This window comes from Dasypus novemcinctus, chromosome 21 (assembly GCF_030445035.2).
Source record: "Dasypus novemcinctus isolate mDasNov1 chromosome 21, mDasNov1.1.hap2, whole genome shotgun sequence".
Lineage (NCBI taxonomy): Eukaryota > Metazoa > Chordata > Mammalia > Cingulata > Dasypodidae > Dasypus > Dasypus novemcinctus.
The window spans coordinates 29,133,628-29,185,875 of record NC_080693.1 but is presented as its reverse complement, the minus strand read 5'-3'; the positions used below and the strand labels follow the sequence as shown (position 1 = coordinate 29,185,875).

Below are 52,248 nucleotides of genomic sequence, written 5' to 3'. Positions count from 1 at the left end.
CCTTCACCCAGGAGCAGTAACAGCAACTTGCCGCTGTGTACTCACAGTATCCCCCACCCCATGCGTACTCACACTGTGAAGCACACGACGCAAGAATGGCGCTCCATCTCTTTAGAGTTTGGCCAAGTGAGAGAAGGAGGGCGGCCGGGTCGTCAAGTGAGGTCGGGGCACATCTATCTAGCCCTCCTTTGCCCTTGCTTCGCCAGGAAATAATACCAAGGGCTGGCCGTCCAACCTGGTACCCACAAACCATTGTCATTTCTTAAGATTCTAGGCTCCGTTTTTGAGATGCTGGTGTCAACCTATACTGTGCTTAGAAGAGAATGACTCAAAGGCCACAGGCGTCAAAACCAGGTCACAGGTGTCTTGTTTGAGTTTCTGATAGGAGGTAGAAGTTGAGGTCTGGCCTAAAAACATCTTCTTGGGCCAAGAGAGAACCTCGCCCATGTGTGCAGGAGCAGGTGAGTGCATCTGAGGCTTGGGGAGAGCAGACCTTCCACCCTTTTGTCCAGAAAGTGTTGTCACCCCCAGGCCTCAGAGACAGGAGAGCAAATTACCCTGGGATTGGGAGAGTTTGGCCTCTACCCCACTGTTGTGAGAGGGGTTAGCCTCTGCCCTGGATATTGGGAAGAGAGTGGCCATCATCCCAGTGTTGTTGGAGGGTGAGGTCTAGAGCTCCGCCACCATCCAGATGCGTGACGAGGGTGGAGCTGAGACGGACAAGCCCTTGAAAGTCGTGGGACTCCTGCTCCTTGAGGCCCCAAGAAGAAAAAAACGTAGTTCTGTAGATGACTTTCAGACTTCAAAATTTAATGGAGTATGCTCTGCAGGTTTTCGGAACTCTTTGGGACCCATGACCCATTTTCCTTCCAATTTCTCCCTATGGCAATGAGAATCTTTATTTTATGACTGCCCCTTCTTTGTATATTGAAAGCAGATAACTTGTTTTCTAAATTTCACAGGTCTACAGACGGAGGAAATTTTTCCCCATTTAGACTGCATACCTCTGATTTTGATGAGATTTAGTACTTAGCATTGTTACTGAAATGATTGAAGGCTTTTGAAATATTGTGATGGAATGAATGTATTTTGCATATGGGAAGAACATGTATTTCCGAAGGGTGGAATGTGCTAGTTTGAGTCCTTTATGGACCCCAGAAAATCATGTCCTTAAAGCAAACTCATTCCTGTGCCTGTAAACACATTGTAGGTGTGTTTACACCATACATTGTAGGTGTGTTTTGATTAGATCACTCCAGTTAAGCATCACTGATTATATTTCGAGACCCAGGGTGGGTCTTATACTCTTACCAGAGTCCTTTATAAACAGGAATAACAAACCACAGACACACACGAGAAAAGCCAAGGGAGGCCAGCAGCACTGCCATTTGTCCTGCTATGTACCAGATCTCCAACAACTGAGCTCAGGGAGAAAGTGAGCCTGGAGGAGAAGGCAGAGACCAGCAGAGTCGCCACTGCGTCTTGCCTCATGGCTTGAGTCCGGGATCTGCCCGCCGCCAACCTTTGCGAGATGGCATCTCTGATGCTTTGATGTGAACATTTTCACAGCCTCAGAACTCTGAACTTTTGGGGGATGGGCCGCGGGGTGGGGGGCGCGGCAGGGGGGCGGGCAGTCGGCGGCGCTGGTGAGAGCAGGCCGAGCGGTCGCCGCAGCCTCGGCCGCGAGCAGCCCTTGTTCCCGCTGCCGGGAGGGAGAGCCTGGTGCCGACAAAATGGCGGACGGGGAGCTGAGCGTGGACGGTCTCGTCACGCGCTTGCTGGAGCAGCCATTGTGGATGCGAAGATCTTCCGCTGTCATGGAGGCCTGTCACCAGACCTACAATCAATGGAACAGATACGGAGAATTATGAGACCCCCTGAAGTCCCTGACACAGCTATAGAAACCATCTGAAAAGAAAGCTAAGTACCAGTATGGTGGACTGAATTCTGGACGTCCTGTCACTCCACCTCGAACAGCTAATCCACCAAAGAAAAGGTGAAGAAAGGAACTCTGTAAAGAAACCATCAGATTTGTTAAGGACATACTTCATAATATATAAGTGTGCACTGTAAAACCATCCACCCATTTGACACCCTTTATGATGTCACACCTTTAAGTGAAGGAGACGGGTAAAGGATCTTAAATTTTTTTCTAATAGAAAGATGTGCTGCACTGTATTGTAATAAGTATACTCTGTTATAATACTCAACAAAGTCAAATCCAAATTCAAAATTATCCATTAAAGTTACATCTTCACGTATCACAATTTTTAAAGTTTAAAAGCATCCCAGTTATACTAGATGTGATAGTCAAACCAGATGAAAGTATGATGATCCACCTGTGTAATGTGGTTTTAGTGTTACTTGGTTGTTTATTTGGGGCTTGTTTTGTTTTGTTTGTTTTTGCTAGAGTATAATGGCAAATTTTTTTAGATTTTTTTTTCTAAACTTTTTTTAAAGTGAAATATGGGAAGAGCTTTACAGACATTCATTGACTCTTCTTTTCCCTTGCTTATCTACTTATGTACCTGTTTGATCTTACTAATAAAACGTATGCCTCTTTGCAGTAAAAATGAATTTTAGAGATTGATAGTTTTTTAAAAATTGCAGACTGTCCGATCCAGTGACTTAAACAGTTTGGCTGAGCAAACTTTACAGCTGATAGTGAATATTTTGCTTTATACAGAAATTGCCACTGATTTGGATTTATTCGTGCACTATAGTTTTGTAACTTATTGATGCTCTATTGCGCAGTATCATTTCATTTAACTTTCAGATAAGGCTCATAATAATTACCCAACTAGTTGGTAATGTGAGTATGTAGTACCTTGGCTTTAGGTTTTAATTCGCACAATACATCTTTCGGCATGCTTAACTTTCTGGTAACACCCTCACCTACATTGGTTTTGTTTTTTTGGGGGGAGGGGGGATTTTTTTCATTGTTATTGTTGTTTGTTTTTAGATCAACAGAACATAAGAATCCTTTTTTGACAAGCCTTGGAAAGCTAACACTATCTCCTTTTTTCCCCCCTTCTATAAAGATGTATTTAAATGAATGCTGGTCAGTGGAACATTTTGTCAACTATGGATATTGGGTGCTTAAACTGTCAAGTATTGCCATGTGGATGTTTTATACAATTGATTGTAAGGCTTATGGCACTAAAGATTTTTATTCTTATTTTTCATGATCAAAGTTCATAGGATATTGTATAGACATGCTTTGTAGGGAAAAATAGTAGCAATAATTTCTGTACATGATCAAGAGTTTATTGCAGCATTTCTTTTCCCATTCTCTCTCTTTTTTAAAGAATTAGTATTAACAAATGGCAAGGAATAGAAAAGTCAACATAAAGATTTTAGGAGACCGTAACAGAACATAGACTTGTGATTCTTCAGATGTGACACAATTGGATGTGATTCTAAAAGTTTTTATTGAGCATTGTCAAATTTGTAAGCTTCGTAAGGATGGACATCAGATTTATAAGGCCCTTCTATGTGTGCTACCATTGATGTGAAATTCTTGACCTTAATATTGTCTTTGAAAATGTTAAATTGAAAATTCTGTTAATATTTTATGAATTGGCACATTGTATTACTGCAAGAGACACTTGATTTTCAGCACAGTGCAAAGTTCTTTAAAATGCATACATCTTTTTTCTAATTCCATTTTGTTTAAAGCACATTTTAAATGTAGTTTTCTCATTCAGTAAAAGTTGTCTAATTGATATGAAAAAAAAAACAACTCTAATCTTTTAACCTAGTAAATTCCCATTGTAAAAGCCAACCCATTTCTGGGTTTAGCTTAACAAACTAAAACAATGTTTGCCAGCCATGACCATGAAGGAATAATTCCTCCACCTTTAAGCTACATTATTTTATAATAAATCAAGTGCCTCCATCCCCACAAAACAATTTGTAGTTTTAGAAGATATTAGGCTTACTCTTTTAAGTACTTCAGAATATTAAATATTTAACCTAATAGGTTGTGACAACTAGAAAGGGTTTCACTTTGTATGGTATTGGTTCTCCGAACTCTCCAAAAAGAACTAGACTAATAAAGATTTGTGGGTTCCCCAAAAAAAATTTTTTAATAAAAAAGATAAAATTTTGTGGGGCCTGAAAATTTATTGTGCTTTGGGAAACAAAGAGTTAAAAATCTTTCGGAAGTTAACTTGGTATAAGAGTATGAAAAGCCTCTGTGGCTCTAGTTCTAAGGAAATGCTCTCCTTTTTTTCTAATAAAGCTTTCCACAGAAGACAAACTCTGTACACAATAAACACAGTAAGTATAGGACAGAATTACTGCAATTCACTAACTCTCAAAAAAGTTGTTCATTCTGATATGCAAGAGAAACTTTATTTATGATTGGTAAATGTGCTTCAAAATGCTGATCTGTTAAAATTCCATAAAACAAGTCTCAAAATGCAAGTCATTTGTGCCAGCTACGAGTAAATAGCTGAAGCAGCATTTCCAGAGAGACTAGGGCAGAGGACAGAACTAACCACAAATTGGCAGAAAAGAAAAAAAACATAATCAAGTGTTAATAATTCACCATGGTTATTGTTCCTAAAACCAGAGTAAGTAAACAAAATAACTGTCATCTGTTTACAATCAAGTGTGTTTTCATAATCTATCTATACTGACTGAAGTGTTTAGTGTACATTGATGTGGGTAGAAAATCAAAGTCTATAGAGGCTTTCTCTTAGATTGGGACATTAATGTGCAAATTTGGATTTTCTTAATTTACTTTATTGGCATTATATTCTCTTAAAGAAAGAACATAGGAATTGTTTTATTAAATATTATGTATTATATTCATATTTCATATTTCCATAAGATGTTTTCTTTGTATGTTTATTTATTTCCTGAGCTAACTGTCATGAAGCTTCATGTGAATTCAGAAAAGAAAAAATTAGTACTTTGGGGGGGGCCAAAAATAATAGGGAGGCACTTTATTGTCTTCTGAAAAACACTGGACTTTGAGTCAAAAAAACCTGGGTCCTAGGCCTAATTCTGCTCCTAGGTAGCTGTAGAACCTTAATTGAGTTACTTCTCTTTCTTTCTTGTTACATTGGAGATACCAATACCTAACTCACCCTCTCTCACAAAGTGGATGTATGATTTAACTAAGACAATGTATGCAGAACGTTATAAATTAAACTACTCTCTAATTGTAATGAGATACTCTTGTGAACTTCTATCAAGCAAACTGGTATTATTAGTGCATAGTTTTTCCAGCACTTGAACATATTTTGCTTTCTGATTGAGCATGAAATCGAATCAGATTTGACTAATAAGTCATTTCTCCAAAGGGATATAATCATCTTAGTATTCTGGATAGCTCCCCTTAAGATGGCCCATCTTGAGTAGCAATTCTGGTGGAGAGTCTGTTCTGCCAGTATATCATGTCTGTATACACTCTTATAATGTGGTTAATATAGACGTTATGTTCAGGACACTTTCAGGCATTACAAAGACTTGAAAACAACTAATAGTTGCTTTTCCTTCAATATTTATGAAGAAAGTGAAGAAATTTCCTAATAATGTTAACACAAAATTACCAAAAACTCCATGTTTAAAGTAACTTTTTAAGTTCCCCTGATCATTTATTTGGTCCTCATGTCACCAGCCATGCAAAAGCAATTTGAATGAAAGAGTATTGACTTAACTGGAGGCCTCTGAGGATCTGCCTTTGTCTGTTTATAGAGATGAGATGAGATTCCTTCAGATGATGAAAATGCATATACTCATTTCAGAGAAGAAATGTATTTAAATGCCAGAGGAAATACAAATATTGAATAACATGCACATGTATGGGCCACTTCTTTATTTTTATATTTTTGGAATTATAAATAAAAAAACTATTTTTATTATTACAAATAATCATTAAGGACCATTAAGTGACATTCTAGCTGAAGGAATGACAGAATATTTGTATTGGTATGAGATACTAATTTATTATTGTATTTAGATCTACTGACCATATGAGGGAGTTAGAAGTTAGGCTAAACAACTCTATCTCTAGTTGATCTTTGCATATTTTAATCCAAATATGGTAATAGGCAGGGCCAAAGAAAGGAGTGTCCTTATAATAAACAGAACTCAGAACTTGGAACAGAATTAAAATATACTCTATGCAAGGGAACTTTGTACTTTGCACTTTGATTACTCATTTAGATTTAGATTTTTAAACTTGTCTTCAGAAATTAAGTTTTCTTTGATCTCCTCTCTTCTGAACTGCAGAAATCAGATAAAGCTACATGGTAAAATGACCTCTTGTCATGTTGCTGAAGATCGTATAAAAAAGGTTGTTATCTTTGGAGGAACTCATGGGAATGAGCTAACAGGAGTATTTCTAGTTAAGCACTGGCTAGAGAATGGCGCTGAGATTCAGAGAACAGGGCTGGAGGTAAAACCATTTATTACCAACCCAAGAGCAGTGAAGAAGTGTACGAGATATATTGACTGTGACCTGAATCGAGTTTTTGACCTGGAAAATCTTAGGTAAGGCTGTGTTTTGTGTTGTGTGAGTAAAAAGTGATATGTGTGTGACAGAAACACATACATGGATATGAATATTATAGATATCCATGTCTTTACATATTGTTGCTATTGTGAATAAGATCACTTTCACTTTTAATTATGCTCTGTTATGAATTACACAGTTATCTAACCTAGGCATTCACATGCTGTCTTACAAATTTTTTTAAACACCAGACTATTCTTACCTGATTTTCTTTTAAATGTGTTCCATATAGATTGACAATAAATGACAAAATTTCTTTATTTTTAAATCATATCTTTAAAAAGACAAATCCTTTGCATTAGTGTTTGGCCATTATGCTTATGTACAAGTTGCTAGCTTTCTTGACAATTCATTACTGTTTTTTCATACAACTCTGTTTATAGTAGTGTTTATTAAAGTTCTAGTTTAGAAAAGTATGATGTTTCAGTTAATATTTGTTGAATGAAATAATGAATAAAGGCCATCTTCAAATAGTGTCATACCACTCTGTGATCTGAAGAGTAGATGTACTTACTTACCTTCAGTGATGTCTCGCCATAGATGGGAATAATGAGAAGTAAAAACATTTCGCCTGAATTATCTGAATTTAAATTGCAACTCGTTTATAATATGTCATATGCAATGAATGCTGTCATAACACTCTAAATACGTCCTTATGGACTATTTTGCCTTTGTATTATGAGATCTGTGTATATATGATTATGTATGTGTATATATGTATACATATAAATGTATGCATATATGTATATATGTTTGCATGTATGTATGTAACTATATATACACCTCTAAGTAATTGCTTTTTTATCACCTCTTTCCTTCATTTATCTAAATATATTATTAAAGACCTACTCTTCTTAGGACACCATGCCAGGTACTGAGGAAGTACAAAGCTATGTAAGAGATGGCTTCTACCCCCAAGGAGTTGGTAAACAGCTAGCTAAGCTATAAGACATGCACAGGCACAAATAATGCAGCTCCACATTATGTACTCATTTTCTGTTAAATGCTCACTGAATTTTAGAAAATTACTGAGATGTATCACAGATTAAAATATGGTTATCATTTTTAGTACAAATATGGCTCACTTTATGAAATAGATATTTTTCAAGGCAATTACACATTAATCGTACTTTTGTATCAAATTATATTTTTACTAGCATAAATATTAATTTCAGAAGTATTTTATCTTCATGACTGAGGTTCTGTTGACACAATTAATATTTATCAGTTCACCTAAAGTAGCTATTAACCAACTCATATTTCAAGTAAGAATTTGTTGCAGCTCAACTCTTTTAGTTGGCATGCTAACTCCTCAGACAACTCTGAAATAGACTAGTGTGGGTTTTCTTATTATGATCTCCCAAAAGTATGCAGCTAAGCAAGTGCAGTCTTTTAAATTAAGTTAGCTTTCTGCTTCTTGCCTTTAAACACTATCTAGAGGCTAGACTGTCTCTCTCAGGGTGGTTATGAAAATTTATGAGACAGATAAACTAATTATCCTCCCATCCTCCCTGCCCCAAACTCAGTGATGGTGGCTTTAATGACCAAATCTCCTATAAAAATCCTCTTAGAATCTTTATCCCACATGTCCAATGAGTCACTAGGTCCTCCCAGTTATTCCTTACAAGAATTTCTCAAATCCAGTCTTCCTCTCCACTTCTGCTACCTTAGCTTATTTCTTCTGTGAGCAATTATAATAGCCTCCTAAAGAATCTCCCTGCATCTAACCTAACTGCAGTTGTTCCTCCCATCCATTTTCCATAAGGTAGCCAGAGGGATTGTGGGAATATGCAAATCTTATGTCTTTCCCTGCTGAAAATTCTTCAAAAGTTTCTTATCCAGAATAAATCTAAGCAACTAGAGTTGTCAGGGTCCTTCAGGATCTTGCCCCAGCCTATTATTCCAGCCTCGTCCCTTGGGACTCTTCCAGTGGGTCGTGGACACTAGGCTTGAGAACTTGAACTTTCCATTATCTTTCAAGACCTCAGTCCTTGGCTCTGAGCAGCGGTGCCATTTACTAACATGAGGGAATATGATAGAGATGCAGATTGGTTAGGGGAGGCCTAATGGGATTGTTTCATGAATTAACTTTTGGAATGCATTATATCCATTAGGAATTGTGTTTGGTTGCATGTAACTGAAATCCAGAAACAATGGCTTAAACAAATAAGGATTTCCTTTTCACATATAGTAAATCCAGATATGGTAGTGCAGGGCTGGCACAGTGGCTCAAGGATATCATCCATGCCCTGGGCTTCTTCTAACTTCCCACTGTACTATCCTTAGCATGCAGCTTTGTCCTCATGGTTTTTGCCACATAGTCACAGACAGGCTGTCCTGTCTTAATTATATTCCAGGCAGGAATTATCCAAGTTCAAACTTTAAATTTCTCAAAGAAATTACCAAAAAGAGTAGAGTGTGGAATTATAGAGAACTACAATGGAATAGTTTAATGAGGAAAAATAAATTTAAACCATCATCATGTACAGCAAGAAAAATGTATCCTTAAATTGAGGTAGGGGGAAAGGAGTAAACACCTATTTGAGAAGTCAATAAAACTATGCACCCTTATCCCAGAAAAAAAACTATATAGGCATACATCTGCAATATTTTTCAATTTCAGAGGGTTTGTGGACTCTTCATCTGTAAAGTTTGTCCCTGGATCACTTAGTGATTCCTGAGCATCACTTAAGAATCCCTAATTAATTAGATGATATTGACACCTAAATTAGACTATTTTGTGCACTAGAATTAGCTAGAATGAAAGAAATAAAAGGTGCTTTTGATGTCCTAGCCCCATAGTAAATAGCCCAGTGCACCACAATAGGGTGCTCAGAAACTGCTTATCAAATTATTGGATAAATCTTGTCCAAGGTTGAAGTGAAATGGTGAATTCTTATTTGAAATGCCACATCAGCAAGCTCTTATTTTTTGCCAGCATGCCAATGTAACATTAAGTATAAGTAATCAAGTGGAGAAAAATGTAATTTTTCATTTATTGATTTTTCAGTTAAGTTTCCATTTCCCTCACATATTTTTCATATTAAATGTTTAGCATCCAGTTCCTTGTGCACTGTGTTTTTATTGTGTATTTATGTTATCTTAGTCTCAGGTGTTGTTAATCTTTTTCTTTCTGCTAATAACAGCAAAAAAAAATCTAAGGATTTGCCATATGAAGTGAGAAGGGCTCAAGAAATAAATCATTTATTTGGTCCAAAAGACAGTGAAGATTCCTGTGACATTATTTTTGACCTTCACAACACTACTTCTAACATGGGGTGCACTCTCATTCTTGAAGATTCCAGGAATGATTTTTTAATTCAGATGTTTCATTATATTAAGGTAATGTCAATGTTATTAATTATAAATTAGCATAGGACCTGTCTTTTAAGTCAATTATAGATGCAAAACAACCAGAAAAGAGTCAGGAAGGAGGGGCCAAGAGAAATGAGATCTGATCCACAGCCAGACTATGGGGTACAGTAGTACAGAGGGGATGGTAACAGGCACGAGAATGGGAAGGAATGAGTAAAAGAAGGAATACTAGGAGTAAAATAATAAAACGCCTGTGGATCCCTGTAGCTATAAAACTATAAATCTTGTACCTAGACAACCACCAAATCACAGACTATTTGGTAAAACCAAGTAAAATTATATAATAAAATATAAAATGCAGTAATAAAAGTAGTTCAATAACACGGTTTTAGGAAACTGAAGAAATAGTCATTTAATATTGACTAAAGCCAGTGATAAAAAGATTGGCTCCCTTTAGTCCTGCCTTTGCTCCTCATTTTGTTCAGATACCCCAACATACATCTAATCTTTCAGTACTTCATAATCATTTAAAAGCTCAGGAGAAACGGACTTTGGCCCAGTGGTTAGGGCGTCCGTCTACCATATGGGAGGTCCGCGGTTCAAACCCCGGGCCTCCTTGGCCTGTTTTCTACAGCCAGAGAAAAGTTGCTAGAAAATAGCAATCAAGCAAAAAATACAAATAATAATTGTTCATTTCTGTACATGGATGCCCTTCCTTCCTGAGATATGGTGTGATTCAGTGGAAAGTGTTTGACCTATGAAGTCAGGAGGGCGTGGGGTAAAATCCTGATTTTCTCATTCCCTAACTTTAGATTAGATACTCAATCCCCAAAACCTCAGGTGATAAAATTGGCCTGATAACAATACTTAACCCCATAAAATATTTAAAGCACTTAGCCTAATTCCTAGCAGATGGTAAAGGTTAGCTGTTATTTTTGTTTCCCCTAAGTTTTTTTTTAAATATTTATTTTATTATTTATTCTGTCCCCTGCCCCATTGTCTGCTCTTTTCTTTTTTAAAGATTATTTATTTATTTCTCTCCCCTTCCCCCCCACCCTGGTTGTCTGTTCTCTCTGTCTATTTGCTGCGTCTTCTTTGTCCGCTTCTGTTGTTGTCAGCGGCACGGGAATCTGTGTTTCTTTTTGCTGCGTCATCCTGTGTAATTTTCCGTGTGGGCAACGCCATTCTTAGGCAGGGCTGCACTTTCTTTGGCGCTGGGCGGCTCTCCTTACGGGGCGCACTCCTTGCACATGGGGCTTCCCTACATGGGGGACACCCCTGTGTGGCACGGCACTCCTTGCACACATCAGCACTGTGCATGGGCCAGCTCCACACGGGTGAAGGAGGCCCAGGGTTTGAGCCACGGATCTACCATGTGGTAGATGGTCGCCCTAACCACTGGGCCAAGTCCTCCACCCATTGTCTGCTCTTTGTGTCCATTCACTGTGTGTTCTTCTGTGTCCGCTCACATTCTCGGCGGCACGGGGAATCTGTGTCTCTTTTTGTTGCATCATCTTACTGTGTCAGCTCTCTGTGTGCGTGGCGCCACTCCTGGGCAAGCTGCACTTTTTTCACATGGGGTGGCTCAGTGCGGGGTGCACTCCTTGCACGTGAGCCTCCCCTACACAGGGGACACCCCTGCGTGGCACAGCACTCCTTGCACGTGGCAGCACCGCGCATGAGCCAGCTCACCACACGGGCCAGGAGGTCCTGGTTTTGAACCCTGGATCTCCCATATGGTAGGTGAATGCTCTATCAGTTGAGGCATGTCCACTTCCCTCCCCTAAGTTTTTGATAGTAACTAGATAGTAGTTCTGGTAGGGAATCATAATGCAGCTCTTCTTCCTTGCTTATTGAAGGGAGAGCTGACTGCTTTGTTTGCCAGACAGAAGCAGTAAGGCTGAAATTCATTTATCAAAATGAATAAATGAGTTGTCAAAACTGAGAGGTCTGGCTTGAATTCTCATTCATACAAGCTGGGAAAATAGAAGTGGAGTGTGTGATCCATCATCTGTAGAGACCAGAACCACAGGGGGAGAAACAGAATTCTTACAGGGACTAATACTAAGCTAAACAGTAAGTGTAATCAGTGAGGAAAACAAAAATAACCAAATCCATTCACAAGAAAATTTGATTTAATGCTATTTGATCATGGCTCTGGAAATTTGCTTGGTGTACATTTTACCTAGAAAGCTATGTATGATTCAATTTTATCTGAAATGAATTTATACATTTTCATAGCTATGGAGTAGCATTGGGTTTTAGAGTATGTTTCATGAAGTTGTCTTACCAATCTTACTTGACGAAGTAAAACATATTCAAAGCATTGAATCTGTAGCAGCAAAGAGAACAAAACATATGGTCTTTACATAATAATAAAGATGTTTAATTTCTTTTCAGACTTCTTTGGCTCCTTTACCCTGCTATGTTTATCTTATTGAGCATCCTTCCCTCAAATACGCAACTACTCGTTCCATAGCCAAGTATCCTGTTGGTAAGTCATATTTCCCATTTTCATAACTGAAAAAAATATGTCCTAGCTGAAACTCCAAGAAAATTTTTATTTATTTATTTACTTCCCCTTCTTTCCCCCCTTCCCCCCCCCCCCCACTGTCTGCTCTTTATATCCATTCGCTGTGTGTTCTTCTGCATCCACTTTAATTATCCAGTGGTGCTGGGAAACAGTGTCTCTTTTTTGTTGCATCATCTTGCTGCATCAGCTCTCCATGTGTGCGGTGCCACTCCTGGGCAGGCTGCGCTTTTTTCACATGGGGCAGCTCTCCTTGAGGGGTGCACTCCTTGCACGTGGGGCATCCCTACACATGGGTGCCCCTGCATGGCACTGTACTCTTTGTTCATGGCAGCACTGCACATGGGCCAGCTTACCACATGGGTCAGGAGGCCCTGGGGATCGAGCCCTGGACTTTCCGTATGGTAGACGGATGCTCTATCAGTTAAGCCACATCCGCTTCCCGAAAATTATTTTTATAGTTACCTTGCATGTAGCTTTTAATTGTCAAATAATAAGCAAATTAACCCCAGGCAGGCAAGCACTCTAACTACATCAAATTTCCTCAATTTCATTGAGCAGCCTTCTGTTTTAGTTCATATTGTTTCCTTTGCTGTAAGGCTCAGTTCCTCTATATTAGTATAGCAGAATTCTTCTCATCCTTAAAGCCAAGTACAAATGTCACCTCCTATAGAGTCTTCCCTGGACCCTACTCCAGAAAGAATTAATGATTCCACAAGTTTCTCTTATAACATTGCACTATAATTTTAACATTAACAAATATTTATCATGTACCTAGTAGAGGCCAACAGTATGCTAGGTGCTGAGATAAAACATTGAGTAAGACATGGAATCTGTCCTCAAAGAGCATAGTGTCTGAGGAGAAAACAGACAAATAACCAGATAATGGCTCTACAAAATGATAAATGCTATGGTAGGGGTAAGTGCAGGAGACCTAGAAGAGCCCAGATGAAAAGCACCTAATCCAGTCTTGAAGAGTCAGAGAAGGCCTAAAGAAAGTAGCCTCTGTGCTGTGATCTAAGAAACAAGAAGAAGGTATCCAGGCAAAATGTATGCGTGTGTGTGTGTGTGTTTGGGGGCAGGCAACAACAGTATTCTAGAGCAGTGCTTCTAAATTATACATGGTGAAGGACCACTGTTGTTGTTTTTCTAATCCACTATAAAAACATATGATACTTTTTAAAAATAGTACTGCAATCTCCATTTATCTTAGTGTTCTCTGTCTTCTACCCTTCTGCAGCCTAATGTGTATTTAATAAATATTAGTTGAAATTGCCAGTGAGTACACATTCAAACTTATAAATGATTGTCGATCATAGTTTAAATCACATATCCCACACAGACACATGCAAATACACTCATTTAATCTCATATGATTCCCATAACTATGCCTATATATAAAATATTGGCCATCTAGCTTTGGTAATATATACATTCATGAGCTTATTCAAAGTGATGAGGTTTTTTTAGACCAAAAAGTCAATGGACATATTTCTCCAAAGTGCTTGTGATCCCAGTAGACTGGGACCTTTAGTTTTTGTCCCAGGCTGCTTTCTGGTTCTCTCTGTGTAAAGAACTGTAAAGGGTCAGAGATTTTACCCTACTTGTAAGCTAGCCAGGTATCCTGCCACTATTTTGTGGCTTCTGGTAGAAAACACAAGTCTCCTGGATCAGAGACAAATAATAGTTTATTAACAACTGTCAGCATTTGTGCTGGTTGCCTAAGCCCCAGTTCCCACAGAGAATGTGAAGAAGGCCATATGACACTTACACGTCAGTGATATCATTCCAAAAGACAAAGAGTGAGCTGAGGGAACTTGAATCCTTTATACTGGGCAGTAGGCGTGCCTGTCCTTTGCAACCAAGGGAGGCACTGTCTCTGTCTTCCAAGGCTGTTCACTCTACAAACATCCTTGAAAAGATAGTCTGGAACAAAGGACAGTCAGTGCTTTGCTCTCAAAACATACAGAAATGCAAAAGATCCATGGAGAGTCTTCTCCCACCTCTCTTCTTAGCACTGCTTTGCAGTAAAGTTTCTCATAAACTTGTATTTGTCATCCATTCGCCTGTATGCCTTGTTAGTTAATGGCTGTGAACTCATCTTTACCATCTGGTAGTTTCCATCATGCAGTTTCACCCCCTCATATACCCTCTCAGATATCTTTTTTCTCTATTCTAGGCTCTTTCTTGGATGACCTTTTGTTTTCAGACTACAGTATAATCATTAAAATTGATGCCACAACTTAAAAGGTTTTTGTTAACCAAGAGCTATTTAATTTAAAAGTAGTTTGGCCAAGACAAACAAGCATACAGATCATAAAAAATTTTCCTGGTTATTCAAGTATTGATAATTTTGTTACACAATTAAGGGATCATTTGAAACAATCTAAATATCCAGGTATAAGGTAGTTGAAACAAACCAAATGCTTATCAGCAAGGCATAGAGATGCTGTTTCTCTGTGACAGCAAAGAAAAGCATTAGACTTCCATGTCTTCTGGATCAACCTTGATTTTATATTTAGGGGGCAGTACTGCTTTTAACCAGAAAAATATCTCTTGATTTGTTTGGTTCTTACAAATAGAGTCGAATAGTTAAAATATTCAATATGAGAGAGTATTAAAGCTCATTGTAGGGAAGCAGATTTGGCCCAAGAGATAGGTTATCTGCCTACCACATGGGAGGTCCAAGGTTCAAACCCAGGGCCTCCTGACCCATGTGATGAGCTGGCCCATGCACAGTGCTGATGCACGCAAGGAGTACCATGACATGCAGGGGTGTCCCCCACGTAGGGGAGCCCCATGTGCAAGGAGTGCGCCCTGTAAAGAGAGTTGCCCAGCACAAAAAAATTGCAGCCTGCCCAGGAATGGTGCCACACACACAGAGCTGACACAACAAAATGACGCAACAAAAAGAGACACAGGTTCCAGGTGCCGCTGACAAGTATACAGGTGGACACAGAAGAACACATAGTGAATGGACACAGAGCAAACAACTGGTGGGGGGTGGGGGGCAGGGAAGGGGAGAGAAATAAATAAATAAAGCTCACTGTGAATAAAAAGAAATATTGTATGTTTGCCTTCCAATGTTGCTATTTTATTTATAATACTTTTATGTCATCCACTCATTGAAAAAAAACACAAGATCAGGAAGACGTTCTCTCTGAGTCAACATTTCATAATATACGTATGACTATTACCCCATACAAATTTACTTTAACTTCTACTACCCAACTATAAGGATCACTTTGCATTCCATTTCCAAGGTCATTCTCTCAGTCTTACTGGTAGGCAGCTAAATGTGACAGGATCATTCCAAGTAAACTTTATCTTATCTCAGAAAGAAGCAGTTTCCTTATGATCATTCCCAGATTCTTTTTTCTTCTCTCCACACACAGAATAGTGACTGAACACAATCTTCTCTTAACTTTCCCAGATCAACCATGGCCTCATTCAAGACTCAGAAAAGTTATTTTCATAATCATAGTTCCTTCAGCTCCATTCCTGACTAGGTCATGGCCATGTCCTACAAATTTAAATATTCTGCTCTGATATGAGATCTTGTGTCAAAGTTAATTAACATTTTGTTCGGAAAATATGGCCACTGTTTTCGTTTCCTGAGCTGCTCAAGCAAATATCATGGAATGGGTCGGGTTAAACAATGGATATTTATTCACTCACAGTTTGAAGCTGGGAAAAAAGTCCAAGTCAAAGTGTCGTTAAGGTGATACTTTCTTCCCCAAAGATTGGCATTCTGGGGCTGGCTGCTGGTGATCCTTGGTCCTTAGCCTGTCCATTGGCAAGGCACATTGTGTCTCCTTGTCTCCTTCCTTTCTGGGTTCTAGTGATGTTCAGCTTCTTGCCTCCTGTGGCTTTCTTTCCCTATACCTGAATTTCCTTCCACTCATAAAGAACCCCAGTAATGGGATTAAGACCCATCCTGAATTGAGATGAGCCACATCTTAACTGAAATAACCTCATTTAAAGGTCCTGCTTAACCGTGGGTTCACAACCACAGAAATGGATTAGGTTTAAGAACATGTTTTTCTGGGGTGCGTGCAGCTTCAAACCACCATAGCCAACCTACCTATTGTCTTCCATACCCAATCAGAAAAAACTTCAAAGAACTCCTCTTCTGGGCCAAGCACCCACTCTTCTCAGTCTCAAAGATCCTCTCTCCACATAGGATTGCCCGTACCACACCTACCATTTCCACCTAAGGCAAACATATGTAGATTGCTTTTGACTGCAGATAATTCAAAATGGCTTAAGTAATAAGGTAAATTCATTATTTTACGTAACAACTCAGCAACATCATGTGAGGCCAGGTCTCTCTAGTCTACAATCTTTAGTGTGTCTTTTAACTGTCCTCATTACCATAAGATGTCCTCTGTAGTTCCAAGCATCATATGCCAACATGACAACACCTAGCAGAAGAAAGGGGATCTCAGGAACTCTCCTGCAGACCTCCCATTATGGCCCCTTGGTCAAAACTGGGTCACATGCCCATTCTTAATCAATCACTAGGGTAAGCAGATTACTATGATTGACTTTAACTATTCAGAATTTACTCCTGAACTGGAGAAAAGTCACCTACCTTAGAAATTGGATACAAAGCTAAAATCAGGAGTCTATTAGCAAGGAGGGAGGTGTAATGAATTTTGGGTATCAAATGTCTTCTACAATACATATACAGACATATTCATGAACACACATCTTCACACGCAAGTACAAATCATTTATTCACAGATGCACTTCTTGGCATTCATGATACCATATACTTAAATATATGTCTGTACATATACAAGAAAGCTAGGTACCACAAATAAAAAATGAAGATGACAGAGAAATAAGATCTGAGAATTGGAAAATGAAAGAAGTTGGTAAAAATAGAATAAGGAAACTATATATGTGTGTGTGTGTGTGTGTATGTGGATGGGTGGAAGAGAATGAGGGTGGGTAATATTATATATGGTAATTGACTTGTTAAGTGGAAAGAGTGATGATTGAAGGGGTAAGTGTGTGGGAGACTTGAGCAGGAGGTAAGGAACTAGATAGGTGTTTAAGACAAATAGTTTTGTAGGTGTAAGGATGGAGGATTCACAGTCACAGGAGAGAGACCTTATTGCACAGGCACTGTTGAATTGGGGTGAGAAGAAAGGAATACAAATTTTATCTATAAAAATTAAAGCCATTGCACTGTGACAGGATGGGTTGTTGTGTTAAGCACAGGAATGTTGCTCTAGGGTTGCATAAATTGTCATGTTGACTTAAGTCCATGACTCATCCAGTCTAGATTTCTACAGATAAATAGAAATGAGATATTAGGTCTATGACAGTTTCTCTTAGCGGCCATATACTTATTTTTTCAGCATAAATGTGTCTACCCCTTTTACGGTATTATAATTTTTAAGTATTTTGACAATATTGAAGGAAAATTAAAGAAAAAAATACCCTGAGATCTCACTATTCTAACACAATTCTGATCTTTTTTCATGTTCTTTCCTAGTCTTTATTCATTATGCATATAATCTGTACATCTAAATGTTCTGCTTTATTTTTTGCCTAGCATTATGTCTCAAACATTTTCCATGATGCTACATGGTCTACATTTTTAATGATTTTAAGTGATGAGAGTCTAGATTTGACATATTAAAATGTTCAATCTTGTAGTATATTCGAACATTTATATAAATGTGACAGGGAAGTGGATGTGACTTAACTGATAGAGTGTCCGCCTACCATATAGGAGGTCCAGTGTTTGATACCCAGGGCCTCCTGGCCTGTGTGGTGAGCTGGCCCAAGCGCAGTGCTGCTGCATGCAAAGGAGTGCCATGCCATGTAGGGGTGCCCCTGCGTAGGGATGCCCCACACACAAGGAGTGCGCCCTACAAGGAGAGCTGCTCTGCGCAAAAAAAGCGCAGCCCTCTCAGGAGTGGCGCCACACACACGGAGAGCTGATGCAGCAAGATGACACAACAAAAAGAGACACAGATTCCCAGAGCCACCTGACAAGAATGCAAGCAGACACAGAAGAACACACAGCGAATGGACATAGAGAGCAGACAACCGGGGGGGGGGGGGCAGGGGGGAGGTGAGAGAAATAAATAAAATAAATCTTTTTTAAAAATGTGACAATCTCTCCTTCTCTACCTAGGTATCGAAGTCGGTCCCCAGCCTCAAGGGGTTCTGAGAGCTGATATTTTGGATCAAATGAGAAAAATGATTAAATATGCTCTTGATTTTATACATCATTACAACGAAGGTATGTAGTAGGTGGGAATTGTTTCATTAATTGTGTGTGTGAGTATCAGAAAAAGGAGATGAGATGAATACACGTAATTACTTAACCCCTAAATATCGAAATAGCAATTGGAACCTAGGTCAAACTTGCCTTGATTGTGGTCTTAGATGCTTTTTAAAATTTTCTTCACTTTAGCTATTCCTCAATGACCAGAATAGATACCTTCCAAGAAAAGCAGCTACCAAATAGAATTCCCCAAAGCAAATCCCTTTTTTTGCTATTAGATTCCATTTATAAAAGCAAAGAAAGACTAGGAAATACAAATATCTACTGTACATATGAAGAGATGTTCACCATTATTAGCAATAAGAGAAATGAAAATTAAAGTGAGAAAAACATTTTCCTCCATTAACAGTTAGGAAAATATTAAAATCTGTTCATATTTAGTGTTGGTGAGGGTATAGGAAAAGGAATACTCTCATTACCTGTTGATAAAAATATGAATTGCTAAAGATGCTTTAGAGAGTAATTTTACAGTTATCTACTTTTGAAAATGCACAAATCCCACAGCCTAAGTATCACACATCCCAAAGAAACACAAGCACCTGTACATCCAGCATGCTGAATGCAAGGCTGGTCATTGTAATAGCAAAACAATGTGAACAACTCAAATATCCATCACTTGTGAAACAGCTAAATAAACAAATATGAAAATATGTTTTAAATGCATTAATTGAAATAATGAGTTATAGTTCAAAACATATATGGTATAGTCATTTGCTTTAAACTAATAATACATACTAGATATATTATTTATTTTATATATAGATAAATATATATTAATTTACATATGTTTCTTTTATTTGTTTATTTACTTATATGTTAATACACAGAAACAGTTCTAGAAGAAAACACACCAAAAACTGATAATACTGATTACTGGGGAGAGAAGGGCAAACAATGTTAATTTGGTTTCAGTTATTTTCAAGAAAAATGCATTCATGTATTATTTGTGCCATTAAAAATTAATTTAAAATAATTCAAAATAAAATCAAAGAACAAGCTTATATATATATAATTATTCCAACAGGTTGAATTGAAATTGTTGTTGAGGAATGGGTAATTATAGTGACAAATCTGGTATATGAGCCAGATCTATAGGGAATGTACTTCCTTTTTTTTTTTCCTTTGTCCTTATTTATTTATTTTTTAACGTTACATTAAAAAAACATGAGGTCCCCTATACCTTCCCAACCCCCTCACCCCACTCCTCCCATAATGTACTTACTTAATTTCGGTTTGTGTACCCTACTGTAATCCCGGGAATTTCTTCTGTGCTTAGAAATCCTTTGACTCCAAAGTCATGAAAATTGAAATTAGCTCCCTGACACCTTTGTCTGAGGATAGGTTCTATGCAATCTAATGGAACTGATTTTGGGAAAGCCATACCATATTCAGAAGAAATCCTTTAAGTAGTAAGTGTGGGCACTAAAATATGCTACACCATGGTAGAAGGCCACAAACCTGATAAGAGAAACATGGTTTTCAAATCATGTCCCATAGTTTCCCACCAAAGAGATGGGAAATAGTGGCTCTAGGACACGCCCCACCACCACCTCTGCTTCAACAGAGCAGTTCTTCTGTTTTGTTGCTTTTCTGTGTAACATTTCCTTTAAGCTCATGATTCTGCAATTTAAAAATATTAAACCACTGTTAATTTATAGGACTTCATTGACTATCCAAGTTAGAGTTAGAATTGTAACTGAGCACCAAAGAATGCTGACAAAAGGATTATAGCCATGTGAGAAAAGCCTCTAGAAATGTGCAGAAGCACTCCATCCTTGACTCTATGTTGTGCAAAATTGTTAGTCATGTTTTGAATGAGTACATATGTGACGTATTTATCTAAGTGATAGATGTCAGGAAGCTAGCAGGAAAATTACCTGGTTGAGAAGGTGAATCCAGAAAGTCCTGACAATCTTTAACAAGTGTCTAAACCAAATGTTTAAGATTAACTAGAGCAGAGATAAACTTGTATTCTTGTGTTCAAAATCCAAGAATAAGAGAAGTAATGGTCTCTTTTCTGCCTTAGATTAAAACACTCCCCTCCCCCAAAACTGGAAAACTATGAATAAATTCTGAATTCATTTTTCAAGAGGGACAGCAATAAAATGAACCTTAGCTATAGGAGAGAACTGAGATTAGTGAAATGTTTGAAAACCATAATAAGAATGATCCCTAAGTTGTACATAGAACTTCACAGTTTGCAAAATACCTTCAAACATTCTCATTTACTGACCACATGGGAGTAATGATTGATAGAACTAAGTTTAGTTAGACTAGCTAAAACAAGGCTGAAGGGCAATTTTATTTCAGAGTTTCTATATAATAAGACACATTTTTGTGACCTGGAAGGCAAAATAGAGTCAACAGGATGTATTTACCTAGAGACACAAGTTTCAAATTTTAAAAAAGCTAATCAATAATGAGAGGGAACATAGTTTGTGAGGAAGATGACCACTTGGCAAGAACAATATGGAAAATACTCAAGCATCAGATGAGAGTTAGGCTTTCAAGACTCCTTAGTAGCAAAAACATACCCTGTTGTGTTCTGCCACTTTTTCTTTTTCTTCCAATGGACCTTGTGGTTTGAAGAGATGACATCATATAAGTTCCCATCTTCATTTTGGAAGGTATGACAGATTATAAAGATGACAATAGATTCTTCCCCTCCTTGCACCCACACCCATGCAATGTGACGTTTTGTCAAGAGACAGAGTTTATTTCACTACTCTTGTAACTGGGTTGACCGTGTGACTTGCTTTGTGCCAAAAGAAGAGGCTTGAAAAGCATTTATGCATTGGGAACTTGCTCTCCTTCCTCCTGACAGGCTATACCACCATCATGTGAATAATTCCAGGCTAGCCTGCTGGATAATGGGAGGCAATTAACCAGAGAACTAAAACACCCTAGACCAGGGGTTCTTAACATTTTTTGTTCCAGGGACCCCTTTGCCTGTCAGGTGAAAACCATGGACCCCTTACTAAGTCCACACTACACGGTGTATTATTTAACAAATATACCACACCCATACCAACATGTCTGCACAAGAATATTTTTTTGAATTTCAATTCAAGCTCATGGACCCCTGATTAAGAACCCCTGCCCTAGACAGTATTAATACAGCTTCGGCTGACAGCCTGTCAAATGCCAGACATTAGAGTAAAGCAATCATATATCATCCAGCCTCCAGCCAAACTGCCAGCTCACCACAAATACATTGCCAGCCAAGCAGAAATCAGCCAAGCCATCCCAGATCAGACCTGCTCAGTCACCTCACAGAATCATGAGTTAAATTAAAAGGTTGCCATTTTAAACCACTAACTCCTGGCGTAGTGTGTAATATAGCAAAAACTAACTGATACAGAAGATAGCAAGGGGTATACCCATTCCAACTCTGGCTGCACTTTGTTTCTTAGGGCAAAGGAAGACTTCCCTTTGGTATGGGACCATAGCACACTGTAGGCCCTATTGGATGAAAGTTCACACTGTTTGCTCAGCCATTTGCTGCCATAGATGTAAACTACAGCTTTTCCAAGTTTTGGAGTATTGGGTTGTTTAAATTTGCTGCATCTTTGGGCTCCACTATTAGTAGACTCCTGGATCCCATGATCTCACTGCCCAGATACAATACAGGTATTGGTTTGAAGGAAAAGGGCACTAACTTGCTCAAAGTCTTCCTGAAAATATGCAATCATAGAATGTCAGAGCTGAAGGACCCTCCTAAATAAGCTAATCCCAAACCTTCATTTGACAGATTAAAAAGAGCAAGCCTCAAGAAGTTAAGCACCTTGCTCAAAATCATACAGTTAGGAGATTAGAGCCCAGGTGTCCTGAACACCAGTCCTAGGTTCTTTCATCTCCCACACTGTCTTTAAGTTCTATTTTCTACCTCTGTCAGCCAGTTTATTTGTGGAGAGTATACTGATAGGAATAATGAAGAACTTCTTCCGGCAATAACTGGATATCCACATGCAAGAGAATGAAATTGTACCCCTATTCCACACCATATACAAAAATTAACTTGTGAAGCAGTTGTAGCTCAAATGGTTGAGCCCCTGCTTCCCTGGTACAAGGTCCCAGGTGTGATCCCTGGTACCTCCTGAAAAAAAAACTCTCATTGGGGAATGGATGTTGCTCAGTGGTTGAGTGCCTGATTCTCATTTATGAGGTCCTGGCTTCAATCCGTAGTACCTCCTAAAAAAATAAAATTAACTCAAAATGTGTCAATAATCTAAATACAAGAGCTAAAACCACAAAACTCTTAGAAGGAAATATAGTAATAAACCCTCATGACTTTGAATTTTATATTGGATTCTTTAAAAAAGACACCAAAAACCTGAGCAACTAAAGAAAAGTAGATAATTTGAACTTCATCAAAATTTAAAAATTTTAGGACAACCAGCAAGACAGTGGCAGAGTAAGGAGCTCCTAGAATCAGCTCTTACTACAGGGCAGTTAGTAATCACCCAGCGCTATCTAAAGCACCTGTTTGGGGACTCCAGGAGACCAGAAGAGCATCCTGCAACATCCCTGAAAGAATGGAAGAAGGAGACTGCCCATCTGGAGAGAAGATTCGTAAGTAGAGCACTCCACACCCTGGAGGCTAGAGCCCATCCTCCACTGGAGGCACAAGCTGCCTCCGGAGCTATTCTGCAGCTGGAATTGGAAGCTCCACTTCCCAAAAAAGGGGGAGGAAGAGGTGGTTGGGCACCAACTTCAGCTACTGATTAGTAAATTCAGCAGGCTAAAGTATAATCCTAAGAACAGCTGAAGTTTGAACCTATCCAAGTTAGAAAGAGGCCGGTAGCCGCCATTTTACCTCTGCCTCTGGCACAAGGGAAAGCGGGGCGAACTGATAATCACAGTGCTGGTAGGAACCTGCTTCCTTCCATCCAGATCCAATTGCTGCTTGCCCCTCCTCTGGCGAGAAAGCTGGGAGGACCTGCGCCAGCCTCTCTGGGAAAATACAGGCCACGCCATGGGGGCCAGTGTTAATCCTACTTTGGCAGCACAGCTTGCCAGAGGAGCTATTCTGTGGCTGGAATTGGAAGCTCCATTTCCCAAAAATGGGAGGAAGAGATGGCTAACCAATTTCAGCTACTGAATAGTAAACCTAGAAAGTATAAACGTAAGAACAGCTGAAGTTTGAACCCATCCAAGTCGGAAAAAAGCCAGTAGCCACCATTTAGACTCTGCCCCAAGCCTGATGGGAAGCCGGGCTGACTGAAAATCACAGTGATGGTAGCGACCGACTTCTTTTACCCAGATTGGCCTGCAGCCCTAAGCTAGGCTTCGGCCCCACGTCTAGCAGGGAGAAAGCTGGCAGGCCCTGCCTGCACCAGCCTCTTTGGATAACTGAAGGTACAGTCTGCTGGCACAGACTGAATAGTCGGAAGTCTACCAGGGCAATTGCAGTCATTTTGAACCCACACAGCATAGATTGCTGCTCACACCTGCAGATCCTAACCCACCCCAGGCAGGTAAGAAAGGGACATGAAGCTTCATCAGTCTCTCTGGGCAACTGCAGTCAAGACCTGCACGACTTGGATTATTACACATGGCTGTGGCTCTGTCCCTACCCCTGGTAAAGGAGAAAAGTGGGAGAAGCTTCATCAGTCCCTGGGGCAATGAGGGCAGCTAGAGCCTCCACAGCTTACAGCACCAACTACATCCTTGGCTCCTACTACACAACCAGCTTGGGAGAAAGGGCAAGAAAGCCTGAAACTGCACCCAGAATAAAATATTCTAGTAAGCCAGATGCTGAGTCACAAACAAAAAATTACAATCCACACCAAGAAACAGGAAGACATAGCCCAGTTAAAGGAAAAAGGAAGGCTCCAGGTAGCATAAAGAAGTTAAAACAACTAACAATAGATGTTCAAACAAATTTCCTTAATAAATTCAGTGAGATGGCTAAAGACATTAAGGATATTAAAAAGACATTGGATGGGCACAAAGAAGAATTTGAAAGCATACATAGAAAAATAGCAGATCTTATGGGAATGAAAAGTGCAATAAATGAAATTAAAAATACACTGGAATCATATAAGAGCAGATTTGAAGGAGCAGAAAAAAAGGTTGGTGAGCTTGAAAAAATGGCCCCTGAAAGTGAACATATGAAAGAACAGATGAAGAAAAGAATGGGAAAAATTGAACAAAGTCTCAGGGAACAAGAACAGCAAGAGACAAGCAAACATACATGTCATAGGTGTCCAAAAAGGAGAAGAAAAGGAAAAAGGGGCAGAAGGAATATTTAAAGAAATAATGGTAGAAAATTTCCCAACCCTATTGAAGGACATAGATATCCATGTCCAAGAAGCACAGTGTACTCCCATCAAAATAAATCTGAATAGACCAACTCCGAGACACATACTAATCAGAATGTCAAATGTCAAAGACAAAGAGAATTCTGAAAGCAGAAAGAGAAAAGCAATGCATCACATATAAGGGATACCCAATAAAATTCAGTGCTGATTTCTCATCAGAAACCATGGAGGCAAGAAGACAGTGATGTGATATATTTAAGGTACTGCAAGAGAAAAACTTCCAGCCAAGAATCTTATATCCAACAAGACTGTCTTTCAAAAATGAGGGTGAGATTAGAATATTCACAGATAAACAGAAACTGAGAGAATTTCTAAGCAAGAGACCAGATTTTCAGGAAATACTAAAGGGTGTGTTAGAGCCTGAAAGAAAAGACAGGAGAGAGAGGCCTGGAAGAGAGTCTATAAATGAAGATTATACCAATAAAAGTAACAAAGTATCAAAAGAGTGGTAAAAATAAAATATGACAGATAAAACCCAAATATTCAGAAATAAATTTAACCAATGATGTAAAGCACTTGTATTCAGAAAACTACAATTCGTTAAATCAAAAAAGATCTAAATAATTGGAAGATCATTCCATGCTCACAGATCGGAAGACTAAATATTATTAAGGGCGGCAGACTTGGCCCAATGTTTAGGGCGTCTGTCTACCACATGGGAGGTCCACGGTTCAAACCCCGGGCCTCCTTGACCCGTGTGGAGCTGGCCCATGCGCAGTGCTGGTGCACGCAAGGAGTGCCCTGCCACACAGGGGTGTCCCCCGTGTAGGGGAGCCCCATGCGCAAGGAGTGCTCCCTGTAAGGAGAGCCGCCCAGCACGAAAGAAAATGCAGCCTGCCCAGGAATGGTGCTGCACACACGGAGAGCTGACACAACAAGATGACACAACCAAAAGAAACACAGATTCCCGTGCCATGGGCAACAGAAGCAGACAAAGAAGACGCAGCAAATAGACACAGAGAACAGACAACTGGGGTGGGGGGGAATAAAGAAATAAATCTTTAAAAAAAAAAGAATAATAAAAATAAATAAATAAATATTATTAAGATATCATTTCTGTGCCAATTGATATACAGATTCAATGCAACCCCAGTAAAAATTCCACCAGCATTTTTTAAGTAAATAAAAAACATAATTATCAAATTTATTTGGAAGGGTAAGGGGTCCTGAAGAGTCAGAAATATCTTAAAAATGAAAAGCAAAGTTGGAGGACTCTCATTTCTGGAATTTAAATCTTATTACCTAGCTACAGTGGTAAAAACAGCATGGTACTGCCATAAAGAGAGACACATAGACCAATGGAACTGAAATTATGGTTCAGAAAGAGATCCTCACATCTGTGGTCAAGTGATTTTTGACTAGCCTGTCAAACCCACCCAGCTCAGGCAGAACAGTCCATTCGACAAATTGTACCCAGCTCAGGCAGAACAGTCCATTCGACAAATTGTGCTGAGAGAACTGGATATCCTTAGCCAAAAGAAGGAAGGAGGACCCCTATCTCACACCTTATACAAAAATTAACTCAAAATGAATAAAAAACCTACAAATAAAAGCAAGAACAATAAAGCTTCCAGAAGAAAATGTAGGAAAATATCTTCAAGACCTGGTGGTAGGTGATGGATTCTTAAAGGAGATAAGAGGAGGACTGTAATAGACTACTGATGTTTAATGTATGTAGAAGTTTTAATTAACTTTACTGTGAAAGTATGGAAATGTACATAGTTGATGGTAACACATTATAGTGAGTAACCGCTGGTTTATAAATGGGAATACGGCTGAAAATGGTAGTCTAGGAATGTAAATGCCAATTGACAGAAAGCTAGAAAATAATCTAGGGACTGAATAGCACAGTAAACCCAGAGGTGGATGAGAATTATAGTTGATGGTACAGATGTAAGAGAGTCCTTTGTGAGCTAGAGCAGATGTATATCACTATTGGAGGGTGGTGGGAATGTGGAGAAGCATGGGAAAAATACAAGTGGAGTCACATAGACTATGTTTAACAGTATTAATGTAATATTCATGCATCTATGCCAAAGATATACTGTGTTGATAATGGGGGAGTATGGGAAAAGTGTAACTAATATATGCTATGGACCTGGTAATAATTTGATGATATTATCTCATAATCTGTAACAAAGTTTCCACCAGTGTGGTGTGTTGATAGAGGAGTGTTGTGTGGGAATTCTGCATATGTGCATGATTGTTTTGTAAGTTTACAACTTCTGTCATAAAAATATATTTTAAAAATAATAATAGGGTGGGTTGGGGGAAAAATACACCAAAATAAGATTAGGACTACAGTTAGTAGTAAGATTTTAACAATATTCTTTTATAATTTGTAATAATGTCCCACAACAATGCAAGGTGTTGGTGGTGGGTTGATGTATAGGACCCCTGTATGATGTTATGCCTGTTTGCTTTGTAAGTTCATAACTTTTACTATACACTCATGTTTATATATGTTCATGTACAAATGATATAAAAATCATATTAACAGTAATAACAGTGTGGGTTGGGGGAAAATATTAATACTTTAGTTAGTAGTAATATTTTGAGGATGCTCTTTAATCATTAGTTTAAAATGTTTCACAACAATGCGTTATTGGTGGTAGGATGAGGTATGAGAACCCTGTATGATGTTATGTATGTTTGTTTTGTAAGTTCACAACTATTACTATACACTTATTGTTTACATATGTTTATGTATGACTGATATACTTCAGTAAATTTTTTTAAAATTTTAAAAATTTTGTACATCAAAGAACATTATCAAGAAAATGAAAAGACAGCCCCTACAGTGGGAGAAAATAGTAGCAAAATAGATGTCTGGTAAGAGCCCAGAATATGTAAAGAACTCTTACAACTCAACAACAAAAAGGCAAACAACCCAATTTAAAAATGGACAAAGGACTTGAATAGACATTTCTCAAAGAAGATATACAAATGACCTGCAAGCACATAGAAAGATGCCCGATATTATTTGTCATTTAGGGAAATGCAAATCAAAACCACAATGAGGTACCACTTCACAACACTAGAATGGCTATTATTAAAAACTAATAATAAACAAATAAATAATGGAAAATGACAAGTATTGGTAACCATGTGGAGAAATTGAAGTGCTAGTACATTGCTGGTAAGAATATAAGTTGGTACACTGTGGAAAACAGTTTGGCCATTTCTCAAAGAAGTTAAATATAAAATTACCATAAGACCCAGCAGTTCCACTCCTAGGTATATACCCCAAATAATTGAAAACAAGTATGCAAACAAATATTTATACACACATGTTCATAGCACCACTATTCACAATAGCCAAAAGGTGGAAACAGCCCAGATGTCCATCATTGGACATGTGGACAAACAAATTGTGGTATATACATACATGGAATATTACTCAGTCATAAAAAGGAATGAAATATTGATACATACTGCAAGAGGAAGAACCTCAAAAACACTGTGATAATTAAGCAAAGTTAAACACAAAAGGTCACACACATTTACATGAAATGTCCAGAATAGACAAATCCATAGAGACAGACTTGTGTTACCAGGGGCTGGGAGGAAGGAAGAATGAATAAAAACTGTTTAATGGGTATGGAGTTTTATTTTAGAGTTATGGAAATGTTTTGGAACTAGATAGAGGGGATGTTTGCACAACATTGTGAAATGTACGTAAATACCACTGAATTGTTCACTTTAAAATGGTAACATTATTGAATTTCACCTCAAAAAGTTTTTCAAAAATAATAAAAAATAACCTCCCCCATATAAAGAATATCTTCCGGTTTAGTATTGTTTATTAACTTCCCTAACTAAACGTCTGTCTCCAATATGTTCTTCCATAAATTATCAACTTCTCTTTTTTTCAGGAGGTTTTTTTTTTTTGGTTGTTATTTATATATATTAGTTTTGTCATAGGAAAAGAATTTCCTCCATGTGCTCTTGAGGTCTATAAAATAATGGAGAAAGTTGATTATCCCAGGAATGAAAGTGGAGAAATTGCTGCTATTATCCATCCTAACTTGCAGGTAACATTTGCTGTTTCTTTGAAATATGGAAAATAATGACCACCTTACCTTTGGGTAAAAGTCTAAGTTCAAAAACCATTTTACATATTTTAGCTCATTTGGATGGTCTCAAAAATACTACAGTATAGGTAAAGTATTCAGACCTTCACTCAATAAATATTTATTGAGCATGTGCTAGGCCCTGGGGACAAATCAGTGAATATGGTTTTGTATTCTCATGGAACTTACAGTCTAGCAATGCTGAGGTCTAAACTGTGCAATAGAAATGAAGGTAGGGAAGCAGACTTGGTGCAATGGATAGGATTTCCACCTACCACATGGGAGGTCCAGGGTTCAAATCCCGGGCCTCCTTGACCCATGTGGAGCTGGCCCATGTGCAGTGCTGATGCGCACAAGGAGTGCCCTGCCACGCAGGGGTGTCCCTCACGTAGGGGAGCCCCACGCGCAAGGAATGCGCCCAGTATGGAGAGCCGCCCAGCGCAAAAGAAAGTGCAGCCTGTCCAGGAATGGTGCCGCACACACGGAGAGCTGACACAACAAAATGACACAACAAAAAGAAACACAGATTGCCAGTGCCGATGATAAGGATAGAAGCGGTCACAGAAGAACACACAGCAAATGGACACAAAGAGCAGACAACTGGGGAGGCGGGGAAGGGGAGAGAAATTTTTTTAAAAAAAGAAATGAAGGTAAAAAAACAGGTTCTGTAACAGAATAATGAAATGAGCAGAGGGAGGGTCAGACAAGGATCCCCAGAGAAGGTGAAATTCCTACCCAAGTGCAATCTATTTTAATAGCAGAAAACTGAGGCCCAAAAATTATTTCCTTTTCATAGCCATAGCCAAATAGCTGTCAATGGCAAATCCAGAACTAACTTTTTTTGCAGTTAACAGCACTGCTACTACTTCATTATGGTCAAACTCTCCATGAAATAAGTTAGAGCAAAATAATCAGAATCTCTTTGAAAAGTTTTCTGCCACCATTCCCTGACTCTCTCAGGAACCCCTATATATACCCCTTACCTGGTTTGATCACCTCATTTCTTATCAGCATGGTGAAAGAGGAAGAAAAGGATCCCAATGCCCTGTCTGAAGGAATGTTTAGGATATTTAATTTTGGGAAAAGCAGGGAGGAGCAAAGATTCCAAAAAGCTAAAGTATCTGCTCCCCTGCAGAGCTTCAGGTCAACAGCACAGTTAGAGTTACGGGTGGAGTACTGCGTTCAGGAACAATGACAGCAGGGAGCTGAGAATGTTGTGGATCCCTAAAGATGGAAAAGACTGGAAATTCTCTACTTTAGGGCTCTCAATCTGGCTGCACATTACCTAGGGAATTTAAATTATATAAATACCGGTGCCAGGTCCCCACTCTTGAGATAATATGATTTTATTGTTCTGGAATGGTCAGGGTTGAAAACTACAGATCCAGTTCAATCTCCTATTTAATGACACTAATTAGTGGTCATCTGTATTTGGTTTGAATACTTCTAGTGATGGAAAGCTCATTCTCTTTTGAGACATTTTGCACTAATGTGACAAATGATCTGAGGACTCTCAGATCATTTTATATGAACTGATGGATTTACATACTGGATCTTTTTAAGCAAGTATAGAACTTCACATACACTGTAGTCACAACCTCATTTGTTTTGATTCCCTCATTCATACTCTTTGCTATCCATCCAAAGCGTGCATCATCTGCAGTTTAGATAAGGGTGTTAATGTTACTATGGGCCATTTACAAGCATGATGTTAGCAATTGGGGATGGCAACAACACCTTTATGCTGGGCTTGTCCCAACAAGTCTTTGTGGAGCTGCTCCATGGTCCACCCTTGGAGTCTATGCTCTTCTCTCCAACTGGGATACTTCTCCTTAAATTTATCTTTCTCCATAGTGCCTTAGGTCATCAGATACCACTCCCTAGGTCCCGTGCCAGACACGGTCATTCATCACAGCCCCATTTTTCTGTGACCTCAAGTATTGCTGTGTTTCTTGCAGTCTTCTTTCAGAAGAGTAAAATATATTCCATGAGTGAGAATTACTTTGTGGTGATTTCAGTGTGAGCCTTTCAGGGAGACCTGAAAAAAGTCAGTTTGTGGGAGGTTCTCCAGCTCTGCCTATCAAACAGCAGCATTTATTAGGCTCTTTTTTGTACGAAATACAAAGTGCAATGTGGGAAGACATACAAGAAAGTAGGAGCACAATCCTCAAGAAGATAAAATCCAGATATCATGAATGCATGTGGAAAAACCTTAGGAACTTAAGTTCCCTGCCCCAAAATACATACTGGCAGAGCAAATCCTGCTTTGTGGCTTAGTGGGATCCAGGTAGAATCCTGGAGAAAGAATTTTAGGCAGTGTTTCAAAGAAAGGAAATATAAAAATGGGAGGAAGAAAGGAGGAAAGCACTGTAGGTGACAAAAATGAAAAGAAACTGGCTAGTGTGATGATGCCATAACAGGCTACAACATTCAGTGTTTTGTTTGTTTTTAGTTTATCCTTAAGAAGTACAAAAATAATCCTGGGAAGGCTGAGAAGTGAGATTAATGACATTAGTAACAAATATGGCAGTTAGACGTAGTTCTTAAAAATCAAGAAGAATAGTTTTTATTTGATAAACTCTAAGGAACAACTCTATATTCTCTGGCAGGGATTGGTTGGTTCATTATTTCAGTAAATATTTTGAATACCTACTGAGCCTATTCTGGACCCTGAGATTCAAGACAGACAAGATCCCTTATGGATCTTCCAAACTAGTGGGGGGAGAACAGACAATGAATAAGTAAACAAGCATGAGCCCGATTATTTCAGACTGCAGTACCTACTATAAAAGAAATAATCCAAATAACGTAGTAGAAGGCAGCAAGGGGTATCTATATATGGGATGGTCAGGAAGGGCCTCTTTGAGGCTAGAACAAATTTGGAGTATTTGAAGAACAGCAAGAAGGCTAGTGTATCAACAGAGCAGAGAAGACCTAGACCCTGGGGCCAGAGACAGGCCTGGTCACAAATCCAGATTTTGTTCTAAGAGTGATATTCTCAATCAGGGATGCTCATTGGAATTACCTAAGGATTTCCTCACAAACACCTGGAACCTAGCACAAACCTGCAAAATCAATGTTTCCCAAATTCAAGTCTCATGAGAATCACCTGAGGAACTTTTTAAAAATCCTGATTCCCTGGTCCCTGGTCCCCATCCCTAGAAATTCTGATTTATTTCATCAAGGTGGAGACGGAGAATAAGCATAGATTTGTTTGGTTTTGTTTGATTGGTTTTAAGTTCTGCAAATGGCTTTCATGCTGATTAAGTTTGTGAAGCACTGCACTGCCTCCGAATCTTTGGTGGTAGGTCCAGGTGGGTATATGGAAGAAGGGCCTTCAGGGGTTCTAAGGTGCATCTTTGACTGCAAATCTCTTCCAAACCAGTAATTTTCAACCAGGCCACATTTTAGAATCAACTGAGAGGCTTTAAAACAGAACAGTGAACTACAAATGGGTGGCATAAGGAATTTGGGGAGAGAGTGCAGAAACTGCTCTGTGTCTTGATTATGGTGGTGGTTATATGACTGTATGCTTTGTATTTGCCAGGCTCATAGAACTCTATACCAAAACTAGTGAATTTTATTGTATGCAAATCTCTGCCCAGATGCCTCCCTCGTCTGTTTGCTCCTTGTTTGTGTTCATTGTCTGCTCATTGTTTTTGCTTATTGTTTGCTCATTGTCTGCCTGTTGTTTGTTTTTGTTTTCGTTTTTGTTTTTTCTTTAGAAGGCACTGCGAACCGAACCCAGGACCTCCTGAGTGGGAGGCAGGCACTCAACTGCTTGAGCCACATCCACTTCATACTATATGCAAATTTTAAAAATAAATTGGGGTTCTGGTTTGTTTGTCTGGGAAAGGACATTTTAAAAACACCCAAATGGTTATAAGGCACAGCTAGGGTTGAGAAAAATTGCTGTAATCCAGTGCTTCTCAAATTTTAACATTGTGCATATGAATCTATGGAAAATTTGTTAATAAGAGGATTTTGATTTAGTAGCTCTATGGTAGGGACTGAAATCCTGGATTTCTAACAAACCCCTGGTGATGCTGATACTGCTAGGGAATGTTAGAGATGCAGGATCCCAAGTCTTTACCCCAGACCTGGAGAATCAATCTTCATTTTCATAAAATAACCAGATAATTTGCAAGCACATCAAAGTTTTAGAACTATTCTAGAGTTGCTGTGTTATGACAACATTGATGTTTGGGCTAAGATCCAAATTCCTGGTATAGGGCCTTTCAGAAAACTCGGCTGTTCCCATATAGTGGGGCACATATGGAATATATCCACCTTGACTTAGACTTTTCCCCAGTCCACTCCCATTTCCTCTTACAGATCCCCATTAGAATAGAATCTCCTGGTTGCAAACAGATGGTACTCATTTATATATCCCCAAAAGTAGAATGTCTTGCAAACAGAAGATTCCTAATGAATATTTCCTAAATCTTGCTGAACAGAATTTAACTTCATCTGACAAGAGGTAGAATACATGGATACATATTTTGTTTTGACTTTTAACACTATAAATTTCTTTGGCAACATTCAAGGTAAAGCTGGTATTAAAGCAAATTTCAATTGTATGTGTCAATTATTAAAATTAAAAGAACTTTTAAAATGCTGTCAAAACTAGTTTCAGTTCAGTCAACTCACAGATATGACTCTCAATGCATCTCTTTTTATAAGAATAGAAGGGCTTTTACATCAAGACTTGAAAGTTGGTGGTTAGAATATAGGCACAATGGCCATATCTATCAATGCTTATCAGAACTGTTGTGTGGAGATACTACGATGCAAAAGAAAATTGCAAAATGCAAGAGAATATTTGATGAAAATTCATAAATATGTGACATTTTTTAAAGCATCCTTGGGATTGATTGAAGTCTAATGAGGATACTGATGTTCCTAAATACCGGCCTCATTTTGAATGAGGCATTGCTATCTTTTGAGAGGCCAGTTGGCTGTGAAGTTCCTTCCTGAGGGCTCATACCATGAGGTTAATTTTGTGGGGTTTTTTTGTTTTTTTAAAGATTTATGTTTTATTTATTTCTCTCCCCTTCCCCCTGTCCCCCCCCCCCCCCCCCAGTTGTCTGCTCTCTGTGTCTATTCACTGTGTGTTCTTCTGTGTCCACTTGTATTCTTGTCCATGGCACCCGGAATCTGTGTCTCTTTTTGTTGCATCATCTTGCTGCGTCAGCTCTCCATGTGTGCGGCACCACTCCTGGGCAGGCTGCACTTTTTTCGCACTGGGCAGCTCTCCTTATGGGGCGCATTCCTTGTGCATGGGGCTCCCCTACGCAGGGGACACCCCTGCATGGCACAGCACTCCTTGTGCATATCAGCACTGTGCATGGGCCAGCTCATCACATGGGTCAGGAGGCCCTGGGTTTGAACCCTGGGCTTCCCATGTGGTAGGCAGACGCCCTATCTCTTGAGCCAAATCCACTTCCCCCATGAGGTTAATTTTGAAAAACTGGTGATGAAAATCAACCAGAGAACGTCCTTCATTTTACAGACATGGAAAGGAAACATACTCAGGTGATCTGTTTTTGTTAAAAGACATTGATTTAATTTTTAATTTTGTAAATGGATAATGAAACAACCTTATGTAGATTAATATGTAGATAAAATTCAAGCCATTTCTGTTAACACTACCCTAGAGTCACAAGCTGTTAACAATTTGCTCAAGGTGAGAACCTATTTTATGCAATGCCACTTTAAAATTCTAGTTTGAATAAATTGAGATGCATGTAAAAAATAAATAAAAGAATAGAAGAATACTTTGTTGTCTAGAGTCTGACATAAAAGTTTTAAAGTTGGAAAAAGACCAAATGTAATTTATTTATTTTTAATTGTTTCCTGAAAGGATCAAGACTGGAAGCCACTGCACCCTGGGGATCCCGTGTTTTTAACTCTTGATGGAAAGACTATTCCATTAGATGGAGACTGTACTGTGTACCCAGTGTTTGTAAATGAGGCAGCATATTATGAGAAGAAAGAAGCTTTCGCAAAGACAACTAAATTAATACTCAATGCAAAAAGTATTTGTTCCTCTATAAGAAATCACTTTTAGCTCACTGATATAGTGTCTTGAAAAGCTCTACTAGGTTGTAAGCTCCTCGAGGGCAGGATTGTGCCTTAGTCAACTTCATATCCATAGCACCCAGCACAGTGCCTTGCACACAATAGACATTCAGGCAATATTCCTTGAATGAAGAATGAATATCTTTTAAATGTATCCTATTTTATGTATGTAGCTTATTCAATGAACTGTATTTTCTATTTCTATATAGCTTTTTATACATTTTACTTTAATAATATAACATTCTTAATAAACAGCCTTTAAATTCAAAATATAAAATTGAAATACAAAATACAAAGCATAACGAGCATAGAATTAAATGTTGTATTTTTCGAGTACTGTATAAATGCTATTAAAAACAAACGGTGGCCTTGAAGTTTTTTCTCCTGCCATTTTGTTAAAATTAGCAATGTTTTAATATTAAAAATACTGATTTTTAATACTGAAAATAAAAGCATTTAATATAAAAAAAAAATGGTGGAAGCAGATCTGGCTCAAGTGATAAGGCCTCCACCTACCATATGGGAGGACCCAGGTTTGATCCCTGGGACCTCCTGGTGAAAAAGAAAAAGAAAAGGCTTGCCTGTGCAGTGAGCCAGTGCCCACGCAAGTACCCACATAGTAAGCCAAGTGCCCATGTGAGCGCCCACATGGTGAGCCAGTGCCTGCACAAGTGAGTCACGCAGCAAGATGATGACACAACAAACAGAGAGACAAAGGGGAGAGTCAAAGTGAAGCACAGCAGAGACCAGGAACTGAGGTGGCACAATTGACAGGGAACCTCTCTCCACCTCACAGGTCCCCAGGATCGAATCCCTCTAAATCCTAGAGGAGAAAGATGAGAAGAAGACAAAAAAGAGAAATAGGGAAGCGGATTTGGCTCAAATGATAGAGCATCTGCCTACCACATGGGAGGTCCGGGGTTCATACCCAGGGCCTCCTGACCAGTGTGGTGAACTGGCACACACACTAATGCACGCAAGGAGTGCCATGCCACACAGGGGTGTCCCCCACATAGGGGAGCCCCACACTCAAGGAATACGCACCATAAGAAGAGCTGCCCCATGCGGAAAAAGTGTAACCTGCCCAGAAGTGGTGCCTCACACACAGAGAGCTGATGCAGCAAGATGACACAAGAAAGAGAGACAGATTCCCGGTGCCGCTGACAAGAATGCAAGCGGACACAGAAGAACACGACGAATGGACACAGAGAGCAGACAATGGGGTGTAAGGGGGAGAAATAAATAAAAAACAAATCTTTAAAAAAAAAGAGAGAAATACAGAAGATCACACAGTGAATGGACACAGCAAAAACAGCAGGGTGAGGGCAGGGAAGTGGGAAGGGGGAGTGGGGAAAAAATCTTTTTAAAAAAGTCATGCATACTTGCTAATTTTTAGGTGTTCATATTTGAATTAATGATAATATATTATGTATCCAGTCTGTAAACTATAGCAACAGTTGTGATATCCTTAGGAGATTTCTAAATGCTCTTTTGCAGATGAACTGTGAAAAAGAAATGAGGGCCAATTGTAAAGGTGACATGAATAAATCAAGAAGCTATGAATAGTCCTTTATCCCCCAGAAAAACAATAACCCACACAAAGGGTCGCTGCTCTGGCAGGCTCATTTGTTTTGCACTGACCTCAAGGTGCTGAGAGTCTCTTTCAGACATTTAACAAGCCCCAAGAGAAGATAATGTTCCTTTCCGACAAGCACATTTGGAAGAGGCATGTACCTCACAGCCATCACTTCTCCTTTTGAAAGAACACACTCACCTTTATTCCCAGCCAAGGTGTAAGGAGCCACCAGCACAGGTGGTGAAGACAGGGCAATGAGCACTAGTGGAAAGGTGACTCCCAACTCTCAAAAATGTCTTTGGTTTGCAAATACATTCTTTCAAGAAATTTCTCCATGTCTCAAATGCCCATATCCCTCACCTCCCATGATTCCTCTCTTTAAGGGTCCACTGACTAAACATCGCCTCCCTCCTTCAGCAACCCCTCCAGGATCCTCCCCTCCCTCCTCACTGAGGCCACAGCAACCAAGTAAAGGGCAATTTTTATCCCATCATTCAGGCCCCAAGATTTATTCTTTCAAATGTACTTACCAAAATTATACTAACATTATAATATTAACATAATTATACGGACATTATCTGGAGCCTGAGAGTCCCATAGAAATGGCCAAAGCCACAGTGCTGGGAGAGGGGCTGAGAGATATAAATGCACCAGGAGAGCTGGACCGGGGGTGTTTCCAAAGGTCTATATTTGCATATACCACAAAGAAGGAGTCTGAACGGGCCTGGCTGCTTAGGGAACTCTCAAAGTTCTTTGACTCTCTCTACACACCCACTCTATCATCTAGCTGTAGAGACTCTTGTATTCTTCACCCCAACTCAGAGTCACAAAGAATCTAGTCCAGAGTCTGCCACACAGTAGGTCCTTAAAACAAATCAATGGTTGATGGGGCACACCAGAGAGAATGTCACAGGACTACCATATATGGCTGTGTGGATTGCACAGTGCACAACTCCCAAGGGCACCATCCACAAAAGCCACAATGATGTGGGCTACGGGTGGAAGGCTCTGTGTCTCTTCAGAGATAACTAAGTTGTTTGACTTGGGTGTGGAACGGTAAGAGGCTGCAGTCCTGCCCTTAGGGACTGGCAGTGGCTCCAGTCCCAGGAAATGTTTAACAATGCAAGGGCTATAAACTTTAAGTATTTAGGGGAAATGCAAAAACCAAATAGCTAAAGGCTTATCTAGAATGTCTGGAGTCCATGCTAAAAGCTTACCTAAGATGTGGAAGATATATGCTAATTGAAGCCTATTGAGAACTGAAACAAAGGGACCTTTTGGCCTTTCCTCTCTGTATAAAAGACGTTTGAAAATCTTGTTCAGGGCTCGGGATTCAAACTGAAAGCTCCCGAGTCCGGCCGGCCGTCAATAAACCATTTTTCCTTCTCAAAATCATTCCTGAGTCCTGGCCTCTCTATACTCAAATAATTGAACTTCTCTTAAATTCCACAACAACAAAGCAAGTGGCACAGCCCACAGTGTTATAACCTGGCTGCCCTGATCCCATCAAGCTGAAAAACAGGATTGGAGTTTCCTCAGATTAGCCAAGAGAAAGAACAGGGACTACACTAGCAAACAAAGTCAACCTAAAAATTGGGGCCTATAAGCGGTTGCAGGGGTACAATTTAGAAGAAGGGAAAAATAGCAGAGCCACTAGATTAGCTCCAGATGGACTAAAAAGGTTAACCTAAAAGTTAGTTTTTAGAAAATAGACTATTAGGCAGAGAAATAACTTTCATCATCTTGGAAAGACATTAGAAATCTCATGAGAAAAGAGAAAGTTTCCTGAGCAGGGTTTTTATTTTCTTTATATTTTTTCAAAGATAGTTATATTACATAAATGATGCATTAAAAATGTAGGGAAGGGAAGTGGCTGTGGCTCAATCAGAAGGGCTCCCGTCTACCGTATGGGAGGCCCTGGGTTCGCAGCCCAGGGCCTCCTTGTGAAGGCAGGGTGGCCCGCAGGCTGTGGAGAGCCGCCTGGCCCGCAGGCGCGGCAGAGAGCTGACTGAGCAAGGTGACGCAACAACAACAAAAAAGGGAGACAAGCAAAAACACAGAAGAGCACACAGCGAATGGACACAGAGAGCAGACAGCAAGCAAGCCACAAGGGGGAGGAGAAATAAATAATAAATACAGACACAGAAGAATGACAGCGAATGGTCACAGAGAGCAGACAGCACTCAAAAAGCCACAAGGGAGGGATAAAAATTTTTTTAAATGTAGGGAATTCCCATATGCCCCACTCCCTACCCCTCCCACACTTTCCCACATTAGCAACATCATTAGTGTGGTACATGTTACAACTGATGAACACATATTGGGGCATTGTGGGACAGCAAGCCTCCCTAAGCACGGCCAGCCCCGGCGGAAGGCATACGCGTAGCCTGGAGCCAGGGGTCAGGGTGGCTGGCACGGGCGCAAGCCCTCAGCCTGCCCAGGCCTACTACAGGGCGGCTGGAATGGGCGGCCACGTCCTCAGCCGGTACGGGCGTGATGCCCTCAAGCCCGCCCAGGCACCAGCAGAGGCTGCGCCCATAATCTCCGGCCTAACATAACATCTGGTCGGCCCCTGCCACTCCGCACTTCCCCTCCCTCTCCCACTCCCTTCCCCCCAGGCAACCGCTTTGTTCTCTATTTCCCGCCACTGCCTAAGAGGTTCTAGTCTGCCTTCCACCCCGGCAACAGCTGTAGCCAATCCCCTGCCACCACCTCTCCCACTCCATGTAACCTCCTACCAGCCCTCCCCCCTAGCAACTGCTTACTGCAGCCAACCAAAATGTTGCTCACCCCTAAACCAATTAGCATTCCCCACGCCACCCTCCTGCCCTATAATATTGTGCACACTTCCTGAATAAACCAGACTGTGCCACCAGCCTCGTCTCCGTGGTTTGAGTTCTTTCAGCCCAGCCGCGTCGTCCTCACCTAAGCCGGCGGCCCCAAGAAGCCCCACAGAGGCTTCAGGGTCCCCCACGAAGCCCCTAGAGGCTTCAACAGGGCATTACCACTAAGTGTGGACTATAGTTTACATTATAGTTTATACTCTCTTCTGCACAATTTTGTAAGTTTTGACTAGATATATAATGGCCTGTATCTGTCATTGCAATGTCATTCAGGACAATTCCAATGTCCCAAAAATGCCCCCATGTTATACCTATTTTTCTCCTCTCCCTCCCCTCAGAAACTCTGGTGGCCACTGCCTCCACATCAGTGATAAATGTTCTTCCATTGCTAGAATTATAATAAGTCTATAGTAGAGTAACAGTAAGTCTACTCTTGTCCATTGTTCATTCCCCAATCCTAAGGATTCTGGGGTGGTGATGCCCACTCTGCCTCTAATTGAGAGGGGCTTAGGTCCCATGGGGCAGATGGATGGAACTATCTTGCTTGCAGTTGCAGTTCCTTGGGATGGTCGTTGTCCATCATCATTTACTTGTTAGTTGTCCTGGGTGAGACCAGTGAATTGGACAGTAGGTGTTGCAACTCCTTTGAGATTCAGGGCCTGATTGGCACATGGAAAGCCCAAAGATTTAAGTCTCTTGGACATAAACCTATCAACTCTAGTACTAACTATAGGTTCAAATATAAAGGAGAAGAGCCATGTGTAGGGAAACCATAACTGAGTCCAACTCTGTCACACTGGGGAGCATAAATTCCAAAGTATGCCCCACTGACAGGGCACCAAACTCCTTAGCCGTCAGCCCTGCCTAGTGTCTGGATGTCTTCAGAGCCCTCAGGAGCTCCTCTGAGCAGGACTTTTAATTGCCCTCATTGGGGGCAGCACAGGGGAAGGTGTAGATAGATAAAATTATAAGTTTTGTGGTCAAAAGTTGAATGTGTTTCCCTTAGATGGCTTCTGTTTTCACTAGATATTGAAAGGGAAGTGGTAGGAGTCATAGATTTAAGAAGTATGATAGATTTGAAATAACTACTAGAAAATAGAACCAAACTGAATGAAGGAAATATTGCTGGGCAGTATTAAGGGTTGTTGCAAAAATTAAATGAAACTATATAAAGTGCCTGGCATATAGTAGGCACTCAATAAATATTTTCTTCTCCCCAACTTTTTCCCACCTTTAATGGAAGAAACCTCTTATTCATATTTGTATCACCTAGCATTGCACATATCAGATGCTCACTTTTTGTTAAATTGATTCTAAGGCTCATACATAGCAGGTGAAATACATTTTTGTAGAATGGGACTGAATTCCTTTCTGCAGAAATTTGCTGTAACTGTCATAGAGGTAATCTGGTGCAGAGAGAAAAGTATCCTTGGCCCAGAAGAAAGCTTTGTGACCTTCACATGTTCTTCTGTCTCTGAATCTCAATTTCCCCATCTGTAGCAGTTTGGCATTATTTATGAATTCCAAAAATAGATATTGGATTATGTTTGGGAACTGGTCTTTTCTTCTGGGCACATTAGATTATATTGGATTCCGAGATTTCACTTTTACTTGATTAAATAATGATTAAGGCTTTAATTGGGCCACAGCAGTAGGACGATGCATCCCCACCCCCTTGGTGGGCAGGGACTCACAGAGAAACTGCACTGCAGGGAAGGGAGGTTGGAGTTTTGATCCTGGAGCCTGGGAAGTAAACACATAGAGAACCAGACTCATGGGGAATGAGAGAAGGCTCAATTGGACACAGCCGAGGCCCCGGGAAGAGAGACGAGCCATTTGCCTGATAGTCTACAGCTGGCCTTTGTGGAGCAAGCAGAGGCACTGAGCCCAGAGAAAATCGAGCCCTGGGAAGAGAGGCACCCAGGAAGCCTGAACCCTTGCAGACGGCAGCAGCTGTCTTGCTCCAACACATGGTAACAGACTTTGATGAGAGAAGTAACTTATGCTTTATGGCCTGGTAACTGTAAGCTTCTGCCCCAAATAAATATCCTTATAAAAACCAACAGATTTCTGGTACTTTGCATCGGCATCCCTTTGGATGACTAACACACCATCTATTAAATGGGGATTAATACTCATCAAAACTACATAACTGGGAAACGGACTTGGCCCAGTGGACAGGGCGTCCATCTATCACATGGGAGGTCCATGGTTCAAACCCCGGGCCTCCTTGACCCGTGTGGAGCTGGCCCATGCGCAGTGCTGATGCACGCAAGGAGTGCCCTGCCACGCAGAGGTGTCCCCCGCGTAGGGGAGCCCCATGCGCAAGGAGTGCGCCCTGTAAGGAGAGGCGCCCAGTGCGAAAGCAAGTGCAGCCTGCCCAGGAATGGTGCCACACACACTTCCCGTGCCGCTGACGACAACAGAAGCGGACAAAGAAACAAGACGCAGCAAATAGACACAGAACAGACAACCGGGGCGGGGGGGGGGGGGGAAGGAATTAAATAAATAAATCTTAAGGAAAAAAAACTACATAACTGTCACTGAGATCATCAACATGAAGGAAAGAGCTTTATGAGTACAAAAGCATACAATCTCAAAGCCTGAAAAAAACAACAGTCTTTCTAGAGGTTAACTTTTTGGAAGTTAAAATGTTCATACCCATTCACCCAGGATCCCACTCCCAGAAATATATTCTACAACAGGAGTTTCCACCCTTTTTCTATCAGACCACAGCTCCATGGATTGCACATTCCTAGATTGTGGACTAAAGCCTATTTAATGAGAATGTGGATTATGTACAATTCTCATTTCTTTGCCACTCCATAAGACACACCCCAGTGAAGGAGGTTATAAAGGGAATCATTTGAACTAAGTGAATAATTTACCAAATGCAGGACATCATTCATTAATAAATTGCAGATTCTGCAACTCATCAAGACACCACAGAGTGTCAGGCACTCGAGTTGAGAACAGCCACTCTTATGAAAGAGCTCAAAAGAATGAAAAAATGCACATTTCTAGGAGTTGGGCTGCTGGGCAATAATGATAGCAATCATATCATCACTTTCACATCCAGTGTTTCATTGCCTCTTCACCTGGGACCTGGGAGGGAGACAGGAGGGATTTATGCTACCTGGTCCCCAAGCCGAGCCATGGGTTTATAGCCCATGTCTGACATGCAAGAGAAGTTGAGAACCAGTGGGGTGTGAGAAATAGAGCGCGGCCTGGACCTCCAGCATTTTCTAGCTGTGACTCCTGAGGCATGTCACGTCAACCCCCTGAGCCTCCTTTTACTCAGTTTGCTTCCAGAGTTGCTGAGTGGTTCCAGTGGGGAACTAGACGTGAACGCTCTTTGAGATGAAACGCTGTATGGAGGTGATATGCTTTACAGCATGCGGGCTGTGCCCCAATGCCTCGGGTCCAAAACGTGGCCTTTCCTTTACCCACTCCTGTTAAGCAAGACTTTAAGATTTCTAGTTTGTCTTCACATCAGCACATCTAAGACAAGGATAGACATAGCCCCAACAAGGTGAAATAAATATTTATTAGAATCCAAAAAAAGCAGTTCTTCAATGGCACCAAAATGGTCTTATTTCTTTCTCGAACATAGAGTTTCACACACACATACACAACACTAAGAACAAGTACGTAAATTAGAATTTACAAGGATTGGGCACATTCAGTAAGAAGAGGTGACAAGTCTGTGTTTGAGACCAAAATCACAGTAAAAAACAAAAACAAAAAAAACACGTAAATCAATGCAAAGATCAAGTATGACTTACAGGCCCAGATGACAGTTCACCTAGCTGTGCCCTGCCCAGAGTAAAAGGACACAACTCACAATTCATGAGGCCTTGAGAAGGAAAGGAACTTCAATAATACTGGGCTCTATTGTGCAGGTGCCTTCTAAGAGCTTACAGACTTCACAGCACATCTCACAGACCTTCTCCCACAGCCCAGGGAGGAGAGCAAGCATTATGTTTATTCCAAACATCTCATAATGTCTACAATAATGAAGGCAAGTTTAACTAATAGAAAATTTCCAGCTAAGAGCAGTAACTGAGCCTGGGAGATCCCATCCCTGGAAAACACCTTCCCCTTAAATTACTGAAATGTAAATCATGGAGTTGTAAGATGTCCCCATACACCTGTGGGTTTGGTGTGGTGTCATGTATGTGTGTGGCTTTGTGCACACTTGAGTTTTAAACCAGGCACAGGATCATAGGGACGATGTAGACTGCCAGCACACGTAATGTGAGCAAAAGCCCCTGGCCTGTGCCAACCACAACAATAAACTCACATTTATTAAATAACTGCAGAATTGGATCAGAGCTCCAGGAATCAGGGCACTGGTTTCAACAGCTCTGATATGACTTCCTGCAGGACTCTCAACAAGTCTGCTTTCCTTTCTGGGCTTTAATTTCCAGGTGTAAAATGAGGAAATGGTTCCTTTCTGGCTCTGATGCTCTCTGACTCTTTGTTTCACTTTACCCTGGTAAACGTCCCTAGGCACAAGCCTAAAAAGACCTGAAAGCCTTTTAGAGATGCCACTGTTGGGAACAATATCCAGTACAGAAAATAATCTTGCCAACAAATTCCATCCAGATCCACAGAGAGCAGTGCCCCATATGAATGAGAAGACAAAGATCCAAATATTGATCTCTGTTTCCCGGCTTTTGTCCAAGTGTGAGATGGAGATCTATGTGGTTATGCCCATTAATATCTGAGTTAAAGCACTTCTGGAACTTGCAGCCCCCTATTGGAGAGCATGGTGCCATCAGCATAAATGCAAGCAGTTTATTCCAGGTACTGGATGCTAAAAGGAATTCTGCAGTTCATCTGATTATACCTTTAACAGCCTTCCTAATACGTGCTCAGGCAGCTTCTGCTTAAACACGTCCAATATCTGGAGCAGTTCCTGGACTGGATTAAACCAAAATCCCCCTGAAACACCAAGCTTTGGCACTAGTTCTGCCCATCCGAAACACGTCTGCCCCCCTGCCTCCGTGGCTGTCCCTCAGATCTTCTCTCCTCTAGATGACACATGTCCAGACCCTTCTACCCGGCTCACACCTGAGCTTACTCAGGCCACGAGGGTTAGAGTACTAGCTGGCTTCCTACAACAGCTGGGAGTGTGGGGGCTGCTGCAGATTGTGCAGTTCTGGGAGCTGCATCGTCTACCCATTCCATCTCTCCCCAACTAGGTCCATCAGGGGCCCAAAGGTCAAGTTCCTCTCCATCCAGCCACACACCAAGAGGCCCAGAGCAGGGAAGCCAGCCCAGAGCCCAGAGCTTGGCTGGACTCCTCAGTTTGCCTCGATCAGATTAACTAGCCAACTGCCAAGTACCTAAAGGCCGAATTTATTTCTATGCAATTTAAAACTAAGATTTATGATAAATGTCTATAACTCCATCTCAAAATTCCCTCATATGAATCCTTTCACCACATTAACACATTTCCAGTTATCTGGAAAATGTCTTCAACTCCCCCACTTCACCTCCAAGCTGCCTCTGTTTAATTTCCAGTGGGGGAAGGGGGAGAATCAGGGGCTGAGAATCTAAAAACAAGTCCAGGGTTTTGGCAAATTCTCCCCTCTCATAAGCCTTCCTTGGCAACCTCAAAATTCACAGTTAACAAAAATATTTAATGCCAGAGCATTTCAGGTATTTTGTTAAGTTCCCCCAATGAGAAATACTGATGCATAATAGTACCCTCTGAGAGCTCAAACCATATAAATAGCTCAGCTGCTATTTCTGTTGCAGATGAAGCCAGGATCCCAGCCCAGAGGCCAGCCCGATTGCAGGACTGGGAGGGGGAAAAGAGCCAAGAGCTTTCACCCAGATTGCAGTGGCCCAGACAGGACCTGCCAGGCATGTCCCATGTGGACTTTTGTATGTATGAAGAAAAGCTTTTTGTCCTCACTGCGACCGCCCTGAGGCCAAGTATATAATACTTACATCTAACCCAAAAGCCCAAAATCTATTTCTCAGCTTTTAAAATCACATACTTCATCTGAAGTCATTTTCATTCAAAACTGAAATGTCTTTTCTATATTGAAAATTAAAAAACAAAAACAACCCTGTGTCAATTACACACTACTAAGCACCATCTCTTAGTTTGAGACAGTTTGAGCCCTGGGGTACCAAAGGCACTCGTTTCAAGGGTGGAGTCTGGTTCCCTGAAGGTTCTGGAAGGACATTTCCATAGCTCACATCCTCACCCCACCCCCAGTCTTGGGTGGTGTCTGCCACAATTTCAGATGACCCAGGCACAGTCGGGGAGACGGTGGAACAGTGAGCTAGGGTCAGGGAGGTACAAGGGCTGGAAGGAGACATTGGCGGGAGGGAAGACGCCTCCCTCTCCTGCTCCTCCGGCCCCTGCTCCATTCCCCACCAGCCCTCTCCGTAGTCGGGGAAGCTCAGGGGCTTCACTGAGGACTTCAGGAGACCCAGGCCCAGGCCTGCCGGCCATACGGTCACAAAGACTTTGCCCACTCGCCCAAACTGACAGCCCCCTCTCAGTGCAGCCACCGCTCAGCATGAAGGTGCCTTCAGCTGCCAGGCAGGCAGAGCCAGGCTCCATCAGTCTGCAAACCCTCAGCTCCACGACCGCCGGCGGCGCCAGGCATCACAGGCTCACACCAGCTCTGGGCTCTGCTGCTACACCGAAGTTTCTGGAAATTCATCTATTTCATCAAAGGCATTGAGGGTGGTTTTGCTGTTACTCCTAGAAGAATCTTGGATTTTGTTGAGTTCTGCTTTTAAAAAAAATAAAATTTAAAAAGTCATTTTAGAAACACAGCACTCTGCTCTGGGTACCTCCACGTCTTAGGTGCACCATCAAATTTTTAGAAGTTATTCCAACTAGGGTTATAAACTGTCAGAGCTGGAAGGGACCTAAGGAAACAATTCAACCAACCCTCCCTTTCTACAGGGGGGACTATCAGGGCCCTGAGACTTGATCTGTCCAAGGTCACGCAGTGGGACGGGAGCAGTCACCACACTGCCTCACAGCTACGGTACCTGTCCGCTTCAGGGGCCCGGGATCTTCATTAAGGAAGGAGACGTGTGTTTTCCATTCGGTCCACTTCACCTCATTGATCCTGTGAATGCAAGAACCGTCCTCACTACTTCACAGCGGCACTGCACGTAATGCAGGCAAACAGCGCCATGTTCGGGGCGGCCTGGTTTCTAGACAGTTTACACAGCTCCCCTTCGGCCCCTCCCAGGGGTCTGGAGCCCCCACACGGGCAGGTCAGCCTAGTTAGGGTTTGACACCTGCCCACCTCCCCCTTTTCCAGGACCCAGAAATCCTGTAAGTTGCTCAGAGGGGTGTCCCGGGCACATCGCAGACCCCAGAAGTTTTGCCTGACAGCAGGGGGCCAGCGGGGAGGGGGCACGGCCAGGCTGAGAGGCCGCAGGGGTGAGGATTAACCTAGAAGTGCACCGGGGTTGAGGTTGCACTAAGAGATTGTGGTTAGGGGTCAAGCCACAAGAACAGTGGACGGTGTCTAGGGCGCTGGATTACAGCTGGGGGTGTTGGGTGGCTTACTTCACAATCAGAGGCCATCTCTAGAATGAGAGTGTCAGAAGCAGAGGCCTTTGTTAGGGTAAGGATTACAGTCAGGAAGAATGGTTCCCTGGGGCTGGGAATTGCTGTCAGAGAAGTACTTTAAGGTAAGGTCATTCTCAAACAAGGCCGTCTGTAGGGTCAGGGTAGCAGGTAGGAAGAGGTGGACTTGACAGAAAAGGTGGTCATGGGATATATGAGTACTTAAAAAAAATTCAAAACCGTGAGATTTGTCCAAACTTTCAGTTTGCCAGCCACATAAAGGGCCACAGGCCCCTGGTGTCCCAGAAGCCCATAACAGGGTAGAGAGAGGACAGGACAAGCAGGGAGAGGCTGTGGAGCCACCTGCATACGGCCGGGAGGGGAGCTGCAGGCGGCAGCATCTTCCGGCTCTCACTGCAGAAGCCTGGGGACCCTCGCCCCAGCCCAGCAGCCCTGCGAAGGCGCAAGGCCCTTTTCTAAGGCTAGCGCAGGCCAACGGCAGCACTGCTTCCCTGACAGCCGGCCCACCAACTCTTCTCCCTTCCCCACTCCAGACTTCCCCCAAAGCCCCTTTCTCCCTTTGTTACCGCAAACACAATCGGAAATCTTCGTCAGCTACTTTACACAGCTCTCCCATCCGGAATCTACTTCTCAGCCATTCTGGTAATATTTTCTCAAATTCCAAGATGGTCCTGGCTCTCTGGGGAAATAAGCAAGCCTAAGCATGTTGCTGAGGAGCCGGGGCTCCATGCCAGCTCAGGAAGCACAGCCACGGAGACTGCAAGTGGGCACACACATGCATGCACATACACATGCATGCACACATACACATAATACTCAGGTGTGCACATGCAAACACATGCATGTGTACAACACGTGTGTGCACATAAACATGCATGTGTACACACATGTTCACGCCTGTGAGCGCGCACGCGCCACCAAACAGCCCGTTCCACCCCCACCAGACACTTAATGCAGAGCTGCTGAAGGTTTGGCTAAACTACAGAATTCAAAAGCAAAGGGCAAAAACGTTGGGAAAGATGTTCAAATCGCTCTACACATAACATAAATAATGTTTTTGGAAGTCCAGGAGTAATTTACCTGAAATTGTCAGGCTCCTGAAAACCCATGGGGGAGGGGGATTTAGACTTCATGTAGGCCCAACCCCTTCACGGCCGTGGAATCCCCTCCGCAGTTTTCATGGCAATGATTTGGCCAATCTCTCCGGAATATTATCAACAAGCCAGCTAAGGAGGCCCTCGTTTTTAGAAATGTCCCGCTGTCCAATCAAAGCTTTGTTTGCTGTACTTCCCTCTTTGCATCAGTTCTGCCTTGGAGGGAGCTCCTCTGTCACCAGGAGCTCTCCAGGTGTCTGAAGAACTCTCCCATTTTTAACCCTAGTTCCAGCAGCCATTGCTCATGAGGCACAGCTTCCAGTCCCCTCCCAAACCTGATCACCACCTCTGAGCGCACCGTGTGGGTCGGTGTCCCTCAGCATGTGAGGCGAGGTGAGGCCAGGAGGGAGGAGAGCAGGACTGTCGCCTCCATGGCCCTAGCCCTATCCTCCTCTTATTGCAGCCTAAGGTCACCTTCGACATCCACACACGACCGCACTGACTCAGTGGAGCACTCCCCTAAGCCCGAGTCGCTCTCACTCGTGCTGTCGTGCAGCTACACTTCAGGACCACGCTCTGTACTCAAGGAACCCAGACCAAGGCTTCCTGCAACCTGGCCAGTCGCAGGGGAGCTTACGCAGATTCCCAGGCCCTGCCCCCCTGGGGCTGATGATCGTCAGTGACCGTGTGCTCAAGCGAGTCCCCGTGGACGTCCCCACTCCAGGGTCCCTGCCCAGACCCACCTGCAGCCGCCAGATGCGCTCACTCTCCTTGGAGACGTTCTCCACGGTCTCTCCCATCAGGGCGATGAGCATGTTGAGGAGCAGGACGAAGGTGAGGATGACGTAGGTGATGAGCAGGAACAGAAAGAGGATGGGGTACTTGGAGTTCTGCTGGATGTTCAGGTCGCCCAGGCCGATGGTGAGCCTGAAGAGCTCCAGCACGGCGTCGCTGAAGCTGCTGTAGTTGCTGCAGCTGCCGGTGTTGTTGGAGCACTTCTCGATCAGCGAGGCCAGGGCTGGGGGGACAGGCAGGGTGTGCTCTTCAGCCTCTCTGCCCAGTTAGTTACCCAGTAAGCTGCTATGGCACTCACACACACACACGAGCACACACTGAATGCCTCCTTCTCTCTGAACACTCAGTCTTTCTAACTTTTAAATTCCATCTCAAGCCTAAGCCTTTCCGGAACTCTCTTGGCCTGGTTTCTCTGCCCCAACCTCCTGCCAGAAAGCCCCTTCTGCCTAGCAAAGCCCCTGCTCTTCTCCCTCATTTGCCCCACAGTTCAGCCCTTGATCACTCACAACCCTGTAACATTCCTCACGATAATCTCTGTGTTCTCCTGGCTCCCCATCTAGGCTTAGTGCTCCTGGCTTCCTGTAGACCAGGGGTCCGTCCCCTCTTCCTCCAAGACTGAGATCCTCAGTCTCCTCCTGATACTCTGCAGTGAGTTCCCCACGGGGAAAGCCCAGGGCTCGCTCTTCTCTTCTCTCCAGCACAGCACATGGTAATGGCTCATTATTGAAATAAACGGATGAACGAATGGGAGGATGGGTGGATGGACAGGTGGGTGGATAAACAAACAGGTGAAGGAGCAAATAAATAGGCAAATTTCAACCCAGATGGGGACAGTTGCCTAATTTCAAATGCTAGTGACCACTGAAAAAATACTGGCATGGAAAAATAAAACCATACCTGCCTATGTAAAGGTTGAAAAGTAAAATCAGATTGTGCTGTTCTCTCTGTTGTAAATGGAGAGTTTTTAAGAGAGGGCTCCCCACCCGCTATGGCCCCCAGCAGACCAGAAGGCTCTCACAGGTATATCAGAAACAAACTGCGAGAGTGAAGTAAAGTGTAAGGCAAGACCAAAGGAAATTAACTCAAGGCATTATTTTACCCTTATTTTTCAAAGCCCACCAATCAAATTTCCATGAGCTTTAGTTTCCCCAGCTATAAAATGGGGCCAAAAACACCTGCCAATCCTATCTCAGGTTGAGAGGGTCCTGGGAGATGATGGCTATGAAAGCGAGAGGCATATCACACAACTGAGAGCAGAACAATGAGCTGGCTCAAATCCTGGATTCTCTAAGCCTCAGTTCCCTTATCTGTGAACAGGGATGATGACTCCTACTTGACCAAGCTGTCGAGAGCAGTGAACAAGACAATGCTTACAAAATGCTCAGCGCAAGGCCTGGCCCTCGGCCAGTGCTCCCGTGGTAGCTGATGTAAATTCCGCCGAGGCTGCTCTATGCTTTCTCATTTCAACAACTGTATAAACTGCTGTACAAATGTGGGAGTCACTATTATTTATAAATCAATTACCTACTCCAAATCCAAGCAAGAACACGATGTAAACAAACAAAAACTTCAGAACATCATGCAAAATGACCTACAAAGAAATAAACATGGTACAAAGGTAAGGTTTGAGCACATGTTCAGTCTATGTGGCTCTTGCATCTTCACACCCTCTCCCAGCCTCCACCCTAACCATCTCCCCTCGGAGAGGGCCATCTCCTGGCCCCCCAAAGCTCAGCCCTGGGCCCCACCTCCTCCAAGAAGCCTTCTTTGCCTGCTCCACCCCCACATTCTCTTCTCCGCCACCCTCCTGGAACAGTCGGTCTCTGTCCCTGCTAATTCACCCTGTACATCAGTGACTTTCTCCATAGGGTCTCACATCTGGAATTGTTAAACTTCCCGGGAGCAGTGGTGTGCTGGACCACAAGAGCTGACTGCGTTTGTCAATTTAGTGAGCTGCTTGTCAATCACAGCCATTACTAAAAATTTAAATTTTATAAATGTATAATTAAATGAATTATGTAGTCAAAACAAAGATAATAAGTATCCAAAACTCATCATTTCCTAGTTATTTTACCACATTTTACTAATATCTATGCTCTTGAGGTTATTTACATCCATCGTGCCTGCATGGTGGAAATACTATGTAGTAGTATACACGTTTCTTTTCAACTCCATGTTTAGTGATGTCCTGTTGGTAACCAACCATGGTGAGAGGAGTTACACCATGGAAATTGGTAAATGCTACAAATAAGAAATTGACTCACTGTTTTGTTGACTATCTAGATCTAGACTTCAGAAAGTAATGGAGAAAAACATTAATGCAGATTAAACTTGAAAGTGTGCCCTATCTAAAGCAATTACATTGTGAATATCACAAAAAATTTTGATCAAATGCTCTTCTAGTCTTTGAAAAGTATAAGAAGTTGCTCACATCAATGGCAAGCAAGTGAAGTTCCGATATATGTCTTCATTGTTTCACTTTCACTTTACTCATTAAAGTAATGAAAAATATCAACCAACACTGATGTCAGAGAATACTGTTGTTGTCAGCTGTTTGGCCACGAATAGGAAAGTTCAGCAAAAATCCACAAAAACATTCTGTGACCCACGATTTGCTGTGTGGAATGTACCATGAAAACATATCTTATTATTATTTGTAAACTGTGAGCTACACGTCCTTTATGTAGAAAAATGTATAATAAATGCATGTAGACGTGTATCTATAGGAGTTTCCGCAGAGAGCCGGTTGTTAACGTTTGCCAGCACACCGCTGCCTGAGGGGAGCACGTCCCTCCCCGGTGGCCGACAAGGCCAGGCGTTTTTAAGTTCTGGACATCTAAAGCCTGACCAAAGGCAAGGAGAGCCCAGGGCTTTCCCTCGCTCGTGTCCCATCTGAAGCCGGGTGTTCCCCGCCGGTCCTGACCCTCTCCGAGGCCCCTCGCGCCCGCCCCCGGGCCCCAGGCCGCTCCGACGCACCTTCTGGATCATGACGCTGTACATGCCCATGGACTGGAACCCCCGCGTGTAGTAGAGCATGTTCGCCCAGCCCAGGGCCATGGCCAGCACGAGGCAGGCGAGGTACTCTTTGTAGGCAAACAAGTACAAGAAGACAGACAGTATCACAAGCACAGCTTGGATAAAACTGTTCAGGAGACACAGGAGACAAGGGCCTTACTGACTTCTCAGCATCAGGGCAGCGGTAGTCAAAT

General features: G+C 41.6%; 2 protein-coding genes across 6 annotated transcripts in view; one reads left to right on the top strand and one right to left on the bottom strand.

Annotated features, from left to right (window-relative positions):
• The first annotated feature begins 6,136 nt into the window (after window positions 1-6,136).
• On the top strand, window positions 6,137-35,529 carry ASPA (aspartoacylase). The gene is made up of 6 exons (XM_004476270.4): window positions 6,137-6,504; window positions 9,673-9,868; window positions 12,242-12,335; window positions 18,526-18,633; window positions 28,926-29,035; window positions 34,938-35,529. The coding sequence occupies exons 1-6, from the start codon at window positions 6,269-6,271 to the stop codon at window positions 35,142-35,144; spliced, it is 951 nt and encodes a 316-aa protein (XP_004476327.1). The 5' UTR covers window positions 6,137-6,268; the 3' UTR covers window positions 35,145-35,529.
• A 7,574-nt stretch (window positions 35,530-43,103) lies between these two features.
• Window positions 43,104-52,248, bottom strand: part of TRPV3 (transient receptor potential cation channel subfamily V member 3) — a 38,650-nt gene continuing 29,505 nt past the window's right edge. For 3 of the 5 annotated variants that reach the window (XM_071210400.1, XM_071210401.1, XM_058283761.1), the window contains 5 exons: window positions 52,016-52,122; window positions 48,988-49,262; window positions 47,717-47,829; window positions 46,601-46,680; window positions 43,104-46,332 (listed from right to left, as the gene is read on the bottom strand). In XM_071210400.1, the coding sequence (XP_071066501.1) occupies window positions 46,238-46,332; window positions 46,601-46,680; window positions 47,717-47,829; window positions 48,988-49,262; window positions 52,016-52,122 (670 nt within the window). In that variant the 3' untranslated portion in view covers window positions 43,104-46,237. Of the gene's footprint in view, window positions 46,336-46,600; window positions 46,681-47,716; window positions 47,830-48,987; window positions 49,263-50,563; window positions 50,631-52,015; window positions 52,182-52,248 lie in introns of all 5 variants that reach the window. The other 2 variants (XM_071210398.1, XM_071210399.1) reach the window with 2 other exon arrangements.

What these genes read in the sequence shown, in the direction of transcription:
- ASPA (XM_004476270.4), top strand. Translation starts at nt 6,269, where the DNA reads ATGACCTCTTGTCATGTTGCTGAAGATCGTATAAAAAAGGTTGTTATC. An exon ending in TTTGACCTGGAAAATCTTAG is followed by an intron (nt 6,505 to 9,672) that starts GTAAGGCTGTGT and finishes TGCTAATAACAG; the next exon opens with CAAAAAAAAATCTAAGGATT. An exon ending in TATACATCATTACAACGAAG is followed by an intron (nt 18,634 to 28,925) that starts GTATGTAGTAGG and finishes GTTTTGTCATAG; the next exon opens with GAAAAGAATTTCCTCCATGT.